Here is a 72,089-nt window from a genome sequence, read left to right as displayed (position 1 = left end):
CATCCCACTCGGGGTGACAAATGCAAAAACAACAATTGATGGACAGAATGCAGAACAATGTCATACATTCACCCCAGTACAGAGATCTGGGCCTAAATCCATTGTTTTTTTGCACTCCGCATCACCCCAGTTCAGACATGGCCATATGCAAAGCAGCCTTGACCCTGTGCCTCAAGGGAACAGTCCAGACCCAACTGCCAAGCCATGTCTTTCCTGCACCGGAATCAAGCATCCTAAGACCGTTTTCTGGCTATCAGCCGTCTTCAGCCAGGATAGCTTGACTCCAGTGGTGTGGAGAAAATGGGACTCACGTCTGAGCATATGCATCCTCGTAGCGGTATCTCGCAATGCTCCGCAACCAGGATTTAAAGTATTTTGCTCAGCGAGCTTAAATTGGTCCCGGTATCCGGCCCACGCTCCATCGCAGTCAACCTGAATGTGTGACTTTGTCCCTGTCTGGCATGACCAGATGACCACAGATGTGTTTCTAACCTCTGTTTTTACCTAAAAAAATTAAATTGCTTATCCCCAGTTCTACTGATTACATTTTTGTTGTTTTGGTATCAAATTATTCATAAAATGATCATAAGTTTTCGAAATTGGAGTGATATTTTTCTTGTGCTGTGTTTTCACTCTATTACTGTTTGAAATGCTGCATCAATAGTTTACAAAACAACAGTTGATGGACAGAATGCGGAACAATGTCAAACATTCACCCCAGTACAGAGATCTGGGCATAAATCCATCGGTTTTTTGCACTCCACACCATCCCAGTTCAGACATGGCCACATGCAAATCAGCCTTGACCCTGTGCCTTATGGGAACAGCCCAGCCCGAACTGCCAAGCCATGTCTTTCCTGGACCGGAATCAAGCATCCTAGGACCGGTTTCTGGCTATCAGCCGTCTTCAGCCAGGATAGCTTGACTCCAGTGGTGTGGAGAGCATGGGACTCACGTCTGAGCATACCCATCCCACTCGGGGAGACAAATGCAAAAACAACAGCTGATGGACAGAATGCAGAACAATGTCATACATTCACCCCAGTACAGAGATCTGGGCCTAAATCCATCGTTTTTTTGCACTCCACACCACCCTAGTTCAGACATGGCCATATGCAAATCAGCCTTGACCCTGTGCCTCATGGGAACAGTCCAGCCCGAACTGACAAGCCCTGAATTCCCTGGACCAGAATCAAGCATCTGAGGACCGGTTTCTGGCTATCAGCCGTCTTCAGCCAGGATAGCTTGACTCCAGTGGTGTGGAGAGCATGGGACTCACGTCTGAGCATACCCATCCCACTCGGGGTGACAAATGCAAAAACAACAGTTGATGGACAGAATGCAGAACAATGTCATACATTCACCCCAGTACAGAGATCTGGGCCTAAATCCATCGTTTTTTTGCACTCCACACCACCCCAGTTCCGACATGGCCATATGCAAATCATCCTTGACCCTGTGCCTCATGGGAACAGTCCAGCCCGAACTGCCAAGTCATGCCTTCCCTGGACTGGAATCAAGCATCCTAGGACCGGTTTCTGGCTATCAGCCGTCTTCAGCCAGGATAGCTTGACTCCAGTGGTGTGGAGAGCATGGGACTCACGTATGAGCATACCCATCCCACTCGGGGAGACAAATGCAAAAACAACAGGTGAGGGACAGAATGCAGAACAATGTCATACATTCACCCAAGTACAGAGATCTGGGCCTAAATCCATCGTTTTTTTGCACTCCAGACCACCCCAGTTCAGACATTGCCATATGCAAATCAGCCATGACCCTGTGCCTCATGGGAACAGTCCAGCCCGAACTGCCAAGCCATGTCTTCGCTGGACCGGAATCAAGCATCCTAGGACCGGTTTCTGGCTATCAGCCGTCTTCAGTCAGGATAGCTTGACTCCAGTGGTGTGGAGAGCATGGGACTCACGTCTGAGCATACCCATACCACTCGGGGTGACAAGTACAAAAACAACAGTTGATGGACAGAATGCAGAACAATGTCATACATTCACCCCAGTACAGAGATCTGGGCCTAAATCCATCGTTTTTTTGCACTTCACACCACCCCAGTTCAGACATGGCCATATGCAAATCAGCCTTGACCCTGTGCCTCATGGGAACAGTCCAGCCTGAACTGCCAAGCCATGTCTTCCTTGGACCAGAATCAAGCATCCTAGGACCGGTTTCTGCCTATCAGCCGTCTTCAGCCAGGATAGCTTGACTCCAGTGGTGTGGAGAGCATGGGACTCACGTCTGAGCATACCCATCCCACTCGGGGTGACAAATGCAAAAACAACAGTTGATGGACAGAATGCAGAACAATGTCATACATTCACCCCAGTACAGAGATCTGGGCCTAAATCCATCGTTTTTTTGCACTCCAGACCAGCCCAGTTCAGACATGGCCATATGCAAATCAGCCTTGACCCTGTGCCTCATGGGAACAGTCCAGCCCGAACTGCCAAGCCATGTCTTCCCTGGACCGGAATCAAGCATCCTAGGACCGGTTTCTGGCTATCAGCCGTCTTCAGTCAGGATAGCTTGACTCCAGTGGTGTGGAGAGCATGGGACTGACGTCTGAGCATACCCATCCCACTCGGGGTGACAAATGCAAAAACAGCAATTGATGGACAGAATGCAGAACAATGTCATACATTCACCCCAGTACAGAGATCTGGGCCTAAATCCATCGTTTTTTTGCACTCCACACCACCCCAGTTCAGACATGGCCCTATGCAAATCAGCCTTGATCCTGTGCCTCATGGGAACAGTCCAGCCCAAACTGCCAAGCCATGTCTTTCATGGACTGGAATCAAGCATCCTAGGACCGGTTTCTGGCTTTCAGCTGTCTTCAGCCAGGATAGCTTGACTCCAGTGGTGTGGAGAGCATGGGACTCACGTCTGAGCATACCCATCCCACTCGGGGTGACAAATGCAAAAACTACAGTTGATGGACAGAATGCAGAAAAATGTCATACATTCACCCAAGTACAGAGATCTGGGCCTAAATCCATTGTTTTTTGCACTCCACACCACCCCAGTTCAGACATGGCCATATGCAAAGCAGCCTTGACCCTGTGCCTCATGGGAAGAGTCCAGACCCAACTGCCAAGCCATGTCTTCCCTGGACCGGAATCAAGCATCCTAGGACCGGTTTCTGGCTATCAGCCGTCTTCAGCCAGGATAGCTTGACTCCAGTGGTGTCGAGAGCATGGGACTCACGTCTGAGCATATGCATCCTCGTTGCGGGATCTCGCAATGCTCCGCAACCAGGATTTAAAGTATTTTGCTCAGCGAGCTTAAATTGGTCCCGGTATCCGGCCCACGCTCCATCGCAGTCAACCTGAATGTGTGACTTTGTCCCTGTCCGGCATGACCAGATGACCACAGATGTGTTTCTAACCACTGTTTTTACCTAAAAAAAAATTAATTGCTTATCCCCAGTTCTACTGATTACATTTTTGTTGTTTTGGTGTCAAATAATTCATAAAATTATCATAAGTTTTCGAAATTGGAGTGATATTTTTCTTGTGCTGTGTTTTCACTCTATTACTGTTTGAAAAGCTGCATCAATAGTTTACAAAACAACAGTTGATGGACAGAATGCAGAACAATGTCATACATTCACCCCAGTACAGAGATCTGCGCCTAAATTCATTGTTTTTTTGCACTCCACACCACCCCAGTTCAGACATGGCCATATGCAAATCAGCCTTGACCCTGTGCCTCATGGGAACAGACCAGCCCGAACTGCCAATCCATGTCTTTCCTGGACTGGAATCAAGCATCCTAGGACCGGTTTCTGGCTATCAGCCGTATTCAGCCAGGATAGCTTGACTCCAGTGGTGTGGAGAGCATGGGACTCACGTCTGAGCATACCCTTCCCACTCGGGGTGACAAGTACAAAAACAACAGTTGATGGACAGAATGCAGAACAATGTCATACATTCACCCCAGTACAGAGATCTGGGCCTAAATCCATCGTTTTTTTGCACTCCAGACCACCCCAGTTCAGACATGGCCATATGCAAATCAGCCTTGACCCTGTGCCTCATGGGAACAGTCCAGCCTGAACTGCCAAGCCATGTCTTCCTTGGACCAGAATCAAGCATCCTAGGACCGGTTTCTGGCTATCAGCCGTCTTCAGCCAGGATAGCTTGACTCCAGTGGTGTGGAGAGCATGGGACTCACGTCTGAGCATACACATCCCACTCGGGGTGACAAATGCAAAAAAAACAGTTGATGGACAGAATGCAGAACAATGTCATACATTCACCCCAGTACAGAGATCTGGGCCTAAATCTATCGTTTTTTTGCACTCCAGACCACCCCAGTTCAGACATGGCCATATGCAAATCAGCCTTGACCCTGTGCCTCATGGGAACAGTCCAGCCTGAACTGCCAAGCCATGTCTTCCCTGGACCGGAATCAAGCATCCTAGGACCGGTTTCTGGCTATCAGCCGTCTTCAGCCAGGATAGCTTGACTCCAGTGGTGTGGAGAGCATGGGAATCACGTCTGAGCATACCCATCCCACTCATGGTGAGTATTCAAAAACAACAGTTGATGGACAGAATGCGGAATAATGTTATACATTCACCCCAGTACAGAGATCTGGGCCTAAATCCATCGTTTTTTTGCACTCCAAACCATCCCAGTTCAGACATGGCCATATGCAAATCAGCCTTGACCCTGTGCCTTATGGGAACAGCCCAGCCCGAACTGCCAAGCCATGTATTCCCTAAACCGGAATCAAGCATCCGAGGACCGGTTTCTGGCTATCAGCCGTCTTCAGCCAGGATAGCTTGACTCCAGTGGTGTGGAGAGCATGGGACTCACGTCTGAGCATACCCATCCCACTCGGGGTGACAAATGCAAAAACAACAGTTGATGGACAGAATGCAGAACAATGTCATACATTCACCCCAGTACAGAGATCTGGGCCTAAATCCATCGTTTTTTTGCACTCCACACCACCCCAGTTCCGACATGGCCATATGCAAATCATCCTTGACCCTGTGCCTCATGGGAACAGTCCAGCCCGAACTGCCAAGCCATGTCTTCCCTGGACTGGAATCAAGCATCCTAGGACCGGTTTCTGGCTATCAGCCGTCTTCAGCCAGGATAGCTTGACTCCAGTGGTGGAGATTATGGGACTCACGTCTGAGCATACCCATCCCACTCATGGTGACGAATGCAAGAACAACAGTTGATGGACAGAATGCGGAACAATGTCATACATTCACCCCAGTACAGAGATCTGGGCCTAAATCCATCATTTTTTTTGCACTCCACACCATCCCAGTTCAGACATGGCCATATGCAAATCAGCCTTGACCATGTGCCTTATGGGAACAGCCCAACCCGAACTGCCAAGCCATGTCTTTCCTTGACCGGAATCAAGCATCCTAGGACCGGTTTCTGGCTATCAGCCGTCTTCAGCCAGGATAGCTTGACTCCAGTGGTGTGGAGAGCATGGGACTCACGTCTGAGCATACCCATCCCACTCGGGGAGACAAATGCAAAAACAACAGTTGATGGACAGAATGCAGAACAATGTCATACATTCACCCCAGTACAGAGATCTGGGCCTAAATCCATCATTTTTTTTGCACTCCACACCATCCCAGTTCAGACATTGCCATATGCAAATCAGCCTTGACCCTGTGCCTCATGGGAACAGTCCAGCCCGAACTGCCAAGCCATGCCTTCCCTGGACTGGAATCAAGCATCCTAGGACCGGTTTCTGGCTATCAGCCGTCTTCAGCCAGGATAGCTTGACTACAGTGGTGTCGAGAGCATGGGACTCACGTCTGAGCATATGCATCCTCGTTGCGGGATCTCGCAATGCTCCGCAACCAGGATTTAAAGTATTTTGCTCAGCGAGCTTAAATTGGTCCCGGTATCCGGCCCACGCTCCATCGCAGTCAACCTGAATGTGTGACTTTGTCCCTGTCCGGCATGACCAGATGACCACAGATGTGTTTCTAACCACTGTTTTTACCTAAAAAAAATTTATTGCTTATCCCCAGTTCTACTGATTACATTTTTGTTGATTTGGTGTCAAATAATTCATAAAACTATCATACGTTTTCGAAATTGGAGTGATATTTTTCTTGTGCTGTGTTTTCACTCTATTACTGTTTGAAATGCTGCATCAATAGTTTACAAAACAACAGTTGATGGACAGAATGCAGAACAATGTCATACATTCACCCCAGTACAGAGATCTGCGCCTAAATCCATTGTTTTTTTGCACTCCACACCACCCCAGTTCAGACATGGCCATATGCAAATCAGCCTTGACCCTGTGCCTCATGGGAACAGACCAGCCCGAACTGCCAATCCATGTCTTTCCTGGACCGGAATCAAGCATCCTAGGACCGGTTTCTGGCTATCAGCCGTATTCAGCCAGGATAGCTTGACTCCAGTGGTGTGGAGAGCATGGGACTCATGTCTGAGCATACCCATCCCACTCATGGTGACGAATGCAAAAACAACAGTTGATGGACAGAATGCGGAACAATGTCATACATTCACCCCAGTACAGAGATCTGGGCCTAAATCCATCATTTTTTTGCACTCCACACCATTCCAGTTCAGACATGGCCATATGCAAATCAGCCTTGACCGTGTGCCTTATGGGAACAGCCCAGCCCGAACTGCCAAGCCATGTCTTTCCTTGACCGGAATCAAGCATCCTAGGACCGGTTTCCGGCTATCAGCCGTCTTCAGCCAGGATAGCTTGACTCCAGTGGTGTGGAGAGCATGGGACTCACGTCTGAGCATACCCATCCCACTCGGGGAGACAAATGCAAAAACAACAGGTGATGGACAGAATGCAGAACAATGTCATACATTCACCCCAGTACAGAGATCTGGGCCTAAATCCATCTTTTTTTGCACTCCAGACCACACTAGTTCAGACATGGCCATATGCAAATCAGCCTTGACCCTGTGCCTCATGGGAACAGTCCAGCCCGAACTGCCAAGCCATGCCTTCCCTGGACTGGAATCAAGCATCCTAGGACCGGTTTCTGGCTATCAGCCGTCTTCAGCCAGGATAGCTTGACTCCAGTGGTGTGGAGAGCATGGGACTCACGTCTGAGCATATGCATCCTCGTTGCGGGATCTCGCAATGCTCCGCAACCAGGATTTAAAGTATTTTGCTCAGCGAGCTTAAATTGGTCCCGGTATCCGGCCCACGCTCCATCGCAGTCAACCTGAATGTGTTGCTTTGTCCCTGTCCGGCATGACCAGATGACCACAGATGTGTTTCTAACCACTGTTTTTACCTAAAAAAATTTAATTGCTTATCCCCAGTTCTACTGATTACATTTTTGTTGTTTTGGTGTCAAATAATTCATAAAATTTTCATAAGTTTTCGAAATTGGAGTGATATTTTTCTTGTGCTGTGTTTTCACTCTATTACTGTTTAAAATGCTGCATCAATAGTTTACAAAACAACAGTTGATGGACAGAATGCAGAACAATGTCATACATTCACCCCAGTACAGAGATCTGCCCCTAAATCCATTGTTTTTTTGCACTCCACACCACCCCAGTTCAGACATGGCCATATGCAAATCAGCCTTGACCCTGAGCCTCATGGGAACAGAACAGCCCGAACTGCCAATCCATGTCTTTCCTGGACCGGAATCAAGCATCCTAGGACCGGTTTCTGGCTATCAGCCGTATTCAGCCAGGATAGCTTGACTCCAGTGGTGTGGAGAGCATGGGACTCACGTCTGAGCATACCCATCCCACTCATGGTGACGAATGCAAAAACAACAGTTGATGGACAGAATGCGGAACAATGTCATACATTCACCCCAGTACAGAGATCTGGGCCTAAATCCATCATTTTTTTGCACTCCACACCATCCCAGTTCAGACATGGCCATATGCAAATCAGCCTTGACCGTGTGTCTTATGGGAACAGCCCAGCCCGAACTGCCAAGCCATGTCTTTCCTTGACCGGAATCAAGCATCCTAGGACCGGTTTCTGGCTATCAGCCGTCTTCAGCCAGGATAGCTTGACTCCAGTGGTGTGGAGAGCATGGGACTCACTTCTGAGCATACCCATCCCACTCGGGGAGACAAATGCAAAAACAACAGTTGATGGACAGAATGCAGAACAATGTCATACATTCACCCCAGTACAGAGATCAGGGCCTAAATCCATCGTTTTTTTGCACTCCACACCACCCTAGTTCAGACATGGCCATATGCAAATCAGCCTTGACCCTGTGCCTCATGGGAACAGTCCAGCCCGAACTGCCAAGCCATGTCTTCCCTGGACCTGAATCAAGCATCCGAGGACCGGTTTCTGGCTATCAGCCGTCTTCAGCCAGGATAGCTTGACTCCAGTGGTATGGAGAGCATGGAACTCACGTCTGAGCATACCCATCCCACTCGGGGAGACAAATGCAAAAACAACAGGTGATGGACAGAATGCAGAACAATGTCATACATTCACCCCAGTTCAGAGATCTGGGCCTAAATCCATCGTTTTTTTGCACTCCAGACCACCCCAGTTCAGACATTGCCATATGCAAATCAGCCTTGACCCTGTGCCTCATGGGAAGAGTCCAGCCCGAACTGCCAAGCCATGTCTTCCCTGGACCGGAATCAAGCATCCTAGGACCGGTTTCTGGCTATCAGCCGTCTTCAGCCAGGATAGCTTGACTCCAGTGGTGTCGAGAGCATGGGACTCACGTCTGAGCATATGCATCCTCGTTGCGGGATCTCGCAATGCTCCGCAACCAGGATTTAAAGTATTTTGCTCAGCGAGCTTAAATTGGTCCCGGTATCCGGCCCACGCTCCATCGCAGTCAACCTGAATGTGTGACTTTGTCCCTGTCCGGCATGACCAGATGACCACAGATGTGTTTCTAACCACTGTTTTTACCTAAAAAAAATTTAATTGCTTATCCCCAGTTCTACTGATTACATTTTTGTTGTTTTGGTGTCAAATAATTCATAAAATTATCATAAGTTTTCGAAATTGGAGTGATATTTTTCTTGTGCTGTGTTTTCACTCTATTACTGTTTGAAATGCTGCATCAATAGTTTACAAAACAACAGTTGATGGACAGAATGCAGAACAATGTCATACATTCACCCCAGTACAGAGATCTGCGCCTAAATTCATTGTTTTTTTGCACTCCACACCACCCCAGTTCAGACATGGCCATATGCAAATCAGCCTTGACCCTGTGCCTCATGGGAACAGACCAGCCCGAACTGCCAATCCATGTCTTTCCTGGACCGGAATCAAGCATCCTAGGACCGGTTTCTGGCTATCAGCCGTATTCAGCTAGGATAGCTTGACTCCAGTGGTGTGGAGAGCATGGGACTCACGTCTGAGCATACCCATCCCACTCGGGGTGACAAGTACAAAAACAACAGTTGATGGACAGAATGCAGAACAATGTCATACATTCACCCCAGTACAGAGATCTGGGCCTAAATCCATCGTTTTTTTGCACTCCAGACCACCCCAGTTCAGACATGGCCATATGCAAATCAGCCTTGACCCTGTGCCTCATGGGAACAGTCCAGCCTGAACTGCCAAGCCATGTCTTCCTTGGACCAGAATCAAGCATCCTAGGACCGGTTTCTGGCTATCAGCCGTCTTCAGCCAGGATAGCTTGACTCCAGTGGTGTGGAGAGCATGGGACTCACGTCTGAGCATACCCATCCCACTCGGGGTGACAAATGCAAAAAAAACAGTTGATGGACAGAATGCAGAACAATGTCATACATTCACCCCAGTACAGAGATCTGGGCCTAAATCCATCGTTTTTTTGCACTCCAGACCACCCCAGTTCAGACATGGCCATATGCAAATCAGCCTTGACCCTGTGCCTCATGGGAACAGTCCAGCCTGAACTGCCAAGCCATGTCTTCCCTGGACCAGAATCAAGCATCCTAGGACCGGTTTCTGGCTATCAGCCGTCTTCAGCCAGGATAGCTTGACTCCAGTGGTGTGGAGAGCATGGGAATCACGTCTGAGCATACCCATCCCACTCATGGTGACGTATGCAAAAACAACAGTTGATGGACAGAATGCGGAATAATGTTATACATTCACCCCAGTACAGAGATCTGGGCCTAAAACCATCGTTTTTTTGCACTCCAAACCATCCCAGTTCAGACATGGCCATATGCAAATCAGCCTTGACCCTGTGCCTTATGGGAACAGCCCAGCCCGAACTGCCAAGCCATGTATTCCCTAAACCGGAATCAAGCATCCGAGGACCGGTTTCTGGCTATCAGCCGTCTTCAGCCAGGATAGCTTGACTCCAGTGGTGTGGAGAGCATGGGACTCACGTCTGAGCATACCCATCCCACTCGGGGTGACAAATGCAAAAACAACAGTTGATGGACAGAATGCAGAACAATGTCATACATTCACCCCAGTACAGAGATCTGGGCCTAAATCCATCGTTTTTTTGCACTCCACACCACCCCAGTTCCGACATGGCCATATGCAAATCATCCTTGACCCTGTGCCTCATTGGAACAGTCCAGCCCGAACTGCCAAGCCATGTCTTCCCTGGACTGGAATCAAGCATCCTAGGACCGGTTTCTGGCTATCAGCCGTCTTCAGCCAGGATAGCTTGACTCCAGTGGTGGAGATTATGGGACTCACGTCTGAGCATACCCATCCCACTCGGGGTGACAAATGCAAAAACAACAGTTGATGGACAGAATGCAGAACAACGTCATACATTCACCCCAGTACAGAGATCTGGGCCTAAATCCATCGTTTTTTTGCACTCCAGACCACCCCAGTTCAGACATTGCCATATGCAAATCAGCCTTGACCCTGTGCCTCATGGGAACAGTCCAGCCCGAACTGCCAAGCCATGTCTTCCCTGGACGGGAATCAAGCATCCTAGGACCGGTTTCTGGCTATCAGCCATCTTCAGTCAGGATAGCTTGACTCCAGTGGTGTGGAGAGCATGGGACTCACGTCTGAGCATACCCATCCCACTCGGGGTGACAAATGCAAAAACAACAATTGATGGACAGAATGCAGAACAATGTCATACATTCACCCCAGTACAGAGATCTGGGCCTAAATCCATTGTTTTTTTGCACTCCGCATCACCCCAGTTCAGACATGGCCATATGCAAAGCAGCCTTGACCCTGTGCCTCAAGGGAACAGTCCAGACCCAACTGCCAAGCCATGTCTTTCCTGCACCGGAATCAAGCATCCTAAGACCGTTTTCTGGCTATCAGCCGTCTTCAGCCAGGATAGCTTGACTCCAGTGGTGTGGAGAAAATGGGACTCACGTCTGAGCATATGCATCCTCGTTGCGGTATCTCGCAATGCTCCGCAACCAGGATTTAAAGTATTTTGCTCAGCGAGCTTAAATTGGTCCCGGTATCCGGCCCACGCTCCATCGCAGTCAACCTGAATGTGTGACTTTGTCCCTGTCTGGCATGACCAGATGACCACAGATGTGTTTCTAACCTCTGTTTTTACCTAAAAAAATTAAATTGCTTATCCCCAGTTCTACTGATTACATTTTTGTTGTTTTGGTATCAAATTATTCATAAAATGATCATAAGTTTTCGAAATTGGAGTGATATTTTTCTTGTGCTGTGTTTTCACTCTATTACTGTTTGAAATGCTGCATCAATAGTTTACAAAACAACAGTTGATGGACAGAATGCGGAACAATGTCAAACATTCACCCCAGTACAGAGATCTGGGCATAAATCCATCGGTTTTTTGCACTCCACACCATCCCAGTTCAGACATGGCCACATGCAAATCAGCCTTGACCCTGTGCCTTATGGGAACAGCCCAGCCCGAACTGCCAAGCCATGTCTTTCCTGGACCGGAATCAAGCATCCTAGGACCGGTTTCTGGCTATCAGCCGTCTTCAGCCAGGATAGCTTGACTCCAGTGGTGTGGAGAGCATGGGACTCACGTCTGAGCATACCCATCCCACTCGGGGAGACAAATGCAAAAACAACAGCTGATGGACAGAATGCAGAACAATGTCATACATTCACCCCAGTACAGAGATCTGGGCCTAAATCCATCGTTTTTTTGCACTCCACACCACCCTAGTTCAGACATGGCCATATGCAAATCAGCCTTGACCCTGTGCCTCATGGGAACAGTCCAGCCCGAACTGACAAGCCCTGAATTCCCTGGACCAGAATCAAGCATCTGAGGACCGGTTTCTGGCTATCAGCCGTCTTCAGCCAGGATAGCTTGACTCCAGTGGTGTGGAGAGCATGGGACTCACGTCTGAGCATACCCATCCCACTCGGGGTGACAAATGCAAAAACAACAGTTGATGGACAGAATGCAGAACAATGTCATACATTCACCCCAGTACAGAGATCTGGGCCTAAATCCATCGTTTTTTTGCACTCCACACCACCCCAGTTCCGACATGGCCATATGCAAATCATCCTTGACCCTGTGCCTCATGGGAACAGTCCAGCCCGAACTGCCAAGTCATGCCTTCCCTGGACTGGAATCAAGCATCCTAGGACCGGTTTCTGGCTATCAGCCGTCTTCAGCCAGGATAGCTTGACTCCAGTGGTGTGGAGAGCATGGGACTCACGTATGAGCATACCCATCCCACTCGGGGAGACAAATGCAAAAACAACAGGTGAGGGACAGAATGCAGAACAATGTCATACATTCACCCAAGTACAGAGATCTGGGCCTAAATCCATCGTTTTTTTGCACTCCAGACCACCCCAGTTCAGACATTGCCATATGCAAATCAGCCATGACCCTGTGCCTCATGGGAACAGTCCAGCCCGAACTGCCAAGCCATGTCTTCGCTGGACCGGAATCAAGCATCCTAGGACCGGTTTCTGGCTATCAGCCGTCTTCAGTCAGGATAGCTTGACTCCAGTGGTGTGGAGAGCATGGGACTCACGTCTGAGCATACCCATACCACTCGGGGTGACAAGTACAAAAACAACAGTTGATGGACAGAATGCAGAACAATGTCATACATTCACCCCAGTACAGAGATCTGGGCCTAAATCCATCGTTTTTTTGCACTTCACACCACCCCAGTTCAGACATGGCCATATGCAAATCAGCCTTGACCCTGTGCCTCATGGGAACAGTCCAGCCTGAACTGCCAAGCCATGTCTTCCTTGGACCAGAATCAAGCATCCTAGGACCGGTTTCTGGCTATCAGCCGTCTTCAGCCAGGATAGCTTGACTCCAGTGGTGTGGAGAGCATGGGACTCACGTCTGAGCATACCCATCCCACTCGGGGTGACAAATGCAAAAACAACAGTTGATGGACAGAATGCAGAACAATGTCATACATTCACCCCAGTACAGAGATCTGGGCCTAAATCCATCGTTTTTTTGCACTCCAGACCAGCCCAGTTCAGACATGGCCATATGCAAATCAGCCTTGACCCTGTGCCTCATGGGAACAGTCCAGCCCGAACTGCCAAGCCATGTCTTCCCTGGACCGGAATCAAGCATCCTAGGACCGGTTTCTGGCTATCAGCCGTCTTCAGTCAGGATAGCTTGACTCCAGTGGTGTGGAGAGCATGGGACTGACGTCTGAGCATACCCATCCCACTCGGGGTGACAAATGCAAAAACAGCAATTGATGGACAGAATGCAGAACAATGTCATACATTCACCCCAGTACAGAGATCTGGGCCTAAATCCATCGTTTTTTTGCACTCCACACCACCCCAGTTCAGACATGGCCCTATGCAAATCAGCCTTGATCCTGTGCCTCATGGGAACAGTCCAGCCCAAACTGCCAAGCCATGTCTTTCATGGACTGGAATCAAGCATCCTAGGACCGGTTTCTGGCTTTCAGCTGTCTTCAGCCAGGATAGCTTGACTCCAGTGGTGTGGAGAGCATGGGACTCATGTCTGAGCATACCCATCCCACTCGGGGTGGCAAATGCAAAAACTACAGTTGATGGACAGAATGCAGAAAAATGTCATACATTCACCCAAGTACAGAGATCTGGGCCTAAATCCATTGTTTTTTGCACTCCACACCACCCCAGTTCAGACATGGCCATATGCAAAGCAGCCTTGACCCTGTGCCTCATGGGAACAGTCCAGACCCAACTGCCAAGCCATGTCTTTCCTGCACCGGAATCAAGCATCCTAGGACCGTTTTCTGGCTATCAGCCGTCTTCAGCCAGGATAGCTTGACTCCAGTGGTGTGGAGAGCATGGGACTCACGTCTGAGCATATGCATGCTCGTTGCGGGATCTTGCAATGCTCCGCAACCAGGATTTAAAGTATTTTGCTCAGCGAGCTTAAATTGGTCCTGGTATCCGGCCCACGCTCCATCGCAGTCAACCTGAATGTGTGACTTTGTCCCTGTCCGGCATGACCAGATGACCACAGATGTGTTTCTAACCACTGTTTTTACCTAAAAGTTTTAAATTGCTTATCCCCAGTTCTACTGATTACATTTTTGTTGTTTTGGTGTCAAATAATTCATAAAAGTATCATAAGTTTTCGAAATTGGAGTGATATTTTTCTTGTGCTGTGTTTTCACTCTATTACTGTTTGAAATGCTGCATCAATAGTTTACAAAACAACAGTTGATGGACAGAATGCAGAACAATGTCATACATTCACCCCAGTACAGAGATCTGCGTCTAAATCCATTGTTTTTTTGCACTCCACACCACCCCAGTTCAGACATGGCCATATGCAAATCAGCCTTGACCCTGTGCCTCATGGGAACAGACCAGCCCGAACTGCCAATCCATGTCTTTCCTGGACCGGAATCAAGCATCCTAGGACCGGTTTCTGGCTATCAGCCGTATTCAGCCAGGATAGCTTGACTCCAGTGGTGTGGAGAGCATGGGACTCACGTCTGAGCATACCCATCCCACTCGGGGTGACAAGTACAAAAACAACAGTTGATGGACAGAATGCAGAACAATGTCATACATTCACCCCAGTACAGAGATCTGGGCCTAAATCCATCGTTGGTTTGCACTCCAGACCACCCCAGTTCAGACATGGCCATATGCAAATCAGCCTTGACCCTGTGCCTCATGGGAACAGTCCAGCCTGAACTGCCAAGCCATGTCTTCCTTGGACCAGAATCAAGCATCCTAGGACCGGTTTCTGGCTATCAGCCGTCTTCAGCCAGGATAGCTTGACTCCAGTGGTGTGGAGAGCATGGGACTCACGTCTGAGCATACCCATCCCACTCGGGGAGACAAATGCAAAAACAACAGGTGATGGACAGAATGCAGAACAATGTCATACATTCACCCCAGTACAGAGATCTGGGCCTAAATCCATCGTTTTTTTGCACTCCAGACCACCCCAGTTCAGACATTGCCATATGCAAATCAGCCTTGACCCTGTGCCTCATGGGAAGAGTCCAGCCCGAACTGCCAAGCCATGTCTTCCCTGGACCGGAATCAAGCATCCTAGGACCGGTTTCTGGCTATCAGCCGTCTTCAGCCAGGATAGCTTGACTCCAGTGGTGTCGAGAGCATGGGACTCACGTCTGAGCATATGCATCCTCGTTGCGGGATCTCGCAATGCTCCGCAACCAGGATTTAAAGTATTTTGCTCAGCGAGCTTAAATTGGTCCCGGTATCCGGCCCACGCTCCATCGCAGTCAACCTGAATGTGTGACTTTGTCCCTGTCCGGCATGACCAGATGACCACAGATGTGTTTCTAACCACTGTTTTTACCTAAAAAAAAATTAATTGCTTATCCCCAGTTCTACTGATTACATTTTTGTTGTTTTGGTGTCAAATAATTCATAAAATTATCATAAGTTTTCGAAATTGGAGTGATATTTTTCTTGTGCTGTGTTTTCACTCTATTACTGTTTGAAAAGCTGCATCAATAGTTTACAAAACAACAGTTGATGGACAGAATGCAGAACAATGTCATACATTCACCCCAGTACAGAGATCTGCGCCTAAATTCATTGTTTTTTTGCACTCCACGCCACCCCAGTTCAGACATGGCCATATGCAAATCAGCCTTGACCCTGTGCCTCATGGGAACAGACCAGCCCGAACTGCCAATCCATGTCTTTCCTGGACTGGAATCAAGCATCCTAGGACCGGTTTCTGGCTATCAGCCGTATTCAGCCAGGATAGCTTGACTCCAGTGGTGTGGAGAGCATGGGACTCACGTCTGAGCATACCCTTCCCACTCGGGGTGACAAGTACAAAAACAACAGTTGATGGACAGAATGCAGAACAATGTCATACATTCACCCCAGTACAGAGATCTGGGCCTAAATCCATCGTTTTTTTGCACTCCAGACCACCCCAGTTCAGACATGGCCATATGCAAATCAGCCTTGACCCTGTGCCTCATGGGAACAGTCCAGCCTGAACTGCCAAGCCATGTCTTCCTTGGACCAGAATCAAGCATCCTAGGACCGGTTTCTGGCTATCAGCCGTCTTCAGCCAGGATAGCTTGACTCCAGTGGTGTGGAGAGCATGGGACTCACGTCTGAGCATACACATCCCACTCGGGGTGACAAATGCAAAAAAAACAGTTGATGGACAGAATGCAGAACAATGTCATACATTCACCCCAGTACAGAGATCTGGGCCTAAATCCATCGTTTTTTTGCACTCCAGACCACCCCAGTTCAGACATGGCCATATGCAAATCAGCCTTGACCCTGTGCCTCATGGGAACAGTCCAGCCTGAACTGCCAAGCCATGTCTTCCCTGGACCGGAATCAAGCATCCTAGGACCGGTTTCTGGCTATCAGCCGTCTTCAGCCAGGATAGCTTGACTCCAGTGGTGTGGAGAGCATGGGAATCACGTCTGAGCATACCCATCCCACTCATGGTGAGTATGCAAAAACAACAGTTGATGGACAGAATGCGGAATAATGTTATACATTCACCCCAGTACAGAGATCTGGGCCTAAATCCATCGTTTTTTTGCACTCCAAACCATCCCAGTTCAGACATGGCCATATGCAAATCAGCCTTGACCCTGTGCCTTATGGGAACAGCCCAGCCCGAACTGCCAAGCCATGTATTCCCTAAACCGGAATCAAGCATCCGAGGACCGGTTTCTGGCTATCAGCCGTCTTCAGCCAGGATAGCTTGACTCCAGTGGTGTGGAGAGCATGGGACTCACGTCTGAGCATACCCATCCCACTCGGGGTGACAAATGCAAAAACAACAGTTGATGGACAGAATGCAGAACAATGTCATACATTCACCCCAGTACAGAGATCTGGGCCTAAATCCATCGTTTTTTTTGCACTCCACACCACCCCAGTTCCGACATGGCCATATGCAAATCATCCTTGACCCTGTGCCTCATGGGAACAGTCCAGCCCGAACTGCCAAGCCATGTCTTCCCTGGACTGGAATCAAGCATCCTAGGACCGGTTTCTGGCTATCAGCCGTCTTCAGCCAGGATAGCTTGACTCCAGTGGTGGAGATTATGGGACTCACGTCTGAGCATACCCATCCCACTCATGGTGACGAATGCAAGAACAACAGTTGATGGACAGAATGCGGAACAATGTCATACATTCACCCCAGTACAGAGATCTGGGCCTAAATCCATCATTTTTTTTGCACTCCACACCATCCCAGTTCAGACATGGCCATATGCAAATCAGCCTTGACCATGTGCCTTATGGGAACAGCCCAACCCGAACTGCCAAGCCATGTCTTTCCTTGACCGGAATCAAGCATCCTAGGACCGGTTTCTGGCTATCAGCCGTCTTCAGCCAGGATAGCTTGACTCCAGTGGTGTGGAGAGCATGGGACTCACGTCTGAGCATACCCATCCCACTCGGGGAGACAAATGCAAAAACAACAGTTGATGGACAGAATGCAGAACAATGTCATACATTCACCCCAGTACAGAGATCTGGGCCTAAATCCATCGTTTTTTTGCACTCCACACCACCCTAGTTCAGACATTGCCATATGCAAATCAGCCTTGACCCTGTGCCTCATGGGAACAGTCCAGCCCGAACTGCCAAGCCATGCCTTCCCTGGACTGGAATCAAGCATCCTAGGACCGGTTTCCCGCTATCAGCCGTCTTCAGCCAGGATAGCTTGACTACAGTGGTGTCGAGAGCATGGGACTCACGTCTGAGCATATGCATCCTCGTTGCGGGATCTCGCAATGCTCCGCAACCAGGATTTAAAGTATTTTGCTCAGCGAGCTTAAATTTGGTCCCGGTATCCGGCCCACGCTCCATCGCAGTCAACCTGAATGTGTGACTTTGTCCCTGTCCGGCATGACCAGATGACCACAGATGTGTTTCTAACCACTGTTTTTACCTAAAAAAAATTTATTGCTTATCCCCAGTTCTACTGATTACATTTTTGTTGATTTGGTGTCAAATAATTCATAAAACTATCATACGTTTTCGAAATTGGAGTGATATTTTTCTTGTGCTGTGTTTTCACTCTATTACTGTTTGAAATGCTGCATCAATAGTTTACAAAACAACAGTTGATGGACAGAATGCAGAACAATGTCATACATTCACCCCAGTACAGAGATCTGCGCCTAAATCCATTGTTTTTTTGCACTCCACACCACCCCAGTTCAGACATGGCCATATGCAAATCAGCCTTGACCCTGTGCCTCATGGGAACAGACCAGCCCGAACTGCCAATCCATGTCTTTCCTGGACCGGAATCAAGCATCCTAGGACCGGTTTCTGGCTATCAGCCGTATTCAGCCAGGATAGCTTGACTCCAGTGGTGTGGAGAGCATGGGACTCATGTCTGAGCATACCCATCCCACTCATGGTGACGAATGCAAAAACAACAGTTGATGGACAGAATGCGGAACAATGTGATACATTCACCCCAGTACAGAGATCTGGGCCTAAATCCATCATTTTTTTGCACTCCACACCATTCCAGTTCAGACATGGCCATATGCAAATCAGCCTTGACCGTGTGCCTCATGGGAACAGTCCAGCCCGAACTGCCAAGCCATGTCTTCCCTGGACTGGAATCAAGCATCCTAGGACCGGTTTCTGGCTATCAGCCGTCTTCAGCCAGGATAGCTTGACTCCAGTGGTGGAGATTATGGGACTCACGTCTGAGCATACCCATCCCACTCATGGTGACGAATGCAAGAACAACAGTTGATGGACAGAATGCGGAACAATGTCATACATTCACCCCAGTACAGAGATCTGGGCCTAAATCCATCATTTTTTTTGCACTCCACACCATCCCAGTTCAGACATGGCCATATGCAAATCAGCCTTGACCATGTGCCTTATGGGAACAGCCCAACCCGAACTGCCAAGCCATGTCTTTCCTTGACCGGAATCAAGCATCCTAGGACCGGTTTCTGGCTATCAGCCGTCTTCAGCCAGGATAGCTTGACTCCAGTGGTGTGGAGAGCATGGGACTCACGTCTGAGCATACCCATCCCACTCGGGGAGACAAATGCAAAAACAACAGTTGATGGACAGAATGCAGAACAATGTCATACATTCACCCCAGTACAGAGATCTGGGCCTAAATCCATCGTTTTTTTGCACTCCACACCACCCTAGTTCAGACATTGCCATATGCAAATCAGCCTTGACCCTGTGCCTCATGGGAACAGTCCAGCCCGAACTGCCAAGCCATGCCTTCCCTGGACTGGAATCAAGCATCCTAGGACCGGTTTCTGGCTATCAGCCGTCTTCAGCCAGGATAGCTTGACTACAGTGGTGTCGAGAGCATGGGACTCACGTCTGAGCATATGCATCCTCGTTGCGGGATCTCGCAATGCTCCGCAACCAGGATTTAAAGTATTTTGCTCAGCGAGCTTAAATTTGGTCCCGGTATCCGGCCCACGCTCCATCGCAGTCAACCTGAATGTGTGACTTTGTCCCTGTCCGGCATGACCAGATGACCACAGATGTGTTTCTAACCACTGTTTTTACCTAAAAAAAATGTATTGCTTATCCCCAGTTCTACTGATTACATTTTTGTTGATTTGGTGTCAAATAATTCATAAAACTATCATACGTTTTCGAAATTGGAGTGATATTTTTCTTGTGCTGTGTTTTCACTCTATTACTGTTTGAAATGCTGCATCAATAGTTTACAAAACAACAGTTGATGGACAGAATGCAGAACAATGTCATACATTCACCCCAGTACAGAGATCTGCGCCTAAATCCATTGTTTTTTTGCACTCCACACCACCCCAGTTCAGACATGGCCATATGCAAATCAGCCTTGACCCTGTGCCTCATGGGAACAGACCAGCCCGAACTGCCAATCCATGTCTTTCCTGGACCGGAATCAAGCATCCTAGGACCGGTTTCTGGCTATCAGCCGTATTCAGCCAGGATAGCTTGACTCCAGTGGTGTGGAGAGCATGGGACTCATGTCTGAGCATACCCATCCCACTCATGGTGACGAATGCAAAAACAACAGTTGATGGACAGAATGCGGAACAATGTCATACATTCACCCCAGTACAGAGATCTGGGCCTAAATCCATCATTTTTTTGCACTCCACACCATTCCAGTTCAGACATGGCCATATGCAAATCAGCCTTGACCGTGTGCCTTATGGGAACAGCCCAGCCCGAACTGCCAAGCCATGTCTTTCCTTGACCGGAATCAAGCATCCTAGGACCGGTTTCCGGCTATCAGCCGTCTTCAGCCAGGATAGCTTGACTCCAGTGGTGTGGAGAGCATGGGACTCACGTCTGAGCATACCCATCCCACTCGGGGAGACAAATGCAAAAACAACAGGTGATGGACAGAATGCAGAACAATGTCATACATTCACCCCAGTTCAGAGATCTGGGCCTAAATCCATCGTTTTTTTGCACTCCAGACCACACTAGTTCAGACATGGCCATATGCAAATCAGCCTTGACCCTGTGCCTCATGGGAACAGTCCAGCCCGAACTGCCAAGCCATGCCTTCCCTGGACTGGAATCAAGCATCCTAGGACCGGTTTCTGGCTATCAGCCGTCTTCAGCCAGGATAGCTTGACTCCAGTGGTGTGGAGAGCATGGGACTCACGTCTGAGCATATGCATCCTCGTTGCGGGATCTCGCAATGCTCCGCAACCAGGATTTAAAGTATTTTGCTCAGCGAGCTTAAATTGGTCCCGGTATCCGGCCCACGCTCCATCGCAGTCAACCTGAATGTGTTGCTTTGTCCCTGTCCGGCATGACCAGATGACCACAGATGTGTTTCTAACCACTGTTTTTACCTAAAAAAATTTAATTGCTTATCCCCAGTTCTACTGATTACATTTTTGTTGTTTTGGTGTCAAATAATTCATAAAATTTTCATAAGTTTTCGAAATTGGAGTGATATTTTTCTTGTGCTGTGTTTTCACTCTATTACTGTTTAAAATGCTGCATCAATAGTTTACAAAACAACAGTTGATGGACAGAATGCAGAACAATGTCATACATTCACCCCAGTACAGAGATCTGCCCCTAAATCCATTGTTTTTTTGCACTCCACACCACCCCAGTTCAGACATGGCCATATGCAAATCAGCCTTGACCCTGTGCCTCATGGGAACAGAACAGCCCGAACTGCCAATCCATGTCTTTCCTGGACCGGAATCAAGCATCCTAGGACCGGTTTCTGGCTATCAGCCGTATTCAGCCAGGATAGCTTGACTCCAGTGGTGTGGAGAGCATGGGACTCACGTCTGAGCATACCCATCCCACTCATGGTGACGAATGCAAAAACAACAGTTGATGGACAGAATGCGGAACAATGTCATACATTCACCCCAGTACAGAGATCTGGGCCTAAATCCATCATTTTTTTGCACTCCACACCATCCCAGTTCAGACATGGCCATATGCAAATCAGCCTTGACCGTGTGTCTTATGGGAACAGCCCAGCCCGAACTGCCAAGCCATGTCTTTCCTTGACCGGAATCAAGCATCCTAGGACCGGTTTCTGGCTATCAGCCGTCTTCAGCCAGGATAGCTTGACTCCAGTGGTGTGGAGAGCATGGGACTCACTTCTGAGCATACCCATCCCACTCGGGGAGACAAATGCAAAAACAACAGTTGATGGACAGAATGCAGAACAATGTCATACATTCACCCCAGTACAGAGATCAGGGCCTAAATCCATCGTTTTTTTGCACTCCACACCACCCTAGTTCAGACATGGCCATATGCAAATCAGCCTTGACCCTGTGCCTCATGGGAACAGTCCAGCCCGAACTGCCAAGCCATGTCTTCCCTGGACCTGAATCAAGCATCCGAGGACCGGTTTCTGGCTATCAGCCGTCTTCAGCCAGGATAGCTTGACTCCAGTGGTATGGAGAGCATGGAACTCACGTCTGAGCATACCCATCCCACTCGGGGAGACAAATGCAAAAACAACAGGTGATGGACAGAATGCAGAACAATGTCATACATTCACCCCAGTTCAGAGATCTGGGCCTAAATCCATCGTTTTTTTGCACTCCAGACCACCCCAGTTCAGACATTGCCATATGCAAATCAGCCTTGACCCTGTGCCTCATGGGAAGAGTCCAGCCCGAACTGCCAAGCCATGTCTTCCCTGGACCGGAATCAAGCATCCTTGGACCGGTTTCTGGCTATCAGCCGTCTTCAGCCAGGATAGCTTGACTCCAGTGGTGTCGAGAGCATGGGACTCACGTCTGAGCATATGCATCCTCGTTGCGGGATCTCGCAATGCTCCGCAACCAGGATTTAAAGTATTTTGCTCAGCGAGCTTAAATTGGTCCCGGTATCCGGCCCACGCTCCATCGCAGTCAACCTGAATGTGTGACTTTGTCCCTGTCCGGCATGACCAGATGACCACAGATGTGTTTCTAACCACTGTTTTTACCTAAAAAAAATTTAATTGCTTATCCCCAGTTCTACTGATTACATTTTTGTTGTTTTGGTGTCAAATAATTCATAACATTATCATAAGTTTTCGAAATTGGAGTGATATTTTTCTTGTGCTGTGTTTTCACTCTATTACTGTTTGAAATGCTGCATCAATAGTTTACAAAACAACAGTTGATGGACAGAATGCAGAACAATGTCATACATTCACCCCAGTACAGAGATCTGCGCCTAAATTCATTGTTTTTTTGCACTCCACACCACCCCAGTTCAGACATGGCCATATGCAAATCAGCCTTGACCCTGTGCCTCATGGGAACAGACCAGCCCGAACTGCCAATCCATGTCTTTCCTGGACCGGAATCAAGCATCCTAGGACCGGTTTCTGGCTATCAGCCGTATTCAGCCAGGATAGCTTGACTCCAGTGGTGTGGAGAGCATGGGACTCACGTCTGAGCATACCCATCCCACTCGGGGTGACAAGTACAAAAACAACAGTTGATGGACAGAATGCAGAACAATGTCATACATTCACCCCAGTACAGAGATCTGGGCCTAAATCCATCGTTTTTTTGCACTCCAGACCACCCCAGTTCAGACATGGCCATATGCAAATCAGCCTTGACCCTGTGCCTCATGGGAACAGTCCAGCCTGAACTGCCAAGCCATGTCTTCCTTGGACCAGAATCAAGCATCCTAGGACCGGTTTCTGGCTATCAGCCGTCTTCAGCCAGGATAGCTTGACTCCAGTGGTGTGGAGAGCATGGGACTCACGTCTGAGCATACCCATCCCACTCGGGGTGACAAATGCAAAAAAAACAGTTGATGGACAGAATGCAGAACAATGTCATACATTCACCCCAGTACAGAGATCTGGGCCTAAATCCATCGTTTTTTTGCACTCCAGACCACCCCAGTTCAGACATGGCCATATGCAAATCAGCCTTGACCCTGTGCCTCATGGGAACAGTCCAGCCTGAACTGCCAAGCCATGTCTTCCCTGGACCAGAATCAAGCATCCTAGGACCGGTTTCTGGCTATCAGCCGTCTTCAGCCAGGATAGCTTGACTCCAGTGGTGTGGAGAGCATGGGAATCACGTCTGAGCATACCCATCCCACTCATGGTGACGTATGCAAAAACAACAGTTGATGGACAGAATGCGGAATAATGTTATACATTCACCCCAGTACAGAGATCTGGGCCTAAAACCATCGTTTTTTTGCACTCCAAACCATCCCAGTTCAGACATGGCCATATGCAAATCAGCCTTGACCCTGTGCCTTATGGGAACAGCCCAGCCCGAACTGCCAAGCCATGTATTCCCTACACCGGAATCAAGCATCCGAGGACCGGTTTCTGGCTATCAGCCGTCTTCAGCCAGGATAGCTTGACTCCAGTGGTGTGGAGAGCATGGGACTCACGTCTGAGCATACCCATCCCACTCGGGATGACAAATGCAAAAACAACAGTTGATGGACAGAATGCAGAACAATGTCATACATTCACCCCAGTACAGAGATCTGGGCCTAAATCCATCGTTTTTTTGCACTCCACACCACCCCAGTTCCGACATGGCCATATGCAAATCATCCTTGACCCTGTGCCTCATTGGAACAGTCCAGCCCGAACTGCCAAGCCATGTCTTCCCTGGACTGGAATCAAGCATCCTAGGACCGGTTTCTGGCTATCAGCCGTCTTCAGCCAGGATAGCTTGACTCCAGTGGTGGAGATTATGGGACTCACGTCTGAGCATACCCATCCCACTCGGGGTGACAAATGCAAAAACAACAGTTGATGGACAGAATGCAGAACAACGTCATACATTCACCCCAGTACAGAGATCTGGGCCTAAATCCATCGTTTTTTTGCACTCCAGACCACCCCAGTTCAGACATTGCCATATGCAAATCAGCCTTGACCCTGTGCCTCATGGGAACAGTCCAGCCCGAACTGCCAAGCCATGTCTTCCCTGGACGGGAATCAAGCATCCTAGGACCGGTTTCTGGCTATCAGCCATCTTCAGTCAGGATAGCTTGACTCCAGTGGTGTGGAGAGCATGGGACTCACGTCTGAGCATACCCATCCCACTCGGGGTGACAAATGCAAAAACAACAATTGATGGACAGAATGCAGAACAATGTCATACATTCACCCCAGTACAGAGATCTGGGCCTAAATCCATTGTTTTTTTGCACTCCGCATCACCCCAGTTCAGACATGGCCATATGCAAAGCAGCCTTGACCCTGTGCCTCAAGGGAACAGTCCAGACCCAACTGCCAAGCCATGTCTTTCCTGCACCGGAATCAAGCATCCTAAGACCGTTTTCTGGCTATCAGCCGTCTTCAGCCAGGATAGCTTGACTCCAGTGGTGTGGAGAAAATGGGACTCACGTCTGAGCATATGCATCCTCGTTGCGGTATCTCGCAATGCTCCGCAACCAGGATTTAAAGTATTTTGCTCAGCGAGCTTAAATTGGTCCCGGTATCCGGCCCACGCTCCATCGCAGTCAACCTGAATGTGTGACTTTGTCCCTGTCTGGCATGACCAGATGACCACAGATGTGTTTCTAACCTCTGTTTTTACCTAAAAAAATTAAATTGCTTATCCCCAGTTCTACTGATTACATTTTTGTTGTTTTGGTATCAAATTATTCATAAAATGATCATAAGTTTTCGAAATTGGAGTGATATTTTTCTTGTGCTGTGTTTTCACTCTATTACTGTTTGAAATGCTGCATCAATAGTTTACAAAACAACAGTTGATGGACAGAATGCGGAACAATGTCAAACATTCACCCCAGTACAGAGATCTGGGCATAAATCCATCGGTTTTTTGCACTCCACACCATCCCAGTTCAGACATGGCCACATGCAAATCAGCCTTGACCCTGTGCCTTATGGGAACAGCCCAGCCCGAACTGCCAAGCCATGTCTTTCCTGGACCGGAATCAAGCATCCTAGGACCGGTTTCTGGCTATCAGCCGTCTTCAGCCAGGATAGCTTGACTCCAGTGGTGTGGAGAGCATGGGACTCACGTCTGAGCATACCCATCCCACTCGGGGAGACAAATGCAAAAACAACAGCTGATGGACAGAATGCAGAACAATGTCATACATTCACCCCAGTACAGAGATCTGGGCCTAAATCCATCGTTTTTTTGCACTCCACACCACCCTAGTTCAGACATGGCCATATGCAAATCAGCCTTGACCCTGTGCCTCATGGGAACAGTCCAGCCCGAACTGACAAGCCCTGAATTCCCTGGACCAGAATCAAGCATCTGAGGACCGGTTTCTGGCTATCAGCCGTCTTCAGCCAGGATAGCTTGACTCCAGTGGTGTGGAGAGCATGGGACTCACGTCTGAGCATACCCATCCCACTCGGGGTGACAAATGCAAAAACAACAGTTGATGGACAGAATGCAGAACAATGTCATACATTCACCCCAGTACAGAGATCTGGGCCTAAATCCATCGTTTTTTTGCACTCCACACCACCCCAGTTCCGACATGGCCATATGCAAATCATCCTTGACCCTGTGCCTCATGGGAACAGTCCAGCCCGAACTGCCAAGTCATGCCTTCCCTGGACTGGAATCAAGCATCCTAGGACCGGTTTCTGGCTATCAGCCGTCTTCAGCCAGGATAGCTTGACTCCAGTGGTGTGGAGAGCATGGGACTCACGTATGAGCATACCCATCCCACTCGGGGAGACAAATGCAAAAACAACAGGTGAGGGACAGAATGCAGAACAATGTCATACATTCACCCAAGTACAGAGATCTGGGCCTAAATCCATCGTTTTTTTGCACTCCAGACCACCCCAGTTCAGACATTGCCATATGCAAATCAGCCATGACCCTGTGCCTCATGGGAACAGTCCAGCCCGAACTGCCAAGCCATGTCTTCCCTGGACCGGAATCAAGCATCCTAGGACCGGTTTCTGGCTATCAGCCGTCTTCAGTCAGGATAGCTTGACTCCAGTGGTGTGGAGAGCATGGGACTCACGTCTGAGCATACCCATACCACTCGGGGTGACAAGTACAAAAACAACAGTTGATGGACAGAATGCAGAACAATGTCATACATTCACCCCAGTACAGAGATCTGGGCCTAAATCCATCGTTTGTTTGCACTTCACACCACCCCAGTTCAGACATGGCCATATGCAAATCAGCCTTGACCCTGTGCCTCATGGGAACAGTCCAGCCTGAACTGCCAAGCCATGTCTTCCTTGGACCAGAATCAAGCATCCTAGGACCGGTTTCTGGCTATCAGCCGTCTTCAGCCAGGATAGCTTGACTCCAGTGGTGTGGAGAGCATGGGACTCACGTCTGAGCATACCCATCCCACTCGGGGTGACAAATGCAAAAACAACAGTTGATGGACAGAATGCAGAACAATGTCATACATTCACCCCAGTACAGAGATCTGGGCCTAAATCCATCGTTTTTTTGCACTCCAGACCAGCCCAGTTCAGACATGGCCATATGCAAATCAGCCTTGACCCTGTGCCTCATGGGAACAGTCCAGCCCGAACTGCCAAGCCATGTCTTCCCTGGACCGGAATCAAGCATCCTAGGACCGGTTTCTGGCTATCAGCCGTCTTCAGTCAGGATAGCTTGACTCCAGTGGTGTGGAGAGCATGGGACTGACGTCTGAGCATACCCATCCCACTCGGGGTGACAAATGCAAAAACAGCAATTGATGGACAGAATGCAGAACAATGTCATACATTCACCCCAGTACAGAGATCTGGGCCTAAATCCATCGTTTTTTTGCACTCCACACCACCCCAGTTCAGACATGGCCCTATGCAAATCAGCCTTGATCCTGTGCCTCATGGGAACAGTCCAGCCCAAACTGCCAAGCCATGTCTTTCATGGACTGGAATCAAGCATCCTAGGACCGGTTTCTGGCTTTCAGCTGTCTTCAGCCAGGATAGCTTGACTCCAGTGGTGTGGAGAGCATGGGACTCACGTCTGAGCATACCCATCCCACTCGGGGTGACAAATGCAAAAACTACAGTTGATGGACAGAATGCAGAAAAATGTCATACATTCACCCAAGTACAGAGATCTGGGCCTAAATCCATTGTTTTTTGCACTCCACACCACCCCAGTTCAGACATGGCCATATGCAAAGCAGCCTTGACCCTGTGCCTCATGGGAACAGTCCAGACCCAACTGCCAAGCCATGTCTTTCCTGCACCGGAATCAAGCATCCTAGGACCGTTTTCTGGCTATCAGCCGTCTTCAGCCAGGATAGCTTGACTCCAGTGGTGTGGAGAGCATGGGACTCACGTCTGAGCATATGCATGCTCGTTGCGGGATCTTGCAATGCTCCGCAACCAGGATTTAAAGTATTTTGCTCAGTGAGCTTAAATTGGTCCCGGTATCCGGCCCACGCTCCATCGCAGTCAGCCTGAATGTGTGACTTTGTCCCTGTCCGGCATGACCAGATGACCACAGATGTGTTTCTAACCACTGTTTTTAGCCAAAATTTTAAAATTGCTTATCCCCAGTTCTACTGATTACATTTTTGTTGTTTTGGTGTCGAATAATTCATAAAATGAACATCAATCTTTCTAAATTGGAGTGAGATTTTTCTTGTGCTGTGTTTTCACTCTATTACTGTTTGAAATGCTGTATCAATAGATTACAGCCATGCCTCTAAGGTACGCCTGACTGCTTTTGTACCAAGCTACCAGAGGGTGAAGCACAGGTTAATTTGTGTTTGCTTGTGACTTCTCCCTGACAGAATTATGGTTGCCACTTGAGTAGGGTTTCACACCCCTACCCCAACCAGTAACCCAATTTCCTACAACCCCCCAGTGGGAATAAAGAGGAGGGGCTCCTTCAGGACCCATGGTTCTTTCAGGGTGGGAAAGTAACAAACTCCTGTGGCATCGTAAGAAACAGTGCACATTTTCATCTTAACCCAGACCCACTGGACCAAGACATAATCCGGGCACCAGTTGATACATCAAGTAATTGGGCTAAAAAACAATATATAAACTCTGCATGGCCAAATACAAGAAAGAAAATAGAGCTAACTCTGCAATACAGTTAGAGGGGAGAACATGGCATTTTGAATAGACGGGCTATATTAAAACTATTAGAAGTACTCCCATCCCTAAGTACATAAAATCCTGCGATCTGGACAGATTTGAGTTAAAACGGAATCCAAACCAAACAGGCCCAGAATCCACAAGTGCAACCTGGACCGATCATACTTTCACTGAACAGATTTTGCAGCACAGGGAAGAGTTCTCTAATTGGGGTATAGAGTTAAAAAAGGTGGAGCCCCCTCATTGTCCAAGCCTATTACAACAGCCGATACAAATACAGGGCGTCCTAAAAGGAGCAAAAGGCCCAGACCGGTACTAAGGCAGAAGAGGGACACATACTCAGACAAATTACTATCATGATAGCACACTGAGAAGCAGCGAACCTCGAAGAGCACCCTCAAGTGACATCGCTAATACAGCATCATGGAGAAACCTGGTGCGCCCCTACCGTCCTTCCAGATCTCTTCGGTCTTCCACGGCAAATCATTTTGAAATTCCAAGGACCAGGCTGTCACGCATGGGTGGCAAGTCCTTCTCATTCCTAGGACCTTCTCTCTGGAATTCAATGCCACATACATTGCGGTCTGGGTCGAATTACATCAAATTCAGAAAAGCCTTAAAAACATGGCTCTTTAACATCTAGTTTTCTGTAACCGCATTGCTATTGGGATCTGCCGCGCCGGGAAACCCTTTGTTGGGTAGCTGTGCGCATTACAAATGTTAACAAATAAATAAAATAAATAAATAAATAAGCATGAACCAAGCCACACTTACTTTCCTGGAAAGCGTAGGGTTGCAGGCTCTGCTCCTGGAATGTAAACGGCTTAGGCACAAAGCTAGAAGAAGCCGACTTTGTAGAATTCATCCAACAGTATGATATACTCCTATCCCAAGAAACTTGCAGACAAAAAATTCCCCATTAGTAGGCTACAAAGAAAACCTCATTCCAGCAAAAGAGGACGCACAGCACGGAAGGGCAAAAGGTGGCTGATCGACTTTCATATCTACTGATCTTCTCTGGAAAGACACAATCATCGACCTTGACTCCTCCTGGATGCAATGCACTAAACTAGATCTTCAGCTCTTGATGTGCCTGCTAATCCTGAACATCTATATCCATCCAGCAGGAAAGCAGAAGGGGCAAAGAATCAAGCCATAATCGAAATGCTGAAACTCACCTATCCAAGCGAAAATATAATAATGACTGAGGATTTTAAAATGAATTTAATTCAAGGCCAGGAGAGAAACCTAGCGAGCTTCATACAGCCAAGACAGGGCAACACAAGTAGAGAAGACACCCTGGGAAAGAAATGCGCAGCAAAATTGGACAACCTCTTCTTGCACACGTTAAATGGCAGAGGTTCATTGGACAGTCCTGCAGCATTCACGGGGGTCACCAGGAAAACAGGCTCAACAATTGATTTTACCCTAGCGGACCCTGACCTATTTCCCTACATAAAAGAATTTCAAATACAGGAGCAAGTAGAAAGTGACCACTACCCTCAGACCTTCACACTAACCATCACTCCAAACGGGTCCGAGCAAGCCAAGCCCCTTACACTACCAACGCAACTCTATAATTTAAAACGGTAAACGTCGTTTACACCGCACGACCTTTACCACGCTGCCATTACAACGCAAGTCGTTACTACGGCTTGCGCTGGATGGCGCTGTTGGTTAAGGAATATTGTAATTTTATATTCCAACACCTTCCCTACTGTTACGTGGACTGGTGTTGGAATATAAAATGTTTATATTCCTCAATCCGCGCCCTCCAACGCAAGTCGTTGTAACGACTTGCGTTGTAAAATCCGCGATGTAAAGTACTGCGATCAAAATGATCACGTTGTACTGACATACATCCATTTAAAACGGTTAACCTGGAATGGAAACAACATCAACTCCATAATGGCGACATGCTGCTCATTATTAACATCCCCAGAAGCAGATCAAGACATCACAGAGGCCTGGGAGTCATTTGTTCCTAACATAAATAAAACATTTGAAATTAACTACAGCGGGCACAAAAGCCCTACAAGCGGCGGGTCGCCGTGGTACACACCAAAAATACGGACAATAAAAATATGGCTAAATAAACAATTAAGGACACTTTGAACCAAGGATTCCCAACCGACACAACAGATCCTTACAACAATAGAAAAAAAACGAAAAAGGACCTAAAATTGGAAATAAAGGGGACCAAGCAAACATACAAGGAACAACTCGAGATCAAAATGCTCCAGGCTAGTAAGCAGAGAAACTCTAAACAGTTTTGGGCAATCATCAAATTTCTGCTAAACTTTAAACACCGCCACTTCAACTAGGATATAACGGAGCAAACCTGGATAACCTATACAGCGGCTCGAGAGGAGGGAACAGCCCAATATCCATGGGACTCTCAGGAAGGGAAGGCACAGAAGGCCTATTAAGGGTAGACAATGGGAGATCATGAGACCCAAGGTAGGAGGGCGCACAGACATGGGGGGGTTCTTGCAATCCTGGAAGCTGGAGGAGAGAAGTGAAATATCCAAGGACCACGCACTGGTACCCTCGAGAAAGAGGTGCGAGAGGAGGGGAGGGGCGGGGACTTTGCCTAGCTTGGAGTTGTCAAAGTTACCTTTTCGAGCCTCACTTGCCCCTTTATTTTTTCGTGCTTGTCTGCGATAGACACTTTCTAGGTGAGAGGAGGGGCCTGCGGCTTAGCGGACCCTGGGTGTAAAAATGTTGACCACACGAGCGGTGCACACCCCCATCACTCCACCCCATCGCTCTGCACGTGGTGGTCTCAGCACCTAGGGAAGGCTGACTCAGGCTCAGGAGATGAGAGCATTCGCCCCCACCGGGGAGAGTGCGTGCAGAAGCCGAAGCACTCACATCCCGTCGCTTCTCTATTGCCAAGGATGACATGCCGGCGCCATGAATCACCTTGTGGTGCATTGAGAGCCAGCCCGGGTACCGCCCACTCCGTCCGCTCCCACACCTGACAGCGTGAGGCATCCTGCCCACCTCGCAGAGGCAGAGAGAGGAACAAATCCGGGCGAATGCGAGGCACGACTCTGTCCCACGCATGTCCCCACCCAGAGGCCACAGGCGGTGACGAGCCCTGGGCGCAGCAAGCCGGGCAGGGGCACAGCATGCGTGAATGACTGGGTGTGGCCGGGTTACATGCGGCTTCCAGATTGTACTAGTTGCCTGTTGTCTGTGGTCCAAGTGTTCGTGTCTTTGTAATTCACAGGTGCGGGGTGTACATCCGCGTTGTCAATAGCAGCAATATGTGCGGAGAAGTGAGTGCACGTTGGCCACAGTGTGTACATATGCATGTGTTTGTACGGCTTTTCTGGATGCCTATATTGTTTGTGCCATGCGTTCAACTCTCGACTTATAACATTTGCGTTTATATACGTGTGTCTGTGGACTTTTCTGTCATGTGCGCATGTATGGTGTGCGTCCATGCCTCTGCATGCGGAGTTAAGTATGTACTTATGTGTTCCCCTTTGATTTGCGTATATTTTTCGTCCATTTCCGCTCGCCCGTGCGTGCTACTCTATTACGTGTGCCGATTTTCTGCGTGCGTATTTTTCTATTCATCAGGAAAATGCTTTAAGAGTGAGAACTGCCTTTTCTTCTCAGACTGTGCCATACGTCACTGCGTTTGTTCCAGCATTAACTGTCTGGTAGGGGGCAGGTGGCGCAGGCGCACATATGGTGCGTCGCGGGTTGTTGGAATGGCTGCATCTCTCTGTGCTAACCGCGGACTCTGGCTCCACCATCGGAGTTTCCCAGCCATGCCGTGATCGGGGTGATTCCGGCAAAGCTGCCGGTGGTTGCCCGTGACCTGGGCAGCACAGCCCACACTCCTGTGGCGGTCCCTCCGTGGTCACCTAAATATCCCGCCTGCCTCTCCCTTTATTCCTTCAGGGTGAAGAGTCCGTCAGCCAGTATGGGCTAAGGCACTTTAGTCTTTTGCACATTCCAACATTCTCAATGAGCGTGCTTCCCCGGAGTAGGCATCTGTCCTTGGACATGCCCAAAAATGTACAGGGAGGTGATAAGTAGTACCCGGCGCTCCCGCTCTACCCACGTGGCACTGTGCCGTGGCAAGTCACGTGGAGCTGTTCACACAGCCCCGGCAGGCAAGGAGTCCCCCCCCCCCCCTCCCCCAGGCACCCTGCGTCTGAGAGGTGACTCACATCGTGCGGGCACTACTCGAGGCTGGGTTGGGGGCGGCCGTCTATACTGCCCACACGGCTGAGTTGTCAGAGAGCTGTGTGCTCTGATGGCTGCACCGTCCCTTGCGGCATCCTGAAGCTTCAGCTTCTCCGTTTGGGAAAACTGTGTGAAAACAAAAGCTCTCTGTCTCCCTTAATTTCTAGAACAGAGACCACCATCAAAAAACAAACAAAAAAAAAAAAAACAGGAAAGACTGCAGCGGATGAAGGTAGGCAGTACATAGCAAGGGTACCATGGACCCTGGTGCAAGCAAGGAAATGACCCCTTTGACTGTTGTTGGGGTAGTAAAATACAGCAATTATCAGCGCTAAGAGGCTGCACCTGGGCTCTGACCCCAGTGCCACTGCACCTGCTGCACCAAAGGCAGCTACCCCTGAAAGCAGGTCATAATTGATTAGTGGCATGGATTCTCCGACTGGCCATTGCCTGGTGATCCCTGTAGCCTGGGTTATGCCATGCCGACAGTGGCTTTCTAGTGGCAGCTGGTTCATGAGATCTGCACCCCAGTCAAAAGTGAGCCCTGCACTCTGTGCCCTGCCTTTAGTGACATATCAGTGGGAGACTAGGCATGTTGTCGCTCCACAAGTCCTTAGGAGAAACTATGAATTGGAGACTGGACTTTGTTCACCCCCTCTCCCCCTCCCCATGCAAGAGATGTGCATGAACTGTACGAAAGCATTTGTATCTGTGTGTAGGGGGTAATCACACAAATAGCGATTTAAATGGCACTTACTAATTCATTTTTATTTAACAGCGCTGCCCATGTAGTGTCAGAGCGCTTTACACAACACACAAAGAGATCGTGAATTACACAAGTGTTTAAATAAATGTACAGGAAATGTTACATAACACAATGATAGTTATAAGGTGTAGGAGTCCCATATTGTCCATACTTGTAGACGTTCTCTTTAAAGAGTGCTTGGTCAGGTGAAACCCAAGGTCAGTATTTAAAACGTATTGCAGTCATTGGGCTTGTCTGTACTAACTAGACTTTATGGCTACCCAAAGGAACACTTGTTCGCAAACTCAGAATAACAAGAGTTTGAGAAAAAAAACAGTAAGGATCTAAATCTATGACTTGCAGTTTGAATGCAGCAACTCGATGCCAGTTGTTAGCTCACCGTGCTAAATTGAAAGGATAGCAACTAAAAGTATTAAAGATAATTTCTGTCAAAAGCAGTAACCCACTTACCTATCTACAAAAAATACAAATCTGTGATGTACATGTTACACAATGTGCTTTGCATAAAGCATGTTAAGCTTCCAAGCTACTTTGAGTCAAAACTGTGACTAGACAAAGCAAAAATCCAGCAGGTGTCTTAACCACTGGAATTATTTGACCATTATTATTGTCCCCTGAAATTTGCTGGGCACACACCGATTTCTGCAGCAGATGTCCTAACCCAAAAATATTTTAAAATGCAGCCTTTCAGGCGAATGAATTCAGCCAGGACAGAGTTACTGTCACAGATGGCTTTGTTGTCCATTTCTATGCAGCATATTAAAAAAACAAGTATAAATTAACACCGCTTTTGGGGGGGGCGTGGCCAGCCAGGCAACATGGCGGACGCAACTCTTTAGAGCTCCGTCCATAGGGCCCTGAATTCTCCTGTAGTACTCCTGGGAGAGTGGTTTTGACCCTTCCGCACCGGGCGGACCAGACGCGGTGTCGGTTGAGGAGTCTGCCGGTGTGTGCAGTGTCGAAGTCTAGGGCCGCGGCGGAGAGGAGCCGGCTGCCGGACTGCAGGGGGCGGGGACACACAAAGGCGCGAACATTGCCCGGGCCCCGTCGAGAAGGAGAGACCCCGGCTCTGGTGCGGAGGTGGAGGCCTAGCACAGCCTAGTGGATGGCAGAGGCGGCCCTGGTCGGAGCGGCGGGGCGAAAGAAAGTGCCCCCAGCGGACAAATAGCCTAGCTGAGACCTTGCCAAGCGGGGAGACTCCCGGCTCCAGCACCGGGGCGGAAGAGGAGAGTGCAGAGCCTGATCGGAGTTGCGGATCCCAGCGTGGCCGGCGGTGAGCGAGGGCGCCCCTGGTGAGTGCAGCGGGGTGGCAGAAGGTGCCCCGGGCGGCAAGCAAGAGAGGCCCTGAGGTGACAGGTCCTGCGGAGCGGAGAGCAGAAGAAAGCGCACAGCGCCGCGGTGCGAGAGCCCCACACTACGAGCCCACAGGAGAGACCTGGCGGAGGGCGGGGGTGAGTCTTGACCCGCCAGAGGGCTTAGAGCGTGGCAGGCGTTGGAGCGCACAGTGGAGCCACAAGCTATGGAGCGCCAGCTCAGCCGTTGGAGTGCACTGAGAACAGGCGGTGGGGCTGTGACAGTGGTGGTAACTGGCTGGACTCCTGCGGTACGGTGCGGTGGCCAAGTGGCGGCCGGCAGGGGAGAGACTCGGGCCCAGAGAGCGGTGGTGAGCCCCTACCTGGTTAGTTGCCGGGGTCTCGGGGGTGCAATAGCCTGGGCGTTCTCAGAACTGTGGAGGTGCTATGGACGACAGCGGGAACCCAGGGGCTGGACAAGGTGGTGGACGTAGGGACAACGTGAAACGGGAGGCGCGACAGGCAGCGGACCCTGTTTTCCCAGGCGCCATTTTGTCTAAGACGCCATTTAGCGTTGTCACATGAAGTGGGGTCCTGTCCCTCGGGCTGCATCAGTGACCCCTTCTGAGCGGGACACCATTATATCTTGAGGCCACTACCACGGCGCAGGACCGAGTGGGAGAGGAGGGACATCCCTGTGGTGGCTGTGTTTCGCTGTATCAGTGGTGGCCTGAGGGTTGTGAGCAGGCCCAAAGACAGCGTAGGAGCCCCAACAGACTCCGGCGGTGCAGGGAGAAGACCTGACGGCAATAAGTAAAAACGCGGCCTGGAGCTGGTGGGCACACGCAACACGAGCTCGTCGGCACTCATTAACACCTGGGGCGCTCCCGAGGCTTGGAGCACGGGAAACTGACTCCCTGACAGCTGTGGGGCCATCGGACCCTGAAGAGAGAGGCAGGTGCAGCGGCGGCTGAGGTCGAGGGGCGACGGGGGCAAGGAGGGCGGCGGACCTAGCTGCCCAGGCTTACTACCCACTCGGACTTTTGGGAAGGGAAGAGACCCTTGCCCTGTGGTCCCATCAGATGTGTGTGTCACTTACTGACACTCCAGACGCAGTGGCGGAATAGGAGGCGATGGCCCAGGTGAAGAGAATCTCTGCTCTGCCATGCTGGAGAGGCGCCTGCGGGAACTCTACGGCCTGCCGTTGCAAAGCCCCTGCGAGACACGCCGAGGGATCAGAACCGGACTGTCTCCTGGCGCCTGGACATCCCGCCCTGCTGGGGACGGTGAACCCGGATCTGCGGGCCACCGATTGGCACGCACCACTGACCCTCCTGACAAGTGCGGCAGATCTGGTGGTTTGGGAGCCTCTGCGCCGCTGCTGCTGGTCCGGAGCCGGTAGCGTCGATGCCCACGGCGCAGCAACTTGCAATGGGCAGACTGCGTGACAAACCACAGTCGAAGCAACAGGGCCCGGGCGGCCCGAACGCACCACAAGATCAGCGGAGGGCTGATATGGAACCGGTGGCAACCCTAGCAGCTAAAATGGACACTGTCTTGACGGCGGTGGAGCGCATTGGAACTGCCTTCGCACAAACCAAGACCTCCCTGGAAGACCGACTTGATAAAGTCACCTCCGACTTCACGCTGTTGCATGTGGACCACCGCAAACTGTCGGAGTCAGTCGCCGTGCAGCGCCAAACAGTCCAGGAACTACAGCCGGTGGTGCGCAGCCACGCCTCTGCTCTTCAGGACCTAATAGACAGGGTTCACGCACTAGAGGATCGCGTGGAGGATGCAGAAGGGCGCTCCCGGCGCAGCAATGTCCGGGTGGTGGGCTTGCCGGAAGGGGAAGAAGTGAAGAACCCCGAACAGTACATAGAAGGCTGGCTGCGGACACTTTTACCGGATGGAACGCTGTCGCCACATTTCGTGGTGGAAAGGGCTCACAGGGTGCCTGCGCAAGCCCCAAAACCCGGGACTCGGCCCCGCCCATTCCTCTTTAAGCTCCTTAACTACAGGGACCAGGACGCGGTGCTCCGTGAAACTCGGAAATTGGGGGACGTCCAGGTGGGCAACAGCCAGGTCCTGTTCTTCCCAGACTACATGGCGACTGTGCAAAGGAGGCGCGGCTCGTACCTGGCAGTGAAAAAACAACTGCGAACACTGGAGTTGCCCTACTCCCTACTCTTCCCATCGCGCCTAAGAGTGGTCACCAAAGAGGGAGCGCGCTTTTTCAAAGCCCCGTCAGAAGTCTGGGACTGGCTGGAAGAAACAGGGCGATGGTCGGGACCGCAACCGATGGGCCCGGAGGAGGGCAAATGGCAGGAGCAACGCTCTAGGAGGCGGAGGAGGAAGAGAGGAGCCCGACGGAACACAGGCCTGGGGCAGGCTGCCCCGAGCCCGGAGAAAATGTGGCAGGAAAGACAGGAAGTCCTAGAGGGGTGGCGACACTGGGCGTGGTGCCTATCAGCAATGACCTAGGCCACAGTCAGCAAAGAGGCGGGCAGGCCAGCGGGCCGTCGTCGCCATCCACGGAGATGTCGGACGACACTACTATGCCTGTGGTTACACCTCAGACAGCGGACTTCATAGTGTGACTGAAGCCGGCCTTGGAACACTCTGATACACAGACTGGACTGAGCAAGCTGCATAATGTATCCTTTCATTGATTGCCTATTGTACTGTTATGGTAGATAGCGGGCCTGGTGCCCAACGCGCAACGCGTTGCAGACACATAACCGCGGTCGGTGTGGGGGAAGGGCGGGGCGCCAGGGTGATTCACTGTACCCCAGATAGCGGACTTCATAGTGTGAGCGGTGACGGACTGGGGTCAACCAGCTTTACTGCCTGAACTGTGCACAGCGCATATTGTATCCCTTTCTTGACTGCTAAATGTATTGCTAGCGCAGGTGCAGGGCCTTGGCGCCGCGCGCGCATCACACCTTGGGCACTCGGCTGCACCTGGCACTGAGGGGAGGAGGGATGCCCCGCGTACACAGTGCTTCATGGACCGGCCCCGGGCACTCTGGCGTGCACTGGCGATTAAGCATTGCATAAACACCTTCACAAATCTGAGGGCCCTAAGGGAGGGACTAACACAATACGCTAATGACGGCGCGCTTCCCCACACGCATTCTGATAGCGGACACGTTGCCTTGAAGAGTACTTGCATTATCAGGTTTGGACGTTTGCCCCGTTGGGTAATCGCCCGTCGAGTTACAATGTTACTGTTAGTTTACATATTCCAGGAGCGACACTTAGCGAACACCCCGCAACAGCCCTACCTCTGGTTTGGAGGAACGACCCCCCCCCCCCCCGACCCCCCCAGCTGACGGTACTTCAACACACGCCATGGCGAGTACCGCTATTATGACATGGAACGTCCGCGGCATACATACCCCGTCGCGCAGATACTCGATATTTGCCTACATGCAGCGACACAGGGTGGGGATTGCACTCCTCCAGGAAACGCACATGTCACAGGTGGAGCTGGACAGGCTCCGTAGGAGATGGAGGGGGCAGATATATGGTACCACTTACTCTTCACATGCACGCGGTGCACTGGTGTGGCTGAGAGCTGGCGTCCCCTTTGTATGTATCAGCGCGCAAGTGGACACTGACGGGAGGTACTCCCTTGTCCGGGGGAGGCTTAATGGGCAGGAGATGCTGCTGGGTTCTGTTTACGCCCCCAACACAGACCAGCCCGCCTTCCTGGCGTCCCTAAACCCCATCCTCCAGAATTATGCGGGCCTCCCCTGGTTGCTGGGCGGGGACTTCAACATGGTCCTGGACACGCACCTGGACCGTTCCTTCCCACCCCTGCGCGCAGTGGCGGCGACATCAACAGCACAGGCCTTTAGGAACTGGTTACTGCACTGGGACATACACGATCTTTGGCGCACGCAACACCCTGCGGACAAAATATACTCATATTACTCAGCTGTGCATGGCCTTCACGTCCGCCTAGACCGTATACTAGGCTCCCGGTCCCTCCTCCCGCTACTGTCCAGGACAGAGTACTTAGGTAGGACCCATTCAGATCACAATCCTCTCTGCTTCCACCTCAGTTGGGAGGCGGACAGACCCCCGGTGCCCACCTGGAGATTACAGCCTGCAGCGCTAGAAGACGCTGAATTCCGGTCATCTCTGGGCACAGCCACCCTTTCTTACTTCGAAGAGAATGAGGGCACAGCGAGCGACCTGGGGGTGGAGTGGGATGCCCACAAGGTGACCATACGTGGACACTGCGTGGGCACCACCTGGAATATCCGCGCGCAGGTGTCTGAATCTCTGACCCGCATTGAGTCTGAACTCCTACGCTATGAAAGGGATGGGTAAGGAACAGGTGAGCACGCACGTAAACTGGGGGAGCTCCATAGGGAGCACGCATCTCTGCTTGAACAGCTGAAGTGCCACAATCATGCGGCACACACCGCCAGGACACACTCAAAGGCGGACCGGGCTGGCCGCCTGCTAGCCTGGCTGGTCCGAAACACTGAACGTGTGGCCCCGATTGGCGCGCTCCGCTCTACTAACGGGTCGGTGGTGTACACGCAGCGCGAAATCCACCGAACGCTGACGGATCACTACCGGGAACTCTACAGGTCGCGCAGTGCTGGTCGCTCGCCGCAGCTGGTGGAGTTTCTGGAGTCGGTTACACTGCCTCTTGTTGAGGACAGCCAGAACGAAGAACTCAGAGCGCCGCTGACGTTGGAGGAGGTGGGGAAGATGCCGGGGCCGGACGGTCTGCCGGCTGAGTATTACAAAGCAAACAGCGATATCCTGGCGCCTAAGCTCCTACGAGTGTATACGGCATCAGTGGACGCCGGCCGGCTCCCGCCTTCCCTGAGGGAAGCATTTTTAATGTCCTTACCCAAACCTGACAGGGACCCCATGTCCTTAGGTTCCTACCGCCCGCTGGCGATGCTGAACACCGGTTACAAGGTGTTCGCCAAGCTCCTTGCAGAGCTCCTGGCACCGGTGGTTCCGCATTTAGTGCACCCGGATCAGAATGGTTTTGTGCCAGCAAGATCTACATCTCTGAACCTTAGAAGGTACTTTCAGGTAGCGGCGGAAGTGACATCAGCCTGGCCCAGGGCGGGATGCCTGGTGCTCGACCTAGAAAAGGCTTTTGACTGCCTGGAGTGGGGATACCTGTCAGTATTATTAGAGGCGTATGGGTTAGACGACACTTTTCTGCAGATGGTGGGGCTTCTGTACAACAACCCCGTGGTCCGTGTCCGGATGGGACCGTATGTCTCGGAGGCGGTGGCGATTGGTAGAGGTACCCAGCAGGGTTGCCTGGGAATCCAGATTTACTGCCGGCAGATGGATCTACTGGACGGGAACCTGGGAAGAGCGGTAACGGCGCTCAGAACTCAAATAGGCTTCTGGTCCACGCTCCCGTTGTCGCCCACAGGCAGAGTGGCTCTCGCTAAAATGGTGATGCTCCCCGCCTCCTCTATTATTTTGCAAACTTACCAATCTTCCTGCCTGCGTCTTTCTTATCTAGCCTCAATAGGGTCTTGCGAGACTTTGTCTGGGGTGCGTTCCAACACCGCCTGGAACTTGGGAAACTATTTCTCCCCACGGACAGGGGCCGGCTGGCCGCCCCCTGCTTTAAAGACTATTACCTGGCGGCGCAGCTCCAGTGGATCTCCCGTTGGCTGGCAGACAGGGGCAGGGAGGATACAGCTACGGTAGACCCACTGTACACACTGGAGCGGATTACTGCCTTTTCCATCCGTTGGCGGCATCGACACGACCCACTACTCCACTGTTGGCCGTAGCGTTCAAGTGCTTCCGCAGGGCCCTGTACCTCACGAAAGGGGTGCGCCCATATGCGCCAGCGATGCCCCTGGAGGGCTCGCCCGGAGGCGGGGGGACGCTTACCGACTCCATGCTGGAACAATGGCATGAGGCGGACGTCCAGACGCTGGGCGATCTATACCAGGATGGAGTATTAATATCCTATGAGATGCTGGTCGCGGACACTGGGCCCCCCCAGGGGGCTTCCTGATACATAGGTCCCTAACGGCACATATGGTGGCTAAGTGGGGCGATGTTGCGGAGGAGCCGGCACAGCATTTGACGGTACAGTACCTGCACATTATGGGCAGCGGCAGGCATTTAATTAAATGGTTTGCTGCGTCCCTGCGGACGCATACGGAGCAGGACTTAACCCCGCTACGGGCGAAATGGGAGAGAGACATGGGGAGAGCGTTAGCGGATGGAGAATGGGGAAAGCTCCTCAAAAGCCCGGTCCGCATCCCCAGAAATATGAGGTTCCACCAAATTCAGGTATATATAGTGCACAGGGCCTATCTAACCCCTGACTTAATAAATAAATACTTTCACAGAGCGGACGCGTCTTGCCCCAGATGCGGAAAAGTGAATGCAGATCTCCTCCACATTCTGTGGCGTTGCCCGAGCCTCGGCACCTATTGGAGGGACATTCATGCACTGCTCGCGCGGAGCACTGGCCGCGTCATCCCTTACAATTGGCCCGAGTATCTCCTGCACCTTTTTAAGAGGCAGCCTAAGGACAAAGCGTTGTCTAGATTCCTTGACCTGGGGATGGTGACGGCAGTACGACTCCTCACCAGAAGATGGAAGGCAAGGGACCCACCCGTCACAAGGGCGTGGATCCTGTCGCTCTCGTCCTGGGCTCGTGCGGAATGGACAGCCATCAGGAGGGAGGAAGTCATGGGACTCCATAAGGAACCAATGGTGGAGAGTTGGGAACGCATGCTGAACACATTACAGGAGGCAGGAGGCGCAACGGAGGAGGGGGCGGCAGGGCACTCGGCTGGCGCGTCAGGCGAGAGGGGCGGGGACGAAGGGAGCGCAACACCAGACACACTCTCCTGTGCACTGCGCGACACAGCGGCGAGGTAACACCTGGCGAGGAGCCATGTGAGTTTAATGGTGAGAACAGAGGGAGGGGGGAACGTGGACTGGGGGGGAGAATGGGGGCAAACGATGATAATGTACTTTGGTGACAGTGTCTCAGTTAGTTGTTTTGTTCTTTTGCACGTGCATATTATCTAGGGTTAGGTTGGGTAGGCAAACCCCCTCCCCTTCCTTGATGGGGGGGGAAGCGTATTGATTCTTGTTCCTAACCAGAAGACACACCCGGGCGCTTATATCCTGTATACGGACTGATTACGTGCTCTAACATTACGCCCTTGTTGACCAAACTGTTGGTGTAGTGCCACCCATGAACAATCGCAAAGCCATTTTGATTGTACTGCAGTGCCCTTTCTATTGTTGAATTTACAAATACCAATAAACAGATAAAAAAAAATAATAATAATAAATTAACAACGCTTTTCATGACTCTGCCCCATAACTTCTTCCCCTTTTCTCTGTCACACCTTTGCCCCAATTTAAGGGTATCCAATTAACAATAAGGAAACTGTACCTAGTGCAATTTCTTTTTTAAATAACTGTACATCAAAAGCACACAGTCCACAGCTCATCTGGTAACACCCTTACAATACCTCACAAATGAATACATCTTTGTCATCTCGAATCTTCAAGTGACTCCACCAACAAGAGCCAATTCTGGTTTCCAAGCAGCATTTACATTTGCAGATTAACCACTTGTACACATTTACATTTCTTTCCAACAGCAGGCACCCTGGCAAGAAGGCTTGTTTCTTTTTTAGCTGGTTGTCCCTCCCTTCACAGGACAGGAGATTCCCTTCCATCCATTTCACCTGAGGAGTCGCAACTCTCGGATTTAACAATCATAGGTCTATTGTCTTTTAACAAAAAGTGGAGGAACTATTTGTGTTAAATTCAGTGCTTAATTTGTGCCAGTGGTTTCCAGTGCACAGCACCAGCACTTAATTGTCAGCACCGGCTCTTCTGTCATTCCACCACATGGTGAGGTTGTCTGTCTAATTTTGAGATGAGCACAACAACAGTATTTACTAAGTCAATATACATTAGAAAAGATTAATAACTGCCCCTCATGCCATTATTTTATCTTGGGGAGGCCTAGAATAGTCTGAATTGCCACACTTGTAGGAGTGCAGTGGTTAGTAGTTGTGTTGGTACTGTTATTGGCAATGCCAGAAGGGATCTAGGTGGTGTAGGCAGAAGTGGTCTCGTGATAAGGGCCCTGGCACTTACTGTTTTTTTTTTAATTAAGCTCTGGTTAAATTAAAAAAGAAAGGATTAGCACATTGTGCCTCATATATTCCCCCCATTCCGATACCTGCTTGATAACGCTGCTGTCATCAGAACTCTTGTGATGGTGAGAAAAAAAACCATTAAGAAGCACCAATAGGAAATCAATCAATCAATCAATTATTTGTAATGCACACTACATACCCGCGAGGGTCTCAAGACATTGGGGGGGGGGCGCTACAGATCGAACAGCGAAGTCTTGAGTATCCTCCTGAAGGTCAGCAGGTCTTGAATCTGTCGTAGGTTCAGTGGGAGGGTGTTCCATGTCTTGGCAGCGAGGTGGGAGAAGGATCTCCCGCCGGTTTTTGTTCTTCCGATGAGCGGGACGGTGGCGAGTGAGAGGTCGGCAGAGCATAGCTGGTGGTTGGGGAAGTAGAAGGAGAGCCATCTGTTGAGGTATGCTGGGCCAGTCTTGTGGATTGCTTTGTGTGCGTGGATGAGGAGCTTAAAGGATATCCTCTTGTTGATGGGGAGCAAGTGCAGGTTTCTCAAGTGGAGGGTGATGTGGCAGTGTCGTGGTACGCCGAGGAACAGTCGTGGCGAGGCGTTTTGGATGCGTTGTAGTCGTTTGATGAGCTTGGTCAAGGCTCCCACTTAGAGGGTGTTTTCAATAGTCGAGTATGCTGCTGACGAGGGCCTGGGTGACTGTCTTTCTTGTATCTGTCGGGATCCATCTGTAGATCTTGCTGAGCATGCAGAGGGTGTTGAAGCAGGAGGAGGAGACAGCGTTGACTTGCTTGGTCATTGAGAGCGTTGAGTCGAGGATGATTCCCAGGTTGCGTGCGCGGTCCATGGGTGTCGGTGCTGCCCCCAGTGCCGTTGGCCACCAGGAGTCGTCCCAGGCTGAAGGGTTGGAGCAGAGGATGAGGACCTCCGTCTTGTCCGAGTTCAGCTTCAGACGGCTGATCTTCATCCAGTCGGCGACGGCCTTCATTCCTTCGTGAAGGTTGGCTTTGGCGGTGATGGGGTCCTTGGTGAGGGAGAGGATCAGTTGAGTGTCGTCAGCGAAGGGGTTTATGTTGAGGTCGTGCTGTCGGGCGACGTATGCGAGTGGGGCCATGTAAATCTTGAACAGTGTCGGGCTGAGGGAGGATCCCTGGGGTATGCCGCAGATGATCTCGGACGCTTTGGAACAGAATGGGGCTTTCGTCCCACCCCCATGTTGATTGCCAGTGTAAACAAGCATTGACATAGCCAAAAGGTCTCGCTTTTGGGACCTTATAAGTATTTAGTTATGCAGCACAACATCCTTGGTGCAACAACATCAACTGCTGCATGGCTAAACACTTATAAGGTCCCAAAGGCGAGACCTATAGGCTATGCCAATGCTTGCAATTACCGTTTTGCACAAACATCGCACACAACATGTAATGCGGCCCCCAAAACAGGCCAGATTGCAAGTCTTTGTTTATAGTATAAGAAGCGGGTCAGGCAGGGACACCGGTCTCTACCACCAGCTAGCATCAAAGAGGGAGAAAAACAAAGTTTGAACAAGCGCAGCCGTGAAAGGGACCGTGCTTTGTTTAATGAGTAACGTTTAGAGACCTGCATATGGTGAGAAGATGGCGCAATGTCAGTGAAGCATCATTTCACCATTCCTGGACTTTGCTTTTACATACCATTGTTATCAGGTGTGTTGGTCCAAATAAATCAATTAAAATGAACCACGACAACAACTCCCAGAATGCACCGATATGGTAAAGCAAAGACCAGGAACGGAAAAGTTCTGTCCCTGTGACTGGGAGCCACCTGGGCTCCCTCGTGCTGTGGTCATGTGGACATCCTGCCCCAATAAGAGCATTACCCTTTTTCCTGGCCGAACCCAGACTTTCACATGCACATTAGGGTTGCCCTGTAGGTATCTGTCTTGTTTAGACCAGCTTCATCTACAAAAGTAAGAACTTAAAACCTGTGATCAGAGCAGGAAATTGGGATAATGTACCAGAGAAACATGGAACTGTGGACAAATGGAATAGGGTACTCTTCAGAATAACAGCGGGATGCTACTTTGGAGAAAATGTGTTACAGAACTTAGATTGAAACCCTAGAAACTGGCCTAGTCATCCCATTTTAGAGTTTAGAAAAATCGACTTACATGTCCAACACCACCCAGACCCATGAATGGAAGCAATACCATAGACAAGTTGAGTTCTAATTAGTCTCCTCAATACTGTAATTGTAGACCTGCAGCACTGGTATGTTACCAATATAGGCAGTGATAATTGGTTGTTTTGATTTGTAGTTTTAAAGAAATATGTTGTTTTGGGCTGTAAATTTACTGAATTATGTTGCGATTTCTAAATAAATACACAAAAAAACACAAGACCGTAACAGAGCACAAAGCAAAATTACAACACATCAATACCATACTAAAGCACAAACTAACAACATCATCAAAACAGAACACAACCAATGTACAACATAACAACACAGGACCATAATGGGACACCACAGCAGACACATCATCACCCAAGGAAAAATGCAGAACAATAAAAGAAACAATACACCATAACAATAGAAGGAACACAATCTAAAATCAGCATAAAACATAATTCAACAATGTAGCAGAAAATAACTGTGACACAATATAAGTAAGAAGTGTTTACACAAGCGCTGCCTCACATACAAGCAACAACATGCAACAGCACCAACTTAAATGTTTGGTGAAGTCGAAGTCGAACGATCTTGCTTCAGCTGTTTCTGCATTTTTAAAATGTTTTAGTGACAATGCGTTTTTGTCTGACTTTCTGGATGTAAATGTGACGACATTCTTAACACCTTAAATAAAGGTATCATATTTTTCTTGTGTCGTTCAACCAGTAATTGATAGGGAAGAAAAAGGCAAGAGTTTCAGGTTAGGCAGAGAAAACAGATAAACGGAGAGAGAGGAGTGTGTGTGCTTTAGACAGACAATGCCACATAGAGAAAAAAAGAGACACAGGGAGAGGATACAGAGATGGAGAAAGAAAGTGCGAGATAAAGAAAGGATGAGAACATGAGAAGGAGGAGAGGACTAGAGAGAGGGAGAGAGGCAGTGAAGGATTGGGCGAAAGAGAAAAAGAGGAAAACGAGAGAGACGGAATGCGCGCAAGAGAGCATAATCTCAGGGTGATGAAGAGAGTTAAACTTCTGGAGTTGAGAATTCCTCACCACACAGAGTAGTTATACATCTCCTTGCTGCACTGTTCCAAGTCCACGATTGTACCCTGGGGACACAAACCTCGCAGGCGGCAGCCGGAATGGTAGATCTAGAATGCAGATACAACGTGCCTCCTTAAGATAAACATGGGATTTGCTTACTTATAAGCAGTTTATTAGGAGGTATAAGGTTCCCGCGTCACGGATGTAAGAAAATGGATCTTCTCGGAAAGAGGCACATCAGACATTGTAGAAACTGTAAATGGGTCTCCATCAAGAGGATACAGTAAAGTCAGGCCAGGGGTAAAAGTACAGGAAGCCTCTAACGAAGTTCATTACACAGGCTTGTTAGCACTGCAGCTGCTATCTTTAAAATGACTATGGGGCGCCGGCAGATAAGAAAGAAACGCAGCTTCTGGTGTGAACAATGTGAAGGGCAGACCCAGGAGGACTGAAGCGCAACCACGCTAGTTTGAAACAGATGGCCCCTGCGTGCGGCTGATCGCATCCACCTATTTAGGTCTATTTAGGTAGACCAAGATAGAGGCCATTAGAGTAATCGAGTCGGGAAGTGATTGTGCCGGAAAACGGTTGTTCACGCAACAATCACTTCCCGACTCGATTACTCTAATGGCCTCTATCTTGGTCTACCTAAATATGCGGTGCAACGCCTACAAATCGTGCAGAATGCGGCTGCGAGATTAATAAAACGGATCCCTTTTAGGCAGCACATCTCTCCGCATCTGCACGAGCTGCATTGGCTACCAGTGGCAAGCAGAATTAAGTTCAAAGTGTTAACCCTGGCTTTTAGAGCACTAAAAGGCACGTGTCCAAATTATCTGAAACTCCGACTCCCCCGCTACCACCAAAAACGTGAGCTGCGCTCCAACTCCCTACTCAAGCTAACTGTACCGCGTGTAAGGAAAGCTAGACTTGGAGGCAGGTCCTTTTCGGCCGGCACGGCGAAACTTTGGAATACCCTGCCTCCTGCCATCCAATCCCCCACGTCAGAAGCAAGCTTTAGGAAACTCCTAAAAACCTGGCTTTTTATGCAATAATTCTGCCCCCCCCTCCTGACTACTTACTCTTGCTGTGGGACTCGCTAGCGCCGGGACACCTCCCCAGAGGTAGCTGCTCGCGCTCAATAAGTTTCTGTATTATTATTATTATTAAGCACTAGTGCTTGAAAAGAACTGACTGATTTCTATAGGTCATCTCCTAGAGCAGCGCATCCGCGCTGCGCTAGGCTCAACCTAAACAAGCATTTGCAATGCAATAGGTCTCGTATTAGGAAAGTTTGAGCTATTGGTATTGTAAATGACAAATTTTTTATTTAGGTTTTGTTTTTGAAAATAACGAAATTAATAGCTTTGTCATTTACCATGCCAATAGTTATAACTTTTGCAAATGTGACACCTATAGCATTTGTAATGCAATATGTGTTGTATTTACGTGACTTACATGTATTGATATTACAAATAACAATGGTTTATAATTTTTTTAATAATTAATACTTAAATAAAAGTTATTGTAATTTATAATGGCAATAGCTTAAACTTTTGTAAATAACATTTGTGAAGATTATGTTCAGTGTATTTTATTGTGACGAAAATCCAAGAACATATGTCAAATATTAACATCTTTTTCTTACATTTGTAATAAAGCTTGAAACATTGAGATAACATATTTGGACCAGTTGTTGTTGAATGGTTGCAGAGATTGATGCTGTGGTGGAGCTCAGTGATGTTGTGGTGCCACAGAGTGATGCTGTGGTGGTGCTGAGTGATGCTGTATGCTATGCTATGATTTGTTTTGCTATCCTATGTTTTGTTTTGTTATGCTATGCTATGCTGTTTTGTTATGCTATGCTATGTTTGGTTATGCTATGCTATGCTATGTTATGCTATGCTATGTTTTGTTATGCTATGCTATGCTTTGTTATGCTATGCTATGTTTTGCTCTGCTATACTTTGTTATGCTATGCTATGTTTTGTTGTGTTTTATTATGCTATGCTTTGTTTTGCTATGATATGATTTGTTATGCTATGCTATGTTTTGCTGTGTTTGGTATGCTATGCTGTGTTTTGCTATGCTATTATATGTTTTGTTATGTTTTGTTAAGCCATGCTATGTTTTGTTGTGTTTTGTTATGCTATGCTATGTTTTGTTGTGTTTTGCTAGGCTATGCTTTGTTATGAGATGTTTTATTATGCTATGCTTTGTTATGCTATGTTTTGTTTTGGTATGCTATGTTTTGTTATGCTATGCTTTGTTATGCTATGTTTTGTTATGCTATGTTTTGTTAGGCTATGCTAAGCTTTGTTTTGTTATGCTATGCTATGTTGTGTTTTGTTATGCTATGCTATGCTTTGTTGTGTTTTGTTATGCTATGCTATGTTTTGTTATGTATGCTATGGTTTGTTGTGTTTTGCTATGTTTTGTTTTGCCATGTTTTGTTATGCTATGCTTTGTTATGCTATGCTTTGTTATGCTATGCTTTGTTGTGTTTTGCTATGTTTTGTTTTGCAATGCTATGCTTTGTGATACTATTCTATGTTTTGTTTTTTATGCTTTGTTTTGTTATGCCATGTTTTGTTATGCTATGGTATGTTTTGTTGTGTTTTGTTATGCTATGCTTTGTTATGCTATGCTATGTTTTCCTATCCTATGCTTTGTTTTGTTATGCTATGCTATGTTTTGTTATGCTATGCTGGTGAGGGTGAGTGAGGGTGAGTGAGGGTGGGTGGGTGAGGGTGGGTGAGTGGGTGAGGGTTGGTGGGTGAGTGAGGGTGGGTGAGTGAGGGTGGGTGAGTGAGTGAGTGAGTGAGGGTGGGTGGGTGAGGGTGGGTGGGTGAGTGAGGGTGAGTGTGTTAGGGTGAGGGTGAGAGGGTGAGAGGGTTGTGAGGTTGTGTATCCTATGCTTTTTTTGTTATGCCATGCTATGTTTTGTTATGCTATGCTGATGAGGGTGAGTGAGTAAGGGTGAGTGAGGGTGTGTGAGGGGGTGTGAGGGTGTGATGGTGCGTGAGGGTGAGAGGGTTGGGAGGGTGAGGGGGTGTGAGGGTGAGGGTGAGTGAGGGTGTTTGAGGGTGAGGGTGTGTGCGGGTGAGGGGGTGTGAGGGTGAGGGGGGTGAGGGTGTGAGGGTAAGGGTGTGTGAGGGTGTGAGAGGGGGTGTGAGGGTGAGGGTGTGAGGTTGAGTGAGGGTGCGTGAGGGTGTGAGTGAGGGTGTGAGGGTGTGTGATGGTGAGGAGGTGTGAGGGTGAGTGAGGGGGGTGAGGGTGTGTTAGGGTGGGTGAGGGTGTGTGAGGGTGAGAGGGTGTGAGGATGTGTGAGGGTGAGAGGGTGTGAGGATGTGTGAGGGTGAGAGGGTGAGTGAGGGTGAGTGAGGGTGAGTGAGGGTGAGTGAGGGTGTGTGAGGGTGAGTGAGGATGGGTGAGGGTGAGTGAGGGTGAGTGAGGGTGAGGGTGTGTGAGGGGTGAAGGTGAGTGAGGGTGTGAGGGTGAGTGAGGGTGTGTGAGGGTGAAAGGGTGTGTGAGGTGAGAGGCTGTGTGAGGGGTGTGATGGTGAGTCTGCAAAGAAACAGCAAATACCTACAAAACGTACCATTTCTAAATAACAGTTTAGATAAAGGTTGCTCTCCTACACATAAAAAATAACCACACCACCTGAACCAGCTTTAGTATTAACTGCAGACAATTGATTTACAAATGGCCACTGAAGCGTCCCTTTATCAGCGCAGCTCAGTCTGCAGCACCCATCACGTTTGCACCTATACGCTGGCCTGCCACTTTTCACGAAATCGCTTTTCTTGGCACGAAAAGCACGACATATTGTAGGGTGGAGGGAGTGACTGATGGGCTGAGAGCCCCTCCCTGTGAGGAGGAACCAGACCTTCAGCTATTGTAGAAATGCGGTAGTAAATGCAGCACTCACTGCTATGGAGCCCGGCATTGCTTTCCCGCAGATCGCTCGCGGTGCACACGTCCATTTTGGAAGTTCTGTTTTTTAAAGAAATGTATAAGGCACTGCCGCTCACTTAATGTCAGAACAAACCAAAGAAAAAGAATACAATTAGATGGGGTAATACAGGCGAAGCCCCTGGAAGTGGAATGGTGTCATGTCAACATGGACACAGTCACAGTGTTGGCGAGTCGCACCTTTTTTTTTTTGTTAGTTATTTATTTATTTTTTTATCTTAACTAAGGCCGACAATTCAAAGTAGAATGGTTTTCGGTTATTCTCACAAGAAATCACGATGTGATCAAATACCAGATATGCGCCTTCTACGGGATAAATATTCCCGTTTAAATGGTTTTTAAATAATTTCTGTACATGGCTGTTACAACAATGGCATTTTAGTAGCTAGTCGTATGCTTGAACTAAGTCTTAATTTCTGTCATCTTTTCTCCTACTCACGTCTCTCCCTTGTCCCTTCCTTCTTTATGGAAAGCAAGGCAGCGCTGGGAGGGGGGCTGGGCACGAAGGAAGGAGAAATGTGAGTCACGGCGGCCGTGAAATGTGAAGCAGATCCCTTTGAAGCTCTCGGAGGCAGGAGCAAATGGTAAGGGGAGGAGAAATGCTGCTGGGGTGAATGCCTGAGGCCAAATCCGGATCGTAAAAGTCAGCTTTGTGGATTGACGGCATTAGGTCTCTCTTTACGAGACCTAAAAAGGATATGAACTGTTGTTTTTGTGTGGTATTTGGCAATGAATGGCTTACAGTGCCTGAGGTGTCTAAGTTGTAAACAGGCAATGTTGAATATTTTTTGACAAGTCTTTAAACTGTGATTTCTGTAAAAAATGAAGCCCAAGGATTAAACTGAGTCACCACTCTTTGGACTGACTCCAGTCTCATGTGGGGTATTAATGTCATTAAACTCATGCTACCTTCCTTGTTTGGAAGATGGGAAGCAAGGTGGATGCCACCACAAGCACTAGTGCTTGAAAAGAGCTGACCGATTTCTATAGGTCATCTCCTAGAGCAGCGCATCCGCGCTGCGCTAGGCTCAACCTAAAAAAGGGTATGAACTGTTGTTTTTGTGTGGTATTTGGCAATGAATGGCTTACAGTGCCTGAGGTGTCTAAGTTGTAAACGGGCAATTTTGAATATTTTTTGACAAGTCTTTAAACTGTGATTTCTGTAAAAAATGAAGCCCAAGGATTAAACTGAGTCACCACGCTTTGGACTGACTCCAGTCTCATGTGGGGTATTAATGTCATTAAGCTCATGCTACCTTCCTTGTTTGGGAAGATGGGTCACCTGCTATTGTCGTGTCGGCCCCTGCAACCGCGGCGCCTGCGCCTGCTGTTCCGTCCCCAGTGGTCCTACCCGCTCAACCTAGTGGCACAGTGGTGCACAACACAGCAAGCACTAGCGGGGCAGCTGATGAGGTTCCATCCACAGCAAATGGGGACCCTGCGGTCAGAGGGGAAGCAGGCAAGGCGGGCGCAGCGGGGGTCCCACGTCTGTTAGTCACTCAGGCCCCGTTGGCATCCGGTAGATGTTCACTAGCTTGGCAGGTCCCACAGGCAGCGAAGGAAGGTATATGGAGGAGAGAGTACATTGATATTTTAACTTTGTTGATGCATGGTACGGCAGGCGCAGACACAAGAAAGATGGGGGGCAAGGATGATGAGAAGAAGACCAGGTATCAGCGCTGGCCAGAAAAGTCAATAGAGAATTGGACTGCTGCATTTAACATCCTAGCCGCAGTAGTAGCGCAAAAATACCCTGAGCAAGGCGAGGCGATGATGCAATACGCTACCACAATACAGCATGAAGCAAAATACGGCGAGGGTATGGGCTGGTTCTACTATGACCAAGACTTCCGTAAGAGGATGTCCATATGTCTGGATCTGGGATGGGACCAAAAGGAGATCCAACTCTGGATCCAACACATGTGCAGGACCACTAGTGAGCGGAAGGAGGCAGCTCAAAAGGCTCAAGGCGAGGTAGAGAGTAGGAAAGGTGAGCAGTTCTCAAGGCGACCCTTCAAGCAGTCCTTTCGAGGGAGCCGTGGGAGGGGACAGAGAGGGAGGCCCAGACGCTTTAACTCAGGGACCTGTAGGCTCTTCAACGGTGGGGTGTGCACCTGGGGGAGGGCTTGCAAGTTCGCTCACAGTTGCAGCAAATGCGGCACACAGCATGCAGCATTCTCGTGCACCACGGCCCAAGGTTTGCTCCCCCCCCCCCCCAGGCTCACAGACCAGACGGATCATGCTAGTTTAGGCAGTGATACGTTACAGACCGCCGTGTTGACAGACAGGCCCCCCCCACTATGCAGGACAGTTGTGATCAGCCAACGGCAAACAGCAAGGGCCATTCCCCCATTGTTTTACGGAACATACTTCCATTAATCAGGCTGTACCCCCCGACAAGGACAGGGTGCTCCTTGCCGAAGGTTTTATAGATGGTTTCAGGATACCTTACAAAGGTCCCTCAAGTTGTAGAGACGCCCAGAACCTGAAATCTGCTAGGGAACTCCGGGGGTGGTCAGTGCGAAGATCAGCAAGGAGTTGACATTAGGAAGGGTGGCTAGTTCATTCTCTCCCCCCCCTTGATAATTTTTTGGTCTCCCCACTGGGAGTGGTGCCAAAAAAACAGCCAGGAGCTTATTGACTGATCCACCACTTGTCCTATACCAAGGGTAACTCCGTGAACCACTGGCTGGAAGAAGGGGCATGTTCAGTGGCCTACTGTTCGTTGGACATGGCTATAGATATGGTTAGGAGGGCAGGTATAGGGGCATGGCTGGCGAAGGTAGACATTGAGTCTGCTTTCCGCCTCCTGCCCGTGCATCCGTCCAGCCAGAATTTTCTAGGATTTAAGTGGGAGGGAGAATTTTATTTCGACCGCTGCATGCCGATGTGTTGCACAGTCTCCTTTGCCTACTTCGAGGCGTTCAGCTCCTTCCTAGAATTGGTCTTGGCTAGCGCGCACGGCATAACGCAAGCAACGCATTACTTGCACGACTTTCTGTTCTTTGGCCGGGCAGGTACGCAGGAATGTGCTGAAGGTTTGCGGGCCTTTAAGACGATGGCAGGATACCTCGGGGTGCCTCTTGCTCCAGGTAAGACTGAAGGTTCTGCGCAGATACTGACTTTTTTGGGCATCGAGCTGGACACCATCAAAGGTGAATCCAGGCTCCCTGCGGATAAGGTTTGTGGTTTGCAGCAGGAAATTCTGGCATTGCTGGGCAGGGATAAGGCGACTTTGGGGGCCATCCAGAGCCTCTTGGGCAAGCTGAACTTCTCAGCTCATGTGATACCGGCTGGCAGAGTCTTCTCCTGCAGGTTAGCGAGAGCTACGGACGGCGTAAATAAAAAACACCACCTGGTCCGTCTGAGTTCTGGTCTGAAAGCAGAACTAGCAATGTGGGCTGAGTTTCTAAAACTCTTCAACTGGACGGTCATGTGGAGGGCCCCCTGGGTGGACAGCCAGGAACTGTGCTTGTTTTCAGATGCTTACAACAAGGGGTGGTGAGGGACAGAGTCTCTGAATTAAACAGAATACTCTCACCCAGTCAAGAGATCAGGGCTAGATCCAACACCGTTTTTTAGCTCACTGCACCATCCCAGTTTCAGAACCTGGCTGTATGCAAATTAGTCTGTTCCTGTCCCAGTGCATGATGGGAACAGGGCAAACCAAACTACAAAAGCCAATTCTTACACTGGGAAGGAAACAAGCTACCGGGGACCGGTTTCTGGCATTTCAGCCTCTTCGGCCCGGCTTGCTTGAATCCTGATGGTGCAATGAGCAAGGGACTCACATCTGAGTATACCCTTCCACGCTTAGGGTGGACAAAAATATTTACAACAAGGGGTGGTGAGGGACAGAGTCTCTGAATTAAACAGAATACTCTCACCCATTCAAGAGATCAGGGCTAGATCCAACACCGTTTTTTAGCTCACTGCACCATCCCAGTTTCAGAACCTGGCTGTATGCAAATTAGTCTGTTCCTGTCCCAGTGCATGATGGGAACAGGGCAAACCAAACTACAAAAGCCAATTCTTACACTGGGAAGGAAACAAGCTACCGGGGACCGGTTTCTGGCATTTCAGCCTCTTCGGCCCGGCTTGCTTGAATCCTGATGGTGCAATGAGCAAGGGACTCACATCTGAGTATACCCTTCCACGCTTAGGGTGGACAAAAATATTTACAACAAGGGGTGGTGAGGGACAGAGTCTCTGAATTAAACAGAATACTCTCACCCAGTCAAGAGATCAGGGCTAGATCCAACACCGTTTTTTAGCTCACTGCACCATCCCAGTTTCAGAACCTGGCTGTATGCAAATTAGTCTGTTCCTGTCCCAGTGCATGATGGGAACAGGGCAAACCAAACTACAAAAGCCAATTCTTAAACTGGGAAGGAAACAAGCTACCGGGGACCGGTTTCTGGACAGACTGATTTGCATATAGCCAGGTTCTGAGCTGGGATGGGGCAGTGAGATAAATAACGGTGATGGATCAAGCCCTGATCTTTGGACTGGGGAAGAGTGGTCTGCTCAATTCAGACACTCTGTTCATCACCACCCCCTTTTGTAAATCGATTTTGGCCACTATAGGTGTGGCAGGGTATACTCAGACATGAGTCCCTTTCTCACTGCTCCATCAGGATTCAAGCAAGCCGGGCCGAAGAGGCTGAAATGCCAGAAACCGGTCCCCGGTAGCTTGTCTCCTTTCTGGTAAAGAATTGGCTTGGTAGTTTAGTCTGCCCTGTTCCCATGATGCACTGGGCCAGGGACAGACTGATTTGCATATAGCCAGGTTCTGAGCTGGGATGGGGCAGTGAGATAAATAACGGTGATGGATCAAGCCCTGATCTTTGGACTGGGGAAGAGTGGTCTGCTCAATTCAGACACTCTGTTCATCACCACCCCCTTTTGTAAATCGATTTTGGCCACTATAGGTGTGGCAGGGTATACTCAGACATGAGTCCCTTTCTCACTGCTCCATCAGGATTCAAGCAAGCCGGGCCGAAGAGGCTGAAATGCCAGAAACCGGTCCCCGGTAGCTTGTCTCCTTTCTGGTAAAGAATTGGCTTGGTAGTTTAGTCTGCCCTGTTCCCATGATGCACTGGGCCAGGGACAGACTGATTTGCATATAGCCAGGTTCTGAGCTGGGATGGGGCAGTGAGATAAATAACGGTGATGGATCAAGCCCTGATCTTTGGACTGGGGAAGAGTGGTCTGCTCAATTCAGACACTCTGTTCATCACCACCCCCTTTTGTAAATCGATTTTGGCCACTATAGGTGTGGCAGGGTATACTCAGACATGAGTCCCTTTCTCACTGCTCCATCAGGATTCAAGCAAGCCGGGCCGAAGAGGCTGAAATGCCAGAAACCGGTCCCCGGTAGCTTGTCTCCTTTCTGGTAAAGAATTGGCTTGGTAGTTTAGTCTGCCCTGTTCCCATGATGCACTGGGCCAGGGACAGACTGATTTGCATATAGCCAGGTTCTGAGCTGGGATGGGGCAGTGAGATAAATAACGGTGATGGATCAAGCCCTGATCTTTGGACTGGGGAAGAGTGGTCTGCTCAATTCAGACACTCTGTTCATCACCACCCCCTTTTTTAAATCGATTTTGGCCACTATAGGTGTGGCAGGGTATACTCAGACATGAGTCCCTTTCTCACTGCTCCATCAGGATTCAAGCAAGCCGGGCCGAAGAGGCTGAAATGCCAGAAACCGGTCCCCGGTAGCTTGTCTCCTTTCTGGTAAAGAATTGGCTTGGTAGTTTAGTCTGCCCTGTTCCCATGATGCACTGGGCCAGGGACAGACTGATTTGCATATAGCCAGGTTCTGAGCTGGGATGGGGCAGTGAGATAAATAACGGTGATGGATCAAGCCCTGATCTTTGGACTGGGGAAGAGTGGTCTGCTCAATTCAGACACTCTGTTCATCACCACCCCCTTTTGTAAATCGATTTTGGCCACTATAGGTGTGGCAGGGTATACTCAGACATGAGTCCCTTTCTCACTGCTCCATCAGGATTCAAGCAAGCCGGGCCGAAGAGGCTGAAATGCCAGAAACCGGTCCCCGGTAGCTTGTCTCCTTTCTGGTAAAGAATTGGCTTGGTAGTTTAGTCTGCCCTGTTCCCATGATGCACTGGGCCAGGGACAGACTGATTTGCATATAGCCAGGTTCTGAGCTGGGATGGGGCAGTGAGATAAATAACGGTGATGGATCAAGCCCTGATCTTTGGACTGGGGAAGAGTGGTCTGCTCAATTCAGACACTCTGTTCATCACCACCCCCTTTTGTAAATCGATTTTGGCCACTATAGGTGTGGCAGGGTATACTCAGACATGAGTCCCTTTCTCACTGCTCCATCAGGATTCAAGCAAGCCGGGCCGAAGAGGCTGAAATGCCAGAAACCGGTCCCCGGTAGCTTGTCTCCTTTCTGGTAAAGAATTGGCTTGGTAGTTTAGTCTGCCCTGTTCCCATGATGCACTGGGCCAGGGACAGACTGATTTGCATATAGCCAGGTTCTGAGCTGGGATGGGGCAGTGAGATAAATAACGGTGATGGATCAAGCCCTGATCTTTGGACTGGGGAAGAGTGGTCTGCTCAATTCAGACACTCTGTTCATCACCACCCCCTTTTGTAAATCGATTTTGGCCACTATAGGTGTGGCAGGGTATACTCAGACATGAGTCCCTTTCTCACTGCTCCATCAGGATTCAAGCAAGCCGGGCCGAAGAGGCTGAAATGCCAGAAACCGGTCCCCGGTAGCTTGTCTCCTTTCTGGTAAAGAATTGGCTTGGTAGTTTAGTCTGCCCTGTTCCCATGATGCACTGGGCCAGGGACAGACTGATTTGCATATAGCCAGGTTCTGAGCTGGGATGGGGCAGTGAGATAAATAACGGTGATGGATCAAGCCCTGATCTTTGGACTGGGGAAGAGTGGTCTGCTCAATTCAGACACTCTGTTCATCACCACCCCCTTTTGTAAATCGATTTTGGCCACTATAGGTGTGGCAGGGTATACTCAGACATGAGTCCCTTTCTCACTGCTCCATCAGGATTCAAGCAAGCCGGGCCGAAGAGGCTGAAATGCCAGAAACCGGTCCCCGGTAGCTTGTCTCCTTTCTGGTAAAGAATTGGCTTGGTAGTTTAGTCTGCCCTGTTCCCATGATGCACTGGGCCAGGGACAGACTGATTTGCATATAGCCAGGTTCTGAGCTGGGATGGGGCAGTGAGATAAATAACGGTGATGGATCAAGCCCTGATCTTTGGACTGGGGAAGAGTGGTCTGCTCAATTCAGACACTCTGTTCATCACCACCCCCTTTTGTAAATCGATTTTGGCCACTATAGGTGTGGCAGGGTATACTCAGACATGAGTCCCTTTCTCACTGCTCCATCAGGATTCAAGCAAGCCGGGCCGAAGAGGCTGAAATGCCAGAAACCGGTCCCCGGTAGCTTGTCTCCTTTCTGGTAAAGAATTGGCTTGGTAGTTTAGTCTGCCCTGTTCCCATGATGCACTGGGCCAGGGACAGACTGATTTGCATATAGCCAGGTTCTGAGCTGGGATGGGGCAGTGAGATAAATAACGGTGATGGATCAAGCCCTGATCTTTGGACTGGGGAAGAGTGGTCTGCTCAATTCAGACACTCTGTTCATCACCACCCCCTTTTGTAAATCGATTTTGGCCACTATAGGTGTGGCAGGGTATACTCAGACATGAGTCCCTTTCTCACTGCTCCATCAGGATTCAAGCAAGCCGGGCCGAAGAGGCTGAAATGCCAGAAACCGGTCCCCGGTAGCTTGTCTCCTTTCTGGTAAAGAATTGGCTTGGTAGTTTAGTCTGCCCTGTTCCCATGATGCACTGGGCCAGGGACAGACTGATTTGCATATAGCCAGGTTCTGAGCTGGGATGGGGCAGTGAGATAAATAACGGTGATGGATCAAGCCCTGATCTTTGGACTGGGGAAGAGTGGTCTGCTCAATTCAGACACTCTGTTCATCACCACCCCCTTTTGTAAATCGATTTTGGCCACTATAGGTGTGGCAGGGTATACTCAGACATGAGTCCCTTTCTCACTGCTCCATCAGGATTCAAGCAAGCCGGGCCGAAGAGGCTGAAATGCCAGAAACCGGTCCCCGGTAGCTTGTCTCCTTTCTGGTAAAGAATTGGCTTGGTAGTTTAGTCTGCCCTGTTCCCATGATGCACTGGGCCAGGGACAGACTGATTTGCATATAGCCAGGTTCTGAGCTGGGATGGGGCAGTGAGATAAATAACGGTGATGGATCAAGCCCTGATCTTTGGACTGGGGAAGAGTGGTCTGCTCAATTCAGACACTCTGTTCATCACCACCCCCTTTTGTAAATCGATTTTGGCCACTATAGGTGTGGCAGGGTATACTCAGACATGAGTCCCTTTCTCACTGCTCCATCAGGATTCAAGCAAGCCGGGCCGAAGAGGCTGAAATGCCAGAAACCGGTCCCCGGTAGCTTGTCTCCTTTCTGGTAAAGAATTGGCTTGGTAGTTTAGTCTGCCCTGTTCCCATGATGCACTGGGCCAGGGACAGACTGATTTGCATATAGCCAGGTTCTGAGCTGGGATGGGGCAGTGAGATAAATAACAGTGATGGATCAAGCCCTGATCTTTGGACTGGGGAAGAGTGGTCTGCTCAATTCAGACACTCTGTTCATCACCACCCCCTTTTGTAAATCGATTTTGGCCACTATAGGTGTGGCAGGGTATACTCAGACATGAGTCCCTTTCTCACTGCTCCATCAGGATTCAAGCAAGCCGGGCCGAAGAGGCTGAAATGCCAGAAACCGGTCCCCGGTAGCTTGTCTCCTTTCTGGTAAAGAATTGGCTTGGTAGTTTAGTCTGCCCTGTTCCCATGATGCACTGGGCCAGGGACAGACTGATTTGCATATAGCCAGGTTCTGAGCTGGGATGGGGCAGTGAGATAAATAACGGTGATGGATCAAGCCCTGATCTTTGGACTGGGGAAGAGTGGTCTGCTCAATTCAGACACTCTGTTCATCACCACCCCCTTTTGTAAATTGTTTTCAGATGCGTCAGGCAGAGAGGGCTTTGGAGTGATCCTGGGGGAAGAATGGTGCGCTATGCGATGGCCCAATGTTTGGCGGAAGAAGGGGATCACTGTCCTGGAGCTATTCCCCATTGTAGCGGCGTTGCATTTACGGCCAGAGAAGTTGGGCGACAGGAAGGTAGTGTTCTGGTCAGACAAAATGGCAGTGGTGCAGGGAATCAATGGGTTATCTGCCACCTGCCCCCTTGTGTTGAGCTTACTCAGAGAGCTAGTGAGGAGGGGCCTACACAAAAACATAGATTTCTGGGCGCGACACATTGCTGGTGAGAAGAATGTGGCAGCTGACACTCTCTCTCGGTTTCAGTGGCTCCGCTTCCGAGAGGCCTGGCCGCAGGCAAGGAACAGAACAGGGTCTAGGCTCCTCTACAGTAAGGCTAAGCCTATTTTAATCACAAAAGCGAAACAACTGCCAATACTGGAAGTACTTTTTCCTTTATTTTTCAAAGATCAGTTATGAATAAAACATAGCAGTCTATTCTTTATTTTATTACAAATTTTTTTTATACTCATTTCTTATTGTCAGAACACTTTTTCATTTTCTCAGTTTCTGAACAATTTTTTTGTGCATATACAAACTGTACAAATATACAAAATATACAAATTTATACAAGATTTACAATAACTGTCTTCTGATTTCTACACAACACATCCATACCATACCTTTCACACTACAAACGCTCAAATAACATTCATACATATAACAAAGGCTACCTCTGAGGTGTAGGTCAATGTCAACACGAAATTATTTGTATTGCAAGAAGTTTAAACAAATTAAATGAGTCACAGTTTTTTAGAGTTCTAATACTTCAAACAGTTCGAATTAAATCCTATATTAATCTAGTATCTCTAAACTCTTTTATTTGTTGACAAAGACCAGTATTGGCAGTTGTTTCGTTTTTGTGGCCGCAGGCAAGGGCGGCGATGACACCATTCCCGGCATCCCTATGGCAACTGCTTCAGTGGGGGAGCGACTGAAGAGGATGGGCGAGCGATCCCTGGCTCCAGCAACACGAATGAAATATGGCTCCCAGTTGCACACATTTAGGGCAGTCATGGAGGCGTCAGAAGCAGGGGCCCGGGGTCTTGAGGAACAGGTGGAGACATTTGTGGTTTGGGCGAAAGAAACAGGCAAATCACACTCGTGGGTATTTTTTTTATTTTTTTTTAATTTTAGCGATTTATAGAGCACCTGGTGACCCGGAGGCATCCCCGCGCTGTAACATTTGTAGGGACCAGAGGGGACAGGGGACCTTATTTTGGGAACAGCAGCGTTTTCAATTTTTTCGGAAAAGGAGATGGCTGGGTTCCAGCCGCAGGGGGCGAGGAAGTGAGTTCCATCCTGAGGACGCTTTTACAGAAAAGCGTTGGCCGCCGGTGCGTGCCTTCCTGAATCTAGGGACGTTGGCCAGACGCTCATTGTCCGAGCGTAGGGACCTGGGGGCCTTGTAAGGGGTGACCAGGTCTCTCAGGACAGCAGGGCCAAGACCATTGAGAAGTTTGTGTACGGTGCACAGGGCCTTAAATTCTACCCTTTGTCGTATTGGGAGCCAGTGGAGGGCTTTGATCGCTGGTCTGGCTGAGACTCTGGAGGGGAGATTCATAAGGAGCCGGGCAGCTGCGTTTTGCGTACGCTGAAGTTTCGCCATGGTGGCTTCAGGAGCTCCCAGATAGACCATGTTACTGTAGTCTAGCCGCGCAAGGATCAGACCTTGGACCAGGAGTTTCCTAGATAGGGGCGGAAGTAGTGGGAGGATCCTGCGGATGGAGCGCATGAGACCAAAACAGATGCCTTCTGTTTTGGCTGCTTGAGTTTTCAAAGACAGCTCGGGTTCCAGCCAGACTCCTAAGGTCTTAATTTCTTGTTTAGGGGTGGGTACTTCCCCGAAAACGTCTGGCCAGACCGATGGGGGGATGGAGGTCCATTGCTTGCCCAAAAGCATGACTTCTGTCTTTGATCCGTTTAGCTTGAGCGATGACTCGCACATCCAGTGGTGAATTTTCTGGAGGCAGTTCAGTAGATTGTCTGGGTGGTTGTCAAGATGTGAGAGAGAGACGACCAATTGCGTGTCGTCCGCATAACTCACTATCTTGACGACATCCTCGAGGGGGGCCATGTATGCATTAAACAAAGTGGGGCTTAATGAGGACCCCTGGGGGACTCCGCTCGAGAGGGGGAGGGAGGCAGAGTGGGAGTTGCCATCCCATACCTGGAACGAGCGCCCTGAAAGGAAGGATTCTATCCATGTGAGTGCGGAGCCTGCGAGCCCTGCCACAGCCAGCCGATGGAGAAGGACACGGTGGTTAACCGTGTCAAAGGCTGCGCTGAGGTCCAGGAGGATCACTGCCACTGACCCTCCTGAAACCAGAATGCACCATGCCTCCTCGATGACAGCGAGAAGGGCGGTATCTGTGCCGTGGCCCGGGCGGAACCCAGCTTGGGACTGCCGCAGAAGGTTGTTCGATTCTAGAAACTGTGACAGTTGCCCATTGACCAGTTTCTCGGCCATTTTGCTGACGCACGGGAGGAGTGAGATTGGTCGGTAGTTCGCCATGTCGGCGGGGTCCAGATGAGGTTTTTTAGAAGTGCCTTGACTACTGCGCTCTTCCAGCTAGGGGGGACAGAGCCTTGAGAGAGCGAGATGTTTATCAGCTCCGTGATCGTGGGCACGATGACAGGGGCTACTGTTTTCAGGAATCTAATGGGGGCGGGATCCAGAGGGGAGCCGCTTTTCATTTTGGCCATGGTTGTGCCTACTTCGTCCAATGTTACTGCCCTGAAAGCGGTCAGCTGAGGATGCATGTAGTTTCCTGTGAGGTTGGTAGATGCATCATTGTCCATGTGGTTCGGCAGGCAGGGAGGGGGGAGGGAGACTAGGATACGGGCGATTTTGGAGTTGAAGTAGGTTGCCAGTTCGTCACTTCTGTTGGTGGAGTTTTTTATTCTAGTATCGTAGTGAGAGGCTTTAGTGATCTTCAAAGTTGACTTGTAGATTCTCACCGACCTCTGATAGGCTTCCTTGCTGGCGTGCAGCCAGACTTTCCTCCATAGTCGCTCTGCTTTTTTGCAGTCTTTGCGGAGAGTCCGGAGTTCCGGGGTGTACCATGGGGCTGATCCTAGTTTCCCGTTTTTATCCTCACGGGTTTTTATGGGGAGGATGGAGTCCAGTGACGAGGAGATCCACTCCCTGAATTTCCTATCTGCTGTGACCGGATCTTCCGAAGAGGTAGGGGTAGTAGAGTTCAGGGTTATGGCCCATTCCTCTGCGGAGAGTCTGGACCATGCCCTGTCCCTGGTATAGGTTGTGGGTTTGTGGGGTTTCTTGAAGGCTCCTGGTAGGCGAAGAGGGACCATGAAGTGGTCCATCCACGGGAGGGGGAGGGGCTCTTTGGCTTGAAGGGTGGGGATGTTGGTAAACACCGGGTCAAGCAGGTGACCTTTAATGTGTGTGGCTCCGGGGTTGGTGTGGTGGAGACCGTAGGCAGCCAGTTCTGAGATCAAGTTGACTGCCCCTGTGTCTAGGGGGTCATCGAGATGGATGTTGAGGTCTCCTAGTATTGAGAAGTTAGATGAGGAGTGGGCCTGAGACGCTATGTACTCTAGGAGAGCGCTAGCAAAAGGGCCAGAATGGCCAGGGGGACGATAAACTAGGAGGCCTGACAATGAGCTAGTCGGCGCTAACTGGATTGTGAAGTACAGGCTTTCGGAGTCCAGGATATGAGCGTCGTTGGTTCTACATGAGAAGTAGTCCCGGTAGATGATGGCCAGTCCTCCTCCTCTGCCTGATGGACGAGGTTGGGACTGGATAAGGAATCCCGGAGGGAGGGCTAAAACAACGTCTGAATCCGAGTGGTCAGTGAGCCACGTTTCAGAGAGGAACAGAATGTCGAGCTCGTGGTCTTCTATTAGGTGGTTAATGAGCAGCGCATGCATAGGGAGTGAGCGACAGTTCAGAGTGGCCAGTTTAAGCGCCGGCGGAATGCCGGGTCACCAGGGGAGTTGTAGCTGAACTGGGCGGCAGAGTGTACAGTTGGTAAATGGTCCGTCTAGACCATGAACATAGTTACATGAGCTGTCATTGGTGGGTCTGAGACTGAGGAGGTCCCGACGCGAGTAGCTTACCCTAAGGGACGCTGGGTCCGGCATGGGTTCTGGCCCTGAGCCCGGCCGAGCGCGGACGGGCGCAGACGGGCTTGCCTTAGGCGCGCCTTCGGCGCGCAAACGGCGCTCCCGCTGCGCTCGTCCGCTAAGCTGGTATGGCCGACACATTTGAGGCGAGGGAGGAGGGCGTGACCTCATTGTGGGCGTGTCTACGCCTTCGAGCCGCGATGGCGGTTAGAGGGGTTTCCCTGTCTCAGCGCTATGATCCGCTGTGTCAGGGGATGTCAGGAGGGCTGCTCGGCGCGTTTAGCAAGCGCTTCAAATGCAGGTGAGTTCGTTTTTTAAAAGCAGTGAAAAATACAAGTAAATTTTAAAAACAGAGCAAAATGCAGTCCTCCGGCTTCCGCCTCAGAGGTCAACAAATAATAATGAGGAGCGCTTTCAATCAGCGTTTAAGTAGTGCTAGGAGTGGGCGTGGCCTCGTTGTGGGCGTGTCTACGCCTTCGAGCCGCGATGGCGGTTAGAGGAGTTTCCCTGTCTCAGCGCTATGATCCGCTGTGTCAGGGGATGTCAGGAGGGCTGCTCGGCGCGTTTAGCAAGCGCTTCAAATGCAGGTGAGTTCGTTGGTATGCGGCCACCTGGCGGCCTTGAGACATGACACCAAGCTCAACGGGGTTCTGGATCCCACCAGGTCTTTTAGAGTGAGGACAGCGCTGCGGGGTGGGCTCGGGAGGAAGGGGCTATCCCAGACACCAGGGCGCCCATAGATTTCCCTTCACTACAGCGGATGATAGACGCCCTACCCTGGGTCACCAACTCCCCTTTTGAGGCACGGTTATTCACCACAGCGTTCTGCCTGGTATTTTTCGGGGCGTTCAGGGTAAGTGAGATGGTGGCCAAATCTAAAACAGATAGAACGGGGACAGCTTTGAGTATGATGGATGTCTGTGCGACAGACGCTTTGGCACTCTGTATTCGGAGGTCTAAGACTGACCAAGCTGGGCGGGGCACGACCATTGTGCTGCAGGCGTTGGGGGACCCTAGATACTGCCCGGTTACAACAGTTAGGGAGTTACTGAGGATAAGGCCAGCGGTGGCAGGACAATTTCTAATCCATGGGGATGAGACACCATTGACCAGGTTTCAGCTTGACCGTATCATGAGGGCAGCCCTGTCCAAATCAGGATTAGCAGGGGAAGGGAAGAGGTTCGCAAGCCATTCCTTCAGGATCGGAGCAGCCACGGCTGCATTTAAGGCAGGCATGGGGCCAGAAGGCGTCAAAGGGGTGGGGCATTGGAATTCCAACTGTTTCCAACGGTACATCCGCCCTTAGTACCCCAGGCGAGGAAGGTCAAAAGAGGCATTTGGTAAAAGTTACCATCATGTAAATATGACATATTGACTATTGTGTGCAGTGTTTAAACAATTTAAGAGTGATCTATTAAGAATGTCGAGTGCAGTGCCCAAGAATTAAAAGTAACTCGTGACAAACTGGCTGTTATATTCTTGCCTGTCACTTTAAGTGTACTTCTTGGTCGCATGCCAGTGCATGAGACATGGCATGAGACATGCTTTCCTTTAAGTTTCTTCTGTGTTCCAGAACTGTTATTGTGTGTGGTTAACTGTACTAGCTCAGAGGAAGACTTGGTTGAGACTTAGAAGGATGTCATTCGTGCTGCCAATAAACTAACATTTATTTTTCATAAATTCTGACTGGAGTATTTCTACAATTTTGGCGACGAGGGAAACCACCACTTGCAGCACGGATTCAAAGTGGTGTTTTGAACCCAATTTACCATTATTTACTTCATTTTGAAAATCTTCAGATGGTATGTACAACATTCTACTATATGCAATTTTGATTTTGCCAGCGGCTGTTTCCTACTCGTGTGTTTTGATTGCACCTGCGGCAGCTTTCCATAATTTATTCAACTTTCTGTCACTGTCTGTACAAGGATTATTCACGTTTTAAAGACTAAGAAGAACTCTCCGTTTTCCGTTTCCTCCGATTCAACCTTCTATTTTAAGACTCAAATTACCTGTTTCCGATAATTTTGTTCAACTTTTCTCGACATTTGTTTTTCTTCATATGAACTACACAGTTTTATTTATGTTTAAAAATCTGCTCTCGCATAGTACCTGCTTAGAATCCTTCTCCGTTTACAATTCCAATGCGCATGCGCAAGTAACGTCAACACGCATTTGGAATCCTTCTCCGTGTCAACAATTTTAACGCGCATGCGCAAAAACGTCATTGCGCACTACGCTTTACGTGGCAGCCATTTTGTGTGTTTTGGTTGTCATTGCAACTCTGCTCCAATCTTTTCATCACGATCAACAGTTTATTAACTTCATTTTCCTGTGTAATATTTTACAGATATCCGATTCATATCCACATCCTTTTGGACAACAAATACTACAAACTGAGCAGAAGTAAGCTTTATTTAAATAAACATTCAATATCTTGAGCAGAAATATACATCATCAGCCTATACAATTTTGTTTGTATTAAACAGAAAATCCTTCTTATTAACTGTTATGTATGCTATTATACTGCTACAATTTATCAATTTTGCATTCAATTTCTAATGGAATAGTGTTCACTTCCTTATTTTTTTTTAATACATTTAATCCTATTTACAAGCAACATGCAATTTGATCCTCCCACCAAATTCCTTCAAACAAAAGGTGATCCACCTATGCCATGGACACGTTGGAAGGAAGAATTCATAAATTACATGAAAGCTATTGATGGTGAAAGAATGGGTGCGGAAAGAAAAAAAAGTATTCTTCTCCATTGTCTTGGTTCAGAAGGCCAAGAAATTTTTAGATCATTACCTCAAGTTCCTTCTTTAAATGAAGGTGGTGGAGATAATTTAAATCCTTATACTGAAGCTCTTGCTAGACTTGAAAAAAGATTCAAACCCAATGTGAGCATTGCACTCAAACGTTTTAAGTTCTATACCAGGAAGCAGAAAGAAGATGAATCCTTTGAAGACTTTTTAACTTCTCTAAGGTCTTTAAGCTTACACTGTAATTTTGGTACTATCGCGGATGAAATGATTCGAGATCAGATCATTGTTCATACCAAGTGTAAGAAAACTCAGGATAAACTATGGGTTATAGGAGATCCGAATTTAACTGAAACTATTGCTATAGCCAAAGCACAAGAACAATCTGATTTATGGATGAATACAGTTAAAGGCAATGTTGAAAAAAAACAATTTGACGAAGAAGTTTGCGCCATAAAACACAAACAAGGATCTAAACAAGATTTTTCTCCTTTCAATAAGGCTAAACAATTTCCTCCCCAAAAGTCTTTTAATCAAAATTTTCAGGGAATGTGTTTCAGATGTGGGAATACATTTCACATTGCTTCTTTTTCAGGTTGTCCAGCTCTAACGAGAGAATGCAATTTTTGCAAAAGGATTGGTCATTTCAGTAACATGTGCAGAGATAGGCGTTCTTCTACACAATATAAACGACCTGTATCTATTGTGTCTGAGGAAATTGTAAGCAATGTTAGGAATGGTGAAAATGTTATTGACTCTAACCTGGAGTCTGGTTTTGTAGGTTCTATTGTAAACAACCATTCAGATTTACAGCGTAATTCACCAAAATGTGTTTTTACTATTTGTGATATTGATTTGTTCCTTATGGTAGATTCAGGTTCTCCATGGACTATAATCACGCAAGAGTATTTTCAGAGTATGTTATCTCATTCTACTAAGTTAGGAAATATGAATGAATCAGATATTTCTGCTGTAAATTTCTCTGGTACAAAAATTTAGATGATTGGATTTTTCAATGTTGAAATTCAATTTAGGTACAGAAAAGCTTCCATTAAGTTATATGTTTCCCTTAAGGGTATCAATGTATTGGGTTGGTTTGACCAATGGAAGTTAGGCATTATTTTGAATCCCAGGGCAAAAGAACCAATATCTTTGTGTGATGATAGTCTTATGAATACCATTTCTGTTGTTGAGTTATCCAATGACCCTATGCTTAATAGTAAAGGAGATGATCTTGTCAAACGATTTGATACAGTGTTTTGTGAAAAGTTAGGCAAACTCAAAAAAATTTCACACAATATTGTGTTAAAAAAGGATCATACGCCTATTGTTCAAAAACTTAGGGGCGTTCCCATCAACATTAGAGAGGAACTCAAATCCATGTTAGATGATTTATTAAAGGAGGGAATCATTGAACCCATAGAATCATCAGAATGGGTTTCTCCCATAGTTTTAGTGAGGAAACCTGACCAAAAATTAAGATTATGTGTGGACCTGAGGGCATTGAATTCTAATATTGTTATTGATTGCCACCCTTTGCCGAATATAAATGAGTTAGTTTCGTTATTTGATGGTGCAAAAATTTTCTCTACATTAGATTTAAGATCTGCCTACCATCAGATCGAGTTAACGGAAGAGTCTAGGAAACTTACGGCATTTATAACACCTCAGGGTCTGTTTCAATATATCCAAATGCCTTTTGGACTTGCTTCCGCTGCATCGGTCTTTCAAAGGGTTATGTTTCACATCTTCAGGGATATAGATATGTATGTAAAATGCTTTCAGGATGATATTTTAGTGTTTTCAAAAAACACTCATGAACATGAATGTCATTTGCAAGAAGTATGTAAGAGACTACAGAGCAATGGCTTAACTGTAAAGGCACACAAGTGCAAACTTTTTCAGGAGTCAGTGGAATATTTGGGACATACTTTGTCTGGTAAAGGTGTGTTTCCAAAAAAATCCAATGTAGAAGCTATTACCAAAGCTCCGGTACCAGAAAATAAGGATCAATTGCTATCTTTTTCTGGTATGTGTGAGTACTATAGCAAATTTGTAGAGAATTTTGCTAGTAAAATGGAACCTTTGAGAAGGTTGTTGAGACATGGAGCAGAATACGCTTGGTCTGATGCTCAGCAACAAGCTTTTGACGAAATCAAAAAAAATATAGTTAAGGCTCCAAATCTTAAACCTTTTAGAATCAACAAGGAATGTATCATTACAGTTGATGCCAGCCTATATGGTTTGGGTGGAGTATTATCTCAAAGGGAAGGTAGTGAGGAATGGAATGTAGCATTTGCTTCGAGAACTTTAAATGAGTGTGAGCGTAGATATTCTGTGATAGAAAAGGAGTTGTTAGCATGCGTTTGGGCCATTGAGGATTTTAGACTTTATGTTTGGGGATCAAAATTTACCTTAAGAACGGATCACAAGCCTTTAGTTAATATTTTATCGGTGGGTGGGGGATGGAACTCCACAGCCAGAATTGCGAGGCTGACTTCGAGGTTACAAGAATATAATTTTGTCACGATTTATGTTCCTGGAAAAAAGAATGTTACGGCAGATTGTTTGTCACGTTTGCCATGCAAAAAGTGAGAATGTCTGTTATTAAGGAAGGTGTTTTTGATGGTGATTTTGTTCTAGCTTTTCAAGATGTGTTACAAGGGAAGTTCAAGAATGTGTCTGAATCTGATTGGCAAGACTGTATAAAAAAAGATTCCAGATGGAGTGATTTAGTGAATTACATTCAGAATGGTTGGCCGAATAAGAACATTGTTAGTTCAGAATTGATGCCATTTTACAATGTTTTGGAGGAATTGGAACTGGATTCTGGTTTCATTTTTAAATCTGGGAAATGTATACCTCCAGAGGGCATGCAAGACATCATTTTACAAATTGCCCATGATACGCATCCTGGTATCTCATCCATGAAAAGGTTGGTTCGTTCTGTGTTTTGGTGGCCAGGTATTGACAGATTTGTTGACAGGACAGTTAGGGAGTGTCAAGAGTGTGTGTGTGTAAAGAAAGAATGTTAAAAGTGTATACTCCACCTCTCAAAGTTGTTAAATGGCCTTCAGAACCGTTTTCAGAAAATTCCTTTTGACATTTCAGGTCCTTTTAATATGTTACCTGAATCTTCGCGTTATGCTTTAGTGATAGTGGATTACCACTCCAAGTGGCCAGAGGTGAAGTTTGTCCCTAAAGCTTCTACTGAAGCTGTCATTAGTTTCTTCAAAGAGGTATTTACTAGAGAAGGGTGTCCCTCTGTTTTGGTATCTGACAATGGGGTTCAATTGACATCTGGTGAAATGGCACATTTTCTCAAGAATTGTAACATTGTTCACAGATTTACTTCATTATACGAACCTCATGAGAACGGTCAAGTTGAGAGATTCAATCGTGTGCTGAAGAATTTTCCTGTGGAATCTGTCAAATCTGGAGTTTCTTGGGTAAGTGCTTTAAGGGAAAGGCTATGGACTTACCGTATTACACCTCACACAATTACTGAGGTAAGTCCTTTTAAGTTGTTTAAAGGTCGAAATCCAGCTTCAAGAATGTTACCGTGGTGGCTAAAAGAGAAATGCAATCAGTTTTCTCTTGACCAGGTCAATATAGAAGATGTTGCCAGACGTATAGAGAGTAAGCAATTCAAGACTAAAGAATGGTATGACAAAAAGTGGAACACAAAATCCCAAGAATTTCAGGTGGGAGAATGGGTGAGAATTCTCGGACCTGGTTTGTTGTCCAAGGGTTCCAACAAGTTTAGTGATCCCATTCAAATTAAAAAAATATTTGCCAATAGTGTCATGACTCAAGATGGCAAGTTTTGGAATGTTAAGAAATTAGCTAAGTGTACTGTCATGAGTGATAAGGGAAATTCTTCTAATAAACTAAATGAATTGTTAGCAGATAATTCTATTGCTCATAAAGTGAAGGATACCAAACGTGTTATCAACATTCCTTAAAGATATGTCAATTGATTTTGTTCATGCTTAGTTTTGTGTTTTTCTTCTCTGATATGCCTTTTAGTTCATGGTTATACAATGTTATGGTTACATAATATTCTTTTCTATTTGTTTATTTTATGTTGTTAAAAAGGGAGATGTGTTATATTCTTGCCTGTCACTTTAAGTGTACTTCTTGGTCGCATGCCAGTGCATGAGACATGGCATGAGACATGCTTTCCTTTAAGTTTCTTCTGTGTTCCAGAACTGTTATTGTGTGTGGTTAACTGTACTAGCTCAGAGGAAGACTTGGTTGAGACTTAGAAGGATGTCATTCGTGCTGCCAATAAACTAACATTTATTTTTCATAAATTCTGACTGGAGTATTTCTACACTGGCGTCCTCCTTTCTCCAGCAGGCCGTTGAGTGTGGGTGATGGGACTTTCGTACGTGACAAGGTTGGAACAGTGGGCGGCTCTCAGGGACTGGAGCAGGGGTCTCACTCAGACGCAGTTGGTATGGTTGGGCTCCCCGGGGATGAAATGGAACGACCTGAGGAAGTGCCTGGAGCAGCACCTCGGTAGAGGTCCCCCACCGCACGTCCTTGTAATCCACTTGGGGGCAATGACTTGGTCTCCAAGGAGGGGAGGGTGCTACTCCAGAACATGCAGTCTGATATCATGGCAATTAGCAACAGGATGGAAGCGTGCGAACTGGTGTGGTCCGAGATCGTGCCACGCAGGAAATGGCGGGGCGCCAGATCCACAGCGGCAGTTGAACATTCACGCAGGAGGGTCAATAGGTCCATGCAGAGGTTCATGGAACAAAGGGGCCTAGGATTCATTAGGCATGCATTGATCCAAGAGAAAATCTAGGGTTACGACGAAAAGGATGGAGTGCACTTGTGCAAGGTTGGCATGGATATATTCCTACTAGATTTACAAGATGCACTCGCAGCTGCGGGATGTCACTAAGGTACTCTGGTGTGGGGGGCCCTAGCATCGACGGTAGCCTCCTCCAGAGCTGTGGCGGAGTTACAGGGCGATCTGGAGGCAGACGGGTACAGTAAGGGTACCTCTGCGGCAGACGGGTACAGTAAGGGTACCTCTGCCCGGAACAGTGAAGGTGCCCGAGCCTAAGACCGTGAGCCGCAGGAGGTTCCGGAAACCATGACGGCGCCCCGTTAGTCCTTCGGGCAGTTGGGGGGCCTGAACCAACAAAGTACTGCACTGTCCGGGCGTCGACCCACCGTGCTGGCTGGCTCTACAGGCGGGCGGGGCAGTGAGGGACTGCCTGCCCTGGATCGCCCGTAAGATGACCCACTAATGTCATACTATGGTTGTATGATAATAAGCCTGCAGCAGTTCTTTACCCATAAACAAAGGGGTCCATTAGGATGGCGCGCGGAAACAGTCCGCCCGCCACCCTAACGGAGATCGGGACCGCCCGCCTAAAGGGCGGGGGTCCCGACATTGGCATTAGGATGCGCCCGCCACTGTGGCGGGCGCATTCCTCAAAGTAACATTGTGGCGGGCGGTGCTCACTGCACCGCCCGCCACAATGTTAAAAACAAAAGCACGCATTTGCATACTCGAAGCGGCAGGCACCGCGCGGTGCCTGCCGCTGTGATTATGCAAATGCAGGGGGGTACCACAGGTACCCCCCCGTGTGCCACCCCCCTTTGCCCGTCACTCTGGGGG

The sequence above is a fragment of the Lissotriton vulgaris genome, chromosome 2_1 (assembly GCF_964263255.1).
Source record: "Lissotriton vulgaris chromosome 2_1, aLisVul1.2, whole genome shotgun sequence".
Lineage (NCBI taxonomy): Eukaryota > Metazoa > Chordata > Amphibia > Caudata > Salamandridae > Lissotriton > Lissotriton vulgaris.
The sequence above is the reverse complement of the archived record's forward strand: the minus strand, read 5'-3'. Positions refer to the sequence as shown.